This window comes from Acinonyx jubatus, chromosome A3 (assembly GCF_027475565.1).
Source record: "Acinonyx jubatus isolate Ajub_Pintada_27869175 chromosome A3, VMU_Ajub_asm_v1.0, whole genome shotgun sequence".
NCBI lineage: Eukaryota > Metazoa > Chordata > Mammalia > Carnivora > Felidae > Acinonyx > Acinonyx jubatus.
In genome coordinates, this window is record NC_069388.1 from 107,544,869 (window position 1) to 107,616,576 (window position 71,708).

Below are 71,708 nucleotides of genomic sequence, written 5' to 3' on the forward strand. Positions count from 1 at the left end.
TAATTCTGAAGACACGGCACTCCTTTGAGAACAAGCAGTGAATTTCCTCTGCAAGCCTGGAGATCGGGCAGAAGTAACGGAGAGGCCCGGCTGAGGACCTACTGGGGAAACAAACCCAATCAAAGACGAAGAGGCCCAATCACGGGCCTCTTGGGGCGTGTTTTTGCTAAGACTGATCACATGTTGCTCTACTCCGGCAACATAGAACGTACCCCTTCTCAGATCCATGAGAACACTTTTTCTAAAAGATAGGAAACATGCCATTTCTCAATAAGTAGACAACCTGTCAAAATTACGCAGAAGTAAAATCGTAACTAGAGGGCCTCAGTCCTTTACAGCCATTAATCTCTTCTATCCTCTTTGAAAATCCCGAGGGGAAGAGGCAAGTGACAGCAGCTCTCACACAGAGACACGGGCGCATGAGGGACTCCTGCCAACTCGACAGGATCTAAAACAGTCCTTTGGCAACTGAGCAAAGGATGGGTTCCAGGCAGAGGGGCAACTGTGCACATCAGAGGAATGGGTTCCCTCCCTTCGGCTGGGGCAGGCGCTAATCCTGCGGTCTCCCCAGGACGGCAGCTGTGCTCTAAGGGTGGCCATCGGATGCTTGACAAGAGCCAGCTCAGGGAGTAGCCCAGCCCAAGCCCATACCCACACGCTGCTACTGAAAATGTTTTAAAGATTCATAACGTCTTACGTACTCCACTTAGCAAGAGCAGCTGTCCGTGTTCTCCTCCCTCCTTGCAGAGTAGGGCAGTATCAACCTCCCTTTGGAGTTCAACCAAGTAATAGGAGTCTCCACCCTGGGCGTTATCAGCTTGTGTGTGAGTTGCCGGAGACTGGTTTATTTCACGTTCAGCAAGCGTTTCCTGAGCTCTCACTATGTGTAGGGCTCTGTGCCATGGCTTGGGGGAAAGTTCAGAGAGGAGTAATAATACTCATTAAAAAAAAGAACTGCTCAGGGCGGTGTAATAGAAATAAAAAGATCAGAGGGTCGCCCGGATGGCTCAGTTGGTGAAGCTTCTGGCTCTTGGTTTTGACTCGGGTCATGATCTTGCGGCTTCATGCATTGGAATCTCGCATCAGACTCTGCGCTGGCAGTGCGGAGCCTGCTTGGGATTCTCTCTTTCCCTCTCTCTCTCTGCCCCTCCCCCACTCATGCTGGCTCTGTCTTTCTCAAAATAAATAAATAAATAAATAAACGTTAAAAAATAAAAAATAAATAAATAGTAAAAAGATTAGCTCCAGGGTATCACGCACCTACTGTGTGTCAGTCCCCATGTTTGCCCTTAATTGTCTCGTGCAATCTTTGGAACAGCCTTGCAAGCTTAGGATCTTCATTCCCATTTCACAGATTAAGAAACTGAGGCTCAGAGAAATTACATGACTTGGCAAAGCTCAAAATATCAAGGTTGGGAAGGGAATTGATTCAGTGACGAATGGGGGAGTCCTTGAAGGTGGTTGGGCAGGGACATGACCTGATCAGAGACTAAAGAAAAGAAGTGTGTAGAATGGCAGTAGGATAAATCAAGAGGTGGGAAATTAGCCAGGGGTCAGTCAGCATTTGGTGGAAAATGTGCTAAAGATTGACATACAAATCTAAACAACACACACATATGCTTTAAAAACACGATCATCTGCAATAAAAACTACAAAGAAAAGCCAGGAAATTGCAAATGCAAAAATTCAGGCTAATAGTTACTTCTGGGAAGGGGGAACAGAAAAAGGAGGGAGGATATAACGAGGGTCGAAGTTTCAGTGGGCTTAAACTGCATTTATTTTTGTTTTATTTATTTTATTTTATTTTTCAACTTTATTGAGGTATAATTAATAAGTAAAGCTGTAATCTTTTAAAATATACAATCTGCAGGGCACCTGGGTGGCTCAGTCGGTTAAGCATCCAACTCTTGATTTCTGCTCTGGTCATGATCTTGCTGTGTGTGAGTTTGAGCCTCGGGTAGAACTCTGCATTGACAGCATGGAGCCTGCTTGGGTTTCTCTGTCTCCCTCTCTCTCTACCCGCTCCACCCCCCCCCCCCCCCCCCAATCACACATGCACCTGCACTCACTCTCTCTGTCTCTCAAAAATAAACTTAAAAAAATACACAATCTGATATTTGATATACATACACATCGTAAAAGGTTTCCCACCATCAGGTTAATTAACAGACCAGTCACCTCATGTATTTCCTTTTTCTTTGTTTTTAATTTTTTAAAATGTTTTATTTATTTTTGAGACAGAGACAGAGCACAAGCAGGGGAGTGGCAGAGAGAGAGGGTGAGACAGAATGGAAGCAGGCTCCAGGCTCTGAGCTGTCAGCATAGAGCCCGACGCGGGGCTTGAACTCACAAACCGCGAGATCGTGACCTGAACCGAAGTCGGACGCTTAACCGACTGAGCCACCCAGGCGCCTCTCCTTTTTTTTTTTTTTTTTTTTTTCTTTTTTGGTGAACACGCTTAAGTTCAACACTCTCAGCAAATTATACTTATACAGTATAGTATCCCCGAATAGCAGCCACAGAAACTGGGGCACCAGGCGTGTGTACAAGCTCTTCCCAGAGAGATGGTGATGATCTGGTTGTTATAGCTGGGATGAACAGAGGGAGAAGGTGGTGGAAATGCCCAATGGCATCCCTGGGTTCCACTGAGGATCGTAGCTAGCCCCTAGATGCCCGCAGATTAGAAACCGGAACCTCAGATAGAGGTTGTAAAGTCTCCTGTGTCGCCATCTTGATTCCTCTCCTTGCCTCATTCAAACAATGGTTACATTCTCCCTGCCTTGTGCTGTTTTGCAGGCACATGGGTGGTCAATACGTTCTCCTTTGAAACCCTGTGTGCTAGAGTTTTAGAAGTTCTCCCAGCTCAGAGTGCTCTCAGTGTCTCAGTGAAGTTTTCAGTGTCCTGAGACAAAACCAAATACCTAATAGTTTTGTTTTTCAGTGGTTGGGTCCACATAACTTCAAAGTAGTAGATTATGTGGTGTCTCTTGGACGTTTAAAATACCCAGTGTTGGGGCGCCTGGGTGGCTCAGTCGGTTGAGCGTCCGACTTCGGCTCAGGTCACGATCTCGCGGTCCGTGAGTTCGAGCCCCGCGTGGGGCTCTGGGCTGATGGCTCAGAGCCTGGAGCCTGCTTCTGATTCTGTGTCTCCCTCTCTCTCTGCCTCTCCCCCGTTCATGCTCTGTCTCTCTCTGTCTCAAAAATAATAAATAAATGTTAAAAAATAAAATAAAATAAAATACCCAGTGGTGCTCCTATGATTTCACTGTGGTCTTCTGGATGGCTCAACACACAATCTATCTTCAGATATGCTCATGGGTGTGAAATGTCTCTAGATATAGATATAGATTAATTATATAGATTGATATATAATATTAATATTTAATATATAAGGGCTTGTTCAAAGCTGAGGTGGATGGAGACATGAAAGGAGCATGGGATTCCCTTGGCTTGGTGATGGATTGGATGTGGGGAGGGGAAAGTCAAGGCCTCATTAGAGGGTTGAGGCAGGATGTTGAGAAAAGCATAAAGTCGGTGGTAGGAGCTGATTGAGGGATTATAGGAAGAAACAAATGTAGTTTGGGACGTAGTGAGTTTATGGCAGCAGAAGATATTCAGATTGCCAGAGACAGTTGAATAATTGGTACAAGCTTACATTCCAGAGATCTGGACCCAAGAGACCGATTTGGAGACCACCTACAGACTAACCCTAACCCTAACCCTGGCCGCTGGAGGAGTGTGATGGGAACTGAGGGCAGAGACCAGGGAAGCACCCACACATTTGTACAGGAGGAGTGAGAGAAACTTGTGAGAGGACCGCAAAGGGGGAGCAGCTTCAGAGAAATCAGGGGGAAGGGATTGTGGAAAGGGGTGGGACTACGGGGGATTGTCAGTGGAGTCCAGTGCTGCTGGGACAGTCAGAGGAGAAAGACAGTTACAAGCCACGGGAACGGACAGTCAGCAAGTCATGAAAAACAGATCATGGGTTAACCTTGCTCTTTCAATAAATTTGAAGGTAAAGAGAAAGTTGGAAAACTGGCCTAAAGGGATAAAAGGGGTAAAAGGACTTTTCATGGCTGTTAACTATGCTCACTTACAGGCAGAGAGAAGGAAGCCAAGGGAGAGGGAAGCTGTAAAGCAGAAAAATAGAAGGGACAAGGACTTCGGTCAAGTGACAGAGGAGACAGGAGGAAACAGGGTCAAGAGCACGGGCCAAGAAAGACCAGTGCTCCTTTCTCAGAGACCGGCATGGGTACAAGGGAAAGCAGGATGAAGGTTAAGTCCACGGGACAGACATTGAGAAAGGTCCCGCCTAAAGGCGTCGGGTGTCTCAGGAAAGTGTGAAGAAAGCCTGCAGGAGTCAGGTTCGCTCAGGGGCTTTAGAGCCAAGACCAGAGAAGCTGGAAATCAGCCAAAGCGGTGCAAAGGATCCTCCCACAGCCTTGAGGTTCACATAGAGTTTCAACAATCCGATCCATGTCTGGTGGCTTCGGGGAAGCTCTGCTCTGTGGTTGTCTTCCATCAGGGCTCAGCAGCTCTGGAGGGAGTGCAGACGGGACCAGGGTGGCATGGTCAGGGCTGGGGCGGCAGAGGACAGGGCATGAGGGCATCAAAGAGATGTCTGGTGATCATCTGGCCCCAACTCGGGGAAGGGAGGCGGGTCTGACAGGTGCAAGGAGGGGTGAGATCTGGGAGGGGCCAGCGTCCTCTCAGATCCATCCCAACTCTTCCCAGGCTTCCCAGCCCGCCAGCCAGTAGGCAGCATCCACCAGTGGAGGCACTGGCAGAGTACTGGGGGTGGAAGGAAGGGCGACTCGAGGTTATTTCTCACCTTCTTCCCCTCCCTGTGGCATCACTGGCGTGGGCTGTGTTTCCTCTTGGGCTCCGGGCCCTACAGGGAAGCCCCTCCCTCCATGGTCCCAGCTCCCAGCAAGCAGCCCCTGCCCAGGGGGAGGGAGCCCTGGTTTCTGGCCTGGTTATGCCCCCTCTCCTGCTGATTCTCCAGTCCCAGCACCGGTCACGGGTTATTGCAACCGTGAATATCTCTGTGACCCGTGAACCAATTCCCTGGTTGAAATATCTAGAGTGGGTTCTGTCTTCCTAAGTGACTTTCACAGATATGCTGGAATAGAAGGGAGTCAAAACCGACACCTCCTTTTTGATCTGCTCCCATCCCCTTCTTCCTCTTTTGCCTCAAAACGAGCAAGGAACAACATGTAGTTTTTAAATTGTCGAGTGGAGTGTGGCCAAGGAGAGTGCAAGTGTGCACACAGTCTTCACCGTGTAGGGCCTGGGTGGCCATCCCAGCCCTGGGTTGATTGCAAGAGCCAACACGAGCTTCCTTGCCACCTTTCTGAGATGGGGCCGTGGAGACACAGAGCCAGGGGTGAGTGCGTGTGGTCATCTATAAGGCCCTCTGACCCAAAGTAGTTCTGCCACCATAGGTCTTGGTAGCTGAAATTCCTCTTTTTTCCCCCTTTGACTCAAGTTACTCTGCGTCTCCAGGAAACTTATATTTAAATAGGATAATACAAGAAAGCCACTCAGTTAGATCAAGATGGACTAGAGAGATGGCAGAAAACTTTAGGAGATGGAGCCCTTGTAGGAAGTTTGGGTTTGTACAGGCAGAGGGGAAGGGAGAAGGCCTTCTAGGGACAATCTGGGTGGAGGGTGGCCCAGGGAACAAAGTGCAGAAAGGCACAGATTTGCTAGGGGGAGACAGTGAGCACCTCCTCCTGGCTGGTGCTTTCAGCCATAGAGAAAGAGAAAAGTTAAAAAAATTTTTTAAAACGTTTATTTATTATTGAGAGACAGACACAGAGCATGAGCAGGGGAGGGGTAGAGAGAGGGGGAGGCACAGAATCCGAAGCAGGCTCCAGGCTCCGAGCTGTGAGCACAGAGCCCGACGCGGGGCTCGAACTCCCGATCTGGGAGATCATGACCTGGGCTGAAGGCAGTCGCCTAACCGACTGAGCCACCTAGGCACCTCAAGAAAGAGAGAAGTTTAGATAGGTCGGCTGGAACCTATAGGACCTTGACTACCAGACTATGGATCTCGCCTTCACTCAGAAGGCAATAGGAAATAGTCAGAAATTTCTGAGTCGAGGTGGAGCGTGTCGAAAGTGGTTACGTGGAGGAAAGTCAAGCCCTGAGCCCGGTGGCCGTGTGGAGAATGGATCAGAAACTGGGGACAGGTAGAGCGATGAGGAGGCCATTGCAATAATCCAGGGGTGTTGTGGTAAGGACTTGAGCTGGAATAACGGCAGGAGGCCAAGCAAGTGAAGGACATGAGAGATATTAGGAACAAGTATTCCATAGGATTAGGCTGATGGGATAGGAGGGTTCTAGGAGATGGATGAGATTCGAGCGAGGTTGGTTTGTTGGAAGCACTTCCAAAATGTGCACTTTGTTATGAACCCACAGATATTTATGGCTTCTTGAGTGTCATTACCTAACTCATTTACAATCTGGAAATTCACATCCACTTTATCCATCATGTGGGACTGACTCCTACTCTGTATGTCTTCGCAGATAGATTACCTGACCCTGTAAAGAAGTTTTTATAGCATGATAACAGGTAGTTATTTTAAAAAAAAAACCAAAAAACAAGACTTAACAGAATCCCAGAACTCCCAAATCCAGACTTGGTCAAGGATTACTAGAGAAACTCAGAACTGGAAGCTAAGCATTAACTCTGTTTGCCCAACTGAGGGACAGATAGCACCGCTCTGCAGGCCAGCTGAGGCCACGTGACAGCTCAAAGCCCAGGTGCCTTATCCAGGAACCACTCCCATGCCATGCAAGTGGCCCTGGCCTTCTGGAGGAGGGTCACATCTACCAGAAAAGAAGACCATCCTATCACTAAAGAAACGGTTATTCTGTGCATAATACTGGGTGTTAAATAGAGCCCTTCTTAGCATTTTCCGAAAGTTCAGCCAAGACATTTAGATTTCAAGTGTGAATTAAACACACCATACGGTGTGTATAAACGTAAGGATGTACTTGAAAACAGACAATATAAGTGATAATAGGAGAGAACCATAGTTGATCCAATCTCTGGAAAGGGACAGAAATTCCATTACCTTGGTTGAAAGATTTTCTTGTGCATAATACGGAAGTAATAATGCGATGATCACATGGTCACTGCCACTCTTACCTCGAGAATAACTTCCCTACCAGTCACTCTGACTAGACCCTCCAAAGCAGAATTTCTACCTAAGCAGCTTAAGATGTGTGAGCATCAGGTAGTCTTCAGCCTGGTGTGCTTCCTAGAAACCTCCACACTTACCCCCCACAATGGATGCGGGGTACCAATGCTACAAAGTCCCTGGCAGACCCGGTCAGCTCACAGACCCAGTTCTCAACCCCCTGCCCCAGCCCATTCTTTCCCCCTGTCTCTGTCCTGCTTTTGAGTGTTCAGGTCGTCAGCTTCATTTTCCCATTCCTGTCCTTCCTCCCAGAAGATTTGAGACACCGTGTTCCCTTGTAACTTTGACCTTGGTGCCTCTGGGTGACATTCTGACTCTCTACGCTGGCCGTGCTTCCTGTTTTCAGAGAATATTGAATTTATTCACGATTAAAATAATGATAAGTTGCTCCCCTCCCGGTTTAAATGTACACTTCTGGCAAGGTCCTGGTGTCGAGGCAATGCATTCATTCATTTAACAAGTGTTTAGTGAGCACCTACTAAGTATGGAGCACTGGGCTAAATGCTAAGACACCAAAATGAAAGTCACATCCCCGCCCCCAAGGAGCTCTCCAGCTGGAAGGGGTAGAAAATTATAACGCACAAGCATATACTGGCCACATAGGAATTTGCTGCCCTTGGTCCAATCCCAAAATAAAACACTTAAAGCCAACCAGAAGGAATAGGCTAGAGTAAAATCTGTTGTGTTTGGGGGACCAGGAATGATTTATATTCTTATTTAAAATTCACATTAATGTTAAGACTGTATTTATAAGTAAATACAAAAGTAAATTTTGGATAATGTCTGCTGTGACCAGCAACCCCACCACTCACCTGCCGTGTCTGGGGGAGGCGTTTGATTGATGGGGTCAGACCCCCACGCAGGCGCTGGGGACATTACTCGTCACCCCTCCGTGGACACTTATCCACCTGGGCTCACCTGCAAGAACCCCCAGAAAGGTTCAAAATGAACACGGGATGAATCACATAGTTCCTTTCTTCAGCTCTCCTCCACCTCCCTGTCTCTCTTTTGCTCGCCCTCTGTCTTCACTCAGTGCCTGCGTGTCGACCTTGATGAGCCCAACAGTGTGTTGAGTATTAGCGTGGATGCAAAGACCATGAGGTCCTTGCCTTCGAGGGCTGGCCCGGAGTGAGATTCTAGGCCCACCTCTGGGTGAGGAGGTGGGGAAAGTGGAAAGAGCAGGAAGAGAGCAGGACTGGGAGGAATGTCTATGCAACAGAAAGGCTGCATGCGGATGTCACAGCTTCAGTGCATGGGGGTCTGGAGCCTCATCTCCACTCCACTTGGGAACCTTGAGAGGCATTTGGAGGGGTTAACCGAGGTACGTGTTATGTAACCAGGGCCACTGCCTCTCAGGGAGTTCACAGCAGGACACTCAAGTGCTGTCAGCGTTTGCTCTGTGGTGACTTCCAAATTAGGAAGCCCAACTAGCCTGGAAATCCGGGAATGCAGGAGGAGAAAGAGGCATGTCCCAAAGAGGGGCTGAGCTAATCTTGCCCCATAGCCTGCAAAGGAAGGGCCACAGGCTCTCTCTCTCTGGCAGCACTCTGATCACCCCCTCCTCAAAGGCAGAGGGAACTTGTCGTCCCTAAAACTCGTTTTGTTTAACTTCTGACAAGGAGTGTATTTGTCTTTATCAAAAGCATCAGGCAAGAACACGTGTGGCTTCATGAATTCTAATTCCATCTCATAGTCTGTGTTAGAAGATGAGTTTCTTTTAACTTATCAGTGCCATGAGCAAATTAAAACGGGTTTGACTTTTGTCTGGTGTCAGGGATTCAGGCTGCCAACGATTATCATTTGTGGTAGAATTTAAAGTGAAGTTTTGAGGGGCACCAGTGTGGCTCAGTCGGTCCAGTGTCTGACTCTCGGTTTCGGCTCAGGTCATGATCTCACGGTTTTGTGGGTTCGAGCCCCACACTGGGCTCTGTGCTGATGGTGCGGGGCCTGCTTGGGATTCTCTCTCGCGCTCTCTCCCCCACTCTCTTTACCCCTCCCCCGCTCACTCTGTCTCAGTGTGTCTCAAAATAAATGAATAAACTTAAAGAAAAATAAAGTGGAGTTTTGATTCATGAATCTATCATTGGCTGTTAAATCAGGCAAATACGTGTTTTTTACGTAGCGGCTCAAAGCCAAACAGGTGCTGGCCTTTGGAGGGGTAGCGGGCAGGAAGCAGGCCAACGCTCTGTCTGTCCTGAAGCCAGACGGGAAAGATGCAATTTGTTGGATCACAGGCCCCCAGGCAAAATGTCTCATCTCTTCTGCCACCTTAGTGTCTTGCTTTGTGTCCCTGCTAAGATCCCTGCCTTGGCCCCCAGGCTCTGTGAGGCTGTTTGTGTGTGTGGGGCACAGTTTCTGACTCTGCCTCCTTGGGTCCCTGAGAAATGGCGAATTGTTTCTCTGAGGTAAGGAGCACGTCTCTGAAGAATCTGGGCAAACTTCCCTGGCCCCAGCCCACCTCTCTGGGTGACCCTGTCTGTGTTTCGGCACACATTTTCTCCCTTGATTGAACCACTGCAAACCCACCCACCAGACCCCTGCCTCCTGTGACACAGCTGCCCAGGCCGGGACACTGGAAGGCAGGCAGTGGGCAGGGGACTGTCAGCAGTCCAGCTCTCCCCAGCCCACGCCAAAATGGAGTCAACCACAGAATACTGCACCTAGAGTCAACAACACTGTATTGTGCACTTGGACATCTGTTAAGGTGGTAGATACCATGTTACTACACTAAAATAACATTTTCGAAGGGAGTCAGTCAGTCACTTGACTTCTGCCCCGATCACGGTCTCACCGGTTGTGAGTTCGAGCCCCGTGTTGGGCTCTGCGCTGGCAGCGGGGGGCCTGCTTGAGATTCTCTCTCTGCTCTCCTCTCTCTCTCTCTCTCTCTCTCTCTCTGAAAATAAATAAGTCAACTTAAAGAAAAAAAAATGGGAGTCAGTCAATCAAGCTGCTTTGGTCGCTTTACTTCTGAGCTTGTGGGAAGAGAAGAGCAGGTAGAGAAACTGAGGGCCAGAGGGACAGTGACCTGCCTGAAGGTACGGAGTGAGGGGAGTACCGAGCAGCGCTAGGATCCTGGCACCAAGTCCCAGAGCCTCTCCCTTGCCCCCGCTAATGGCTGGAGGGAGACTTGGAGTGAGCAAAAGACGGGCAGGCCTGGTCTGGGGCGTCAGCACCAGGCTAGTGATACGAAAACCACCACTGTGCTTTGTGGAGGTTCTGTCTAGCTGGGAACAGAGACCAACATTAGGAGCTTGGCCTACGTTGTGGGGAGGGCTCCGGGGTGGGGGTGGGGGGCCCAGCCTGCCGTGGGAAGGACACTTAGCCTCACTTGGCTTAGGGGGTGGGACGGGAGAGGACAGGCACAGACCTGCAGGCCGGTGGGGGCAAGGGGGAGTTGCTGGGTGAGGGTGTTCTGAGCAGAGTGACATTGAGTTCAAAGCAATTTCTGGAAGGCAGGAGGACGAATGATGGATTCTCTGAAGTGGGGGAGTCTGGAGCGTGGAGCGTGAGGTGCAGCAGCGGGAAGGAACATCCGAGAGAGCCAGGGGATTGAGCGTGAGGATCTCAAAGTCAGGTTGGGGTTCAGGCTAAGTCAGAGGGCTTTGGGAAACCCACCACAGATTGCAAGTGAGTAGCAAGCTTACTGGGTGTGTGCCTGGCAATGCTCCTTTCTGGCTGGAGTGGAGACTGGGTCGGAGGAGGTGGGAGCGGTGGCCAGCAGACCCGATAGGAGGGACGTGCCACAATCCAGAAGACAGCATGGGTGTGAGAAGCTGGCCTCCAGGCAGCTCCATGGTGCTCATGCTTGCATCCAGCTGGTCTCCCGGGTGCTCCTCGGACAGCCTATCACTCCCACTGCCAGGACCATGATCAAAAATATTCTGTGACCTCCTGTGGGCCTGGCAGGTCCGGGGGCTTGGGACAGAGGAAGGGAAGAGAACAGGGCAAAGTGGGGAGACGAGCAGAGCAGTTTTCCTGTGGGCTGTGTTCTTGTCCTATTCTCTGTAGGGCACCAGGCTTTGGCAGACGCCCTGTGGACCGGTCGGGAGGAGGGGAGGCTCTGACCACTTGTTTTCAGCTTCCAGACTGCCTTACTAAATGTCATCCTTATTTCAGGAAATGAGTTTGAACTTTCCTAGACCATCGGGCCCAAGAGGGCACAGCAGCGCTCGCTGTGTCTAAAAGCCTCCTGATGGCTCAGGTGGCTGTCGGGGGCAGACTTCTTACTCCCTGACCACAGCCCCTTGGCCAAGTCACTGAACTTACCCGGACCTCTCCCTGCTCCAGGGAGAGTAAAAACTTGTCCATAAAGTATCCCCACAGCGTCCACGCCCAGCAGCGGGCTGAGGACCAGGGATGAGAATATTGGCCGACAGGGAGGGGAGGAGGAAGCGGAAGAGGGGTCAGTGGGGCCACGCGGGCAGTGGAAGGAAGGCTTTGCTGACTGGCCGTCACGACCTTCCAGCTACAGCACCTGACTCACCTTCGACATCGCTCTGTCGCCGTGAAGCGCCTGACAACAGAACACATAAAACGTGGAGGTTCTTTTTGTCCAGCAGATTTGCTTTTCCGTCTCGGACACTGAAGGAGGAAATGCTTCTGCTCTCCTGCCTCTGCCATCTGCCCTCCCTAGACCCAAGGCGACTGTTTTTCTCTGTGCCTCCGCCCTCAGATAGGCTGCCCGCCATCCTACCCTGCCACGTGTCCTGGAGGTGTCACAGGAGCTGCATGTGTTGGACAACCCAGGAGCCGAAACACCGTTCCTGGCCTTCTGCTCCACTGCACTAGCCAGTATTTCTTTCCCTTCCTTTTACAGTCTGTTGGCCCATGAATTGACTAGATGCTACTGCATTTGCATAATGAGGGTTCAGGTGAAAATGATAAAAGTGAAAAGGCAACCTGGGGGTCTGAGCCGTGGGTTGACTCTAGGATTGACCCTGTGACCTTGTGCGTGTGGCGTCCAACGTGAGCCTCGGGAGCTCCGTCCCTGGCTCCTGCCCATGAGCAGCTCAGCAGCTCCAACAATAGGCATGGCTCTTGCCAAGGAAAGCTGGCTGAGATCCTGGAGGGCAGCACCCGGCTGCTCCCACCTCCTGGGCAGGAAGCACGGGATGGGTAAGAGCTCTGTAACCCACAGCAAGCCAACTGAGCTCCTGGGGGCCGCCCTACCCCGGGCATGAGACTCGTGTGCTGACTTAAGCAGGGTAAGGCACTCTGTAATCCAGTGCTGAATTGAGTGGCATGGATTGTCACGGTCAGAAGAGCAGCGGGAAGGGCTGGGCGACATAGGCAGGAGTGTCATGGGTCTCTCGGGGTCAGGAGGGCTGAGCATCTCAGGGTCTGTGCTTGGAAAGTTTTAAGTCGATAGTAAAATGCAATTGTTTTGCCTCTTTTGAGTCAACATTCAGTAGGTTCGAAGGCAGGTAGTAGTCGCTGCTATCCACTGCCTATCCAAGCAGACATTTATTTATCCAACACTAACTCCATGCTCTGCCCTGGCTAGATGGTGGGGAAACACAAGGCTGAAGGACATGGGGCCTTCCCTCAAGGAGCTCACCTTGAGGCTTGAGGCTTGAGGCTCAGGCTTACTGATGCGTGCTCCCCTTTGCACTCGGTGCATTGTCCCCAGGCAACCAATCTCATGACCAAGGTTAACCCCACCAAATTGTTCCAACGAAATTTGCAAGGAAAACAAGAAGTGATGATATAACTGGATGACACAAGGGTGAGTCCTTTTATGAACTGCTGACCGCAAGCTTTTTGACATCTTTTCCTCGTGGAAAGCAAAGGAAGCCCCATCCATCCCAGTTACCACCTCCTACCCACTATACTATGTCACTCAACACTGGATGATTAGGAGGCCTGCACTTGAGTTCTGGCACTACCTCTTCCAATCTCGGGCAAGTTGCCACCATTTTGTACCTCGGTTTCACCAACGGGAGACAAAACATAACAACAACCAAAAAAACCTCAAATAGCAAAAATAGAAAATACATACCACAACAGCAAGCTATTAAGTACTAATAGTATCCTCATACGGGAGTTTCCATAAAAGCCTATTCCAGTGCTACAGCCTAATCAAGTTGTGGTACACAGTTCCGAGCTATACAATCGATGCTGGAGAACGTTAGATTCTGATCTTCCACAACCCAGCAGGGGCTCCACAAATTCATGCAAAACCACCTTAGATGCTTGGAGGATGATTGGCTTTCCTTTAATGGCTCTTGTGGCTTGGTTTCCCAGTGAGGCAGACTGTGAGATGAAGTTTCAGATGCCGGATGTTTATTTGGGAGTTTGTTTTTGGAACAAACACCTGTTGAAGGGAGGGGAAGGAAGCAGGAGTGGCCAGAGGGGGGGAGTCATGCTGCAACGTGGGCCCGTGAGGGCCTCAGCAGGCTGCATGGGGCTCTGGAGTGAGAATGGCCTTCAGATTATTCCCTGTTATGCCAACTTGACCAGGTCTTCCTAGGCCTACACTGACCATTGTTTTATTGTCCTATTTTGTTATATTTTGCCTCTAGATGGAGAAACTGAGGACTAGAGCAATGGTGACCTGCCCAAGGGTGGAAGAAGTAGGGCCAGGACTCAAACCTAGACTTAATATCTGGTCTCATGTAATGTCCCTACTGCAAAGTGCCTCAATCCCTTTTTTTATCCATTCATTTATTCAATAAATATGCCATACGCTTACTTTTCTATAGGCACTGGGGGTTAAAAAATAAAAGAGGCACTATTCTAGCCTCCACGATCTCACATTTTCCCCTCTCTGTTTCAGTTACAGACTTACTTTCCTGCAAAGTTTATTTAGCGTTTCTTCAATATCAATAAGTGCCTCTTTCTCCTTTAATACGCTTGTGACCCTCCCACGATCTTGTCAACACACTGACTCTGATTCAGCGGTCTGGGATGGGCCCGAGTTCTGCACCAGGATGTGATGCCGTTGGTCCCGGACCCCTCTGAGGAGCCAAAGTCTGCTCTTTAGAATCAGTTTCTGCTTTGGTCTCCTGAAGTCAACCTCACCACACAATCTCTTCTTGGCTGAAATGTTAGTTGGGTTGCAGCACATCGGAAAGGTTCCATCCACCGACAGCATAGCATCACGGCTGAGGGTATTGGTTTGGGTGTCAGGCTGACGTAGCCTTGAATCCTGGCATTGCCTCATACATAAAATCTGGGCAATTCCTGTAAGCTTGCTAAGCTTTAGGTTTTTCATCTGAGATGGGAGTGATAACATTAGTTATCTACCCTATGGGTTTGGTATTTGCCTTATGGATTGTTGCAGAAATGAAATGTGTAAATGCATGTACAGGGTTTACCACAGTTCCTGACACATAGTAAGCACCCTGTAAATTCTTACAAATGACAAAATACCAATCTTTTTTGGCTGCCTACAACATGTGGATCCTAAGCCAGTGGGTCTATCCACAGCTAAAGAATGATTTGCATTCATTGGAGGAGTCACCGGGCACAGGGCATTATAGTAGAAAAAGGGTCTTTGATAATCTTGCTCCTGGCTCTTGCAGAGGGCAAAAAGAGCTGTCCAGTTCCCTGGTCTGGTGTCTGGTGGATGCTTCTGAGAGAGGAACCGATGCCATAAGAAATAACACTGTTTAATGGATGACCTTCTGTTGTCAGTACTTCTGAATAACTTTCTGGCATCAGATAGGGCTCCTTGGGTGTCCACCGTGGAGCAAGTTGGGGGCTTCCTGAGCCCTCTCTACAGTTCCTAGAAGGATGGGAGGTGCCACTGCCTCCATTCTGATTGTCAGGAGTGGTGGCAATGGCTTTCTGTTTGTGGAAAGGATTTAGTTCTGGAAAACCATACATGTCCGTGTGGATCCTGACCAATGGCAGGGACTGGACCATGAGCTGGCCACTGAATGTGCCTCGAGATGGCAGGATTGGGACCAGAGAACATCACAATGGTATCCATTCATTTTGCTGGGCCAACATCTATAAGAAAATGAGGAAACGTTCCCAAATCAGTGCACAGCTCCTTCCCAATGCTGTTGATGTGACTACTCTCCACTATGTTTAAATGCAGTTTCTTTTTTTTTGCTTTTTTCAATACACAGTTGCTGCTGATGCCGCTAAATTACAGTTTGTGCGTGTGCACATTTCCCCCGCATGTGTAGGTGTCAAGCATGTTACTAGTCTAACAGTTGGTACATCTCCAAACACACTGAACCTGATTTCAGAGAGGACTCACAATGCAGGGGTGTGGTTGATGTTAGTGCATAGGTTGCTTCCGCTTTTGTCTTGGTAAGGAAATACGCTGCCATAGTAACACATTTTTGGGGTTTTATTTCACGGGGAAGGTAGAAAATTGCCTTGTAAAGATAGCTCCACCCAGTAATCATTCACAGAGTTTTAGGTACTGAAATTCACCATTTCTGTGCTTTATATTACTGGCTTCTGTAAACCACCCCCCTCCCCCCCAAAATTAAAGGGCATTTCACTTTTCCTCTGCCAAAGCAAGCAAACAGCAGTGGGATGACCAAACTAAGAAGATAATTTTTTTCAGAAATTTTAAATAAGAGAAAAGAACTTTCACATTCATGGCCCAGAACCTCCAGAAAAAAGAGTCAACAAATTTAAGGAGCACACATTTAAGGACACTAGACACATAAGAGAGAAAAAGCAGAGGGGACTCCTTAGGGAGTGTTGTGGGGGACAGGACATAGATAAGGAACAATTCGACAAATAAGTTAATTAAACAACTTCACATCCTGATTAGGACTGTAAAGGAATAACAGGAAATGTGCTGAAGGCTCCCCCTACTTTGGATGGGTTGGGGGGAGCTAAGAGAGACCTTCCTGAGAATGCACATTTAAGCTGAGACCTGTGTAAGGAGAAGTAGCAAGGGCGTGTTCTCTTTCTCAGGCAATTAAGTTAATGTTAATGAAAAGAATGGAATACATAACTCACCACTTCCTAGGCCATGCCAATTTCCCTACTTCTCAAGGCTCAGGAACTCCACTGAAAGGCTCTTTGCAGGAACTTTCCAAACCCCAAGCCCTATGAGTTGGGGTGGGTCCCCACCTTCAGAAGCAGCAAACCATTTCAGAGGTTAAGAAACTCAGCCAGGGATTTACAGAGTGTAACAGCCTTGGCCGAAGAGTCCTGTGTCAGGAAAATATAAACATTGATCACTCTGAGTTTTCCAAATAACTGATAGCAACTTTTTCTTTTGACCAGCGCCCACCTTGCACAGGCTGGCTGGTGGGGAGGGGAGGGGAATGTAAAACACTTTTAAAGGTATCTCAGTGCATCCAAATGCATTTAGCTTAACTCATTTGTAGTCTGACCTGGGTATTTAAGTTGTTGTCTTGGCTCTCTCCACCTTTCTATTCCTAGCCCTTTCCTTACCAGCACGGATATTGATGCCTGGCGGCAGAGCCAGTGGGGGAGGAGTTACCTGTAGGTTTGTCAGCAGTGGCCTGTTGGACTTGGCTCAGTCTTCTGTTGATTGACCCATGAAAGATGTGCTGCTTACTGGTTCCAGAATTGGGCGCTCCTCTGGGTTATTTGATTGGTTCTTTGGCTGGTGGTGGTAGAGGGAGGATGATGTTGAACCACCTTTTCCACCCTCACTGCACAGTGTGGGGCCCACTCCTGAGCCTTTTGCCACTATGGTGTCTTATCCTTGATGTGTGGACTTGGGAGAGGCCATATCAGGATGGCCTAAGTCCCAGCTACTTTGTATACCATCTGACTGACCCATACTACGGAAGTTACTGTCTTTGTTTCTGAATTGGGCAGTAAAAAAATCAGGCTATCTCTCTCCATCCCTTTTCTGCCTCCCCAACCCACCCTCTTTCAATGTTGATCTCTCTCATTCCACCTTCTTCCACAGCCTGGCATCACCAGGAACGTCTGCCAGCCCAGTGGCTCAGGGCTAAGTCTGACTAGTGTGAGACTGAGATAGGAAGATGAGGGAAGATGAGGGGGAACATGGTAGCAGCCCTTGATTGCATGGAAAGGGAAGAGGAAGCCGCCCAAAGTGAGCTGTATATTCTTCTATCTTGCCTTCTTAATGAAGATGAATGGAAAGATATTATAAAGGCTTGGTTGGTTTTCTTCCTCTTAGAAAGCCTATGGCAGGGTGTAGACCCTTCTGTTCTTAGCTGTGAGCTACCTGTCCAGGCTTGCACTGGGTTGGGTTGAGGGCAGTGTGCCCAATCTATATAATACATTATATATATTATTAGCATATATATAATTAACCATATATATAAAATTAACCATATATATAATTAACCATGTGTGTGTGTGTGTGTGTGTGTGTGTGTATAATTCTGGTAGATCCAGAATTCAAATCCAGGGTTTTGTGGCTCCAAAACCTATGCTCTTTCCTATACATGAGGTGTACCATATTTTAGAGTTGGAATATGCTTCCCAAAAAATCCCAAATCAAGAAAAAGAATACAAGTACATGTGCTGTGGGATAAGGAGTGGAGGTGGGTTCATATTTTTTAAGTCCTTGCACAAACTCTAGGTAGAAGAAACCAAATGGGGGTGAATTTGAGGGAGCTGACGTTAAAATATTTGAACTGCTGATCCTAACACTAGGTGCTTTGCCTGGGCGCCTTGTGCTGACCACAGGTAAGTGGAATAAAGGCTCTAGCCCCGTCCTACCTCCACTTATGAGAGATGGCTCCAGTGTGTGTTTTCTTCTTGAACAAGCATGCCTATAATGTGTGGGCTTGCTGGGAGAGAGCAGGCACCTGTGTAAGACTACAGAAGGAAGGATGCTCCTAGAACCTGAAGCTATGTTGAGCTGAGAGTGTTCGAGGCACAAATCTCAAATCACCACTCTGGTGATGAGGTTTTGATCCCGAAAGCAGGGAAGGGGCAGAGTGGTGTTAGTTGGGGGGATGGAGACAGTGACAAGGCAGAGGAGCTGCTACCAACCGAAGTGAGAGCACCATCCCCTTTCCATTCGGGGACGCTTTACATTGTTCTTCTCATCCTTGTCATTAAATATTACCCAACCGGGACACCCAGTTCCCTGTTATCCACATCTGAATGATGGGCTCAGATTCTTCATAAATTCTTCTAAGAGGTTGAGTGGTTTCCTCAGACTAAGCCAGCCATCTGACGAGAGTAAGTTATGTTATCTGAATAAAGGTATTTTGAGTCAGGGTGTGATCTAGGCTGGACTCACTCAGGTCATAGTTTAAGGCAATCTGGCTGTACATTACCAGGAAGTGCAGAGGCCCGCTCCATTCTATTTTCATCAGATTAGGTCTTTAAATCTATGGCCACTACATTCAATTAATTAAAAACTTCCAAATATTTTATTTGAAAGGCTTTTTTTTTTCCCAATTCATTTTCTGCTTATTCCTTATGACTATTCACTATTCAGTGATGGTAGCGTGTAGCTAGGTAATTTTCTATTGTCAAGGGGAAGGACAATGAGGCAGAGAAGATTGTATATATGTAGATGACAGTAACTTAAGTAAAAATTAAGGGACGTGAGAATTTAGCTAATCTTTCCAGGATAATGACGATGATGATAATGACAAAGACTGCTGACACTATATAGTGTTCACTATGTGCAGGGCACTGTGCTCAGTGTTTTACATGCTGAGTAGGATTCAAACATGTAAGGTGGGGCAACAGCATTCCAGGCAGAAGAACCAGCATGAACAAAGACATGGAGAGGAGAAGGCTCAGAACACACGCACAAACAGAGCAGTGTTGCTAGAATGTAACATATGTGAAGGGGAGTAGGGGCAACAAGGCAGAAAAGGTAGCTGGGGCACACTGTTCAAGATCTTCCTTCTGTAGGTGTTGGGTAACCATGGATTCTGAGTGATTTCTATGATTGCTGCCCTGCCAGCTGGTAGAATTTGCATTTCCTTCCCTCATGCCTAGAAGCACCTGTAACTTGTGTATGTGTCCTAGGCCCCTTTGCTCGGTTAAAAGCTTCCTTGAGAGCAGCGCCTGGTGCACAATAGGCTCTTATATGTTGGTTGAGGGAGTCAACACGCTGTTAACACAAGTCTGGCTACAGTGAATAGAATAAACAGAGGAGCAAGTGGCCCAAAGGTAAAGAGACCAACATGGCAGAACATGGAAAAAGAAGGGTGGACTGGGAGAGCAGTAACATGAGTTGAGAGAGGGAAGCCTATAACCTGTGAGAGGCATTTTGGAAACTAGTGTTGGTAAGATATAGCAACTTCGATTTGAACTATATTGGGGCTGAGATAGAGTAAGGATAAGTCAAGGGATTACCAAAGGCTCACAGACAATATATTACCAAGGTAGGCAGAAAGAATCATACTTAAGGGGAAGGGGACACTAACCACGAAGATATGTGTCTTGCTCAGTTGCTTCCTTCACCTAAAATTCACCCCACTTCCACTTAAGTACTCAAATCATTGCCATCCTTCAGGAGCATCTCGAAACCCTCTGTCCTTCTACAGACCCATAAGCTTCTCTGTCTCTAGGTATGATCATTCCTTCCTTTCAACTCTTATAGCATTCTGCACCTCTCATTTGGCATGCTCAGTTTTGTATAATACTTACTGCTTCTCATACCTCTCCTTAAGAGAACATATACTCCCTGTTCTCTGTGTTCATACAACTTTATTCATTTGAGTGGAAGAAATGCCCAAATTCCAGAGCTTTATCTTCAGATCCAAAGAGGAGAGGAAGAAATCAAGAGTGACTCCAAGGGTTTTGCTTGAACAATCACAAGGACAGAGCTGCCATTAACTGAGATGAGAGTACGATTGGTAGGAAAGATCAAGAGGCCAATTTTGGACCATGTTTGAAATGTCTATTAGACAACCTATTGGAGATGTTGAGTGAGCACTTTGACACAGGAATTTAGAATCTAGCAGAGCGTTACAAGCTAGAGATATACATTTGGGAGTTGTCAGGTCACAAATGGAATTTAAAGTCTTGAAACTAAATGAGATCATCAGTGGACTGTGTGTGGCTAGGAGAGGGAAGACACCCAAGGACTGAACTCTGGGGCACTCTAGAGTTTGGGGAAAAAAGAAAGAATCAGCAAAGGAGACAAATGGCTGCCGAGAAAGAAGAAAAACAAAGCCAATGTGGAATCCTGAATGACAAGGGATAAAAGGACTTCCTGGAGAAGGGAATGCTCTGCTACACCACATTCTACTAGAATGTCAAGTAAGAGGCTGACTGGGAGTTGAATTAGCAATGTAGAGATCATTGGTGCCCTTGAAAAGAGTGGTTTTGGAAGAATGGGAGTACAAAGATTAGAAGGTGCATAAGAAAGAAATGGAAAGGGGAGCTAAGAGACAGAAACATTCAGAGTTTTCTGTAAAGAGAACAGAGAAGTGAGGCAGTAGATGGATAGGGAACGGAAATGAGGCTTTTTTAAGATAGGAGAAATAACTATAGACTGATAGGACTAGTCTAGGAAAAAGAAGATGGTGAATGTAGGAGAGAGAGAGGAGAATTACAGGAGTGATGTCATTGAATAAGTGAAAGGAAATGGGAGCCGGTGACCAAGTGGAGGGATTGGCCTTATAGACACAGATGGTTTGTTTATCCATAGTAACAGGAGGAAAGGTAGAGGGTAGTTGCTGATAGGTAAGTAGATGTGAAATGAAAGTTGTGGAAGTTCTCTTATGTCTGATTTAGTTTTCAAGAAGGAATGAGAATTACCTGGGTGCCAAAAATAAAGAGAAAATTTAAACCTAGGAAAACAAGCTTGTGTGTTAATGTGTGGGGAGGTAATGGGAGTTGGTCAGGTTCTGCCTTGGGTTAGATTTTAATAGCCATGCAGGGACAGAGTCAACATTACGGGCTGGCACAGAAACGGACATGTCTACATAACACCTGAACTCTTTTTTTTTTTTATTTTTTATGGTTTATTTAGTTTTGAGAGAGAGAGAGAGAGACAGAATCCGAGTGGGGGGAAGGCAGAGAGGGAGACACAGAATCTGAAGCAGGCTCCAGGCTCCAAGCTGACGGCACAGAGCCCGATGCAGGGCTTGAACTCACGAACTATGAGATCATGACCTGAGCCGAAGTCGGACGCTTAACCAACTGAGCCACCCAGGCGCCCCCGTAACACCAGAACTCTTAAAGGGCATCAGTGAAAGGTTGGACTAGGAGAGATTCTGCCCAGTGGTCCAGGGAGATGACAGGGAAGTTCATCTAGCTCTGCTGAGGTTCTGAGTGAGTACAAGCACTGTGGGAAATGAAAATCCCAGGACTGAGCTCTTGGCAAATTAGTAGTTCAAAATATGCAACCACTGTGGCACCAATACTCTAAAGCCCGAGCCAGTGATGCCTAACAGGCACCCATAGAAGCAAAAGAAACGCAAATTACCTTTATTCCATTTCACATCCCTCTGGAGGGCTGTTCCCACAATCAAGCCTGCAGGGATTCTCACAGAAAACAATTCCTACTGAGGAAGAAGTCCCAGTAGAAAGTTAGAAAACACAGGAGGTTAAAAAAAAATCCAACATGAGTGAGAATAAGAAGGTCTAGCTAATAGGATTGCAATCTTAAATACTTCAGATAATAGAACACTTGCCTACAATTGAGTTTAAATGATTAAGGGCATAAGCAGGAAAAAAAATGAAATAATTGTTTCATTTCAACAGAGAAACTAGAATTTCTGAAAGTAAAAAAAAATCATTAATATTAAAAACTCAGTGAACAAATGAAAAACAGATTAGATATGGATGAAGAGAGAATCAGCAAATGAAAAGATCTACTTGAGGAGCATTCACATAGAAAAATAAAGCAACTGACACTATGAAATAGACATGAGAAGCCTGGGGGGAATCCTAAGATGTCAAGCCTATACCTAATAGGAGTTTAAGAAGAGGAAAAGGAAATTTTAGTTATACTAAAAAAAATAAACCCTGAGTGGGAATTACCATAATTGATGCCATGATATAAGAATTACAGGGAGTCTCAAAGAGGATAAATAAAGTCAGATTCACATCTAGATACCTCAGGGTGGAAATGTGGAACATTGATAAGAAAGAGAAGATCTTGAAGAAAGTCAGCATAAGAGACTATATATATATATATATAGTCTCTTATGCTGACTATATATATCATATGTTGTATTTTGACTTATAACAGGTTTATTACCAGTCAAATAGAAAACAGATGATGATGGAGATCAATGTTCTGTGCAGAAGTAAAAATCTTACTAGAATTCTACAGCTAGCTAAATTATCACGCAAGAGTGAGAGTAAAAGTTTGAAATTTCCAGACAAAACTTGAATCTATGGCTTGTAAGTATTGTTGAAAGAACTACTAAAGGATACGCTCCAGAAAGAAGGTAGGGTGTAAAAGAAGCGATAGTGTCTGTTTTATTGGTTTTTGGATATTCCTGTTATGTTTCAAAAATAAGATAAAAATTCTATATCTACTTGTGTATCTCTGTCTGTAGCTTCTGGCTACTGCCTTCATAGATATTCTTCAAAAAGTTAAGTCCTAGACTTTGGTTAATTCTCAAGATAGTTTTCTTTCTTCACTGAGACATGTTCTTTAAAAAAAAAAAAAAAAAAAAAGGAAAGAGAGAGGAAAAGCCGAACCTATGAGTCAATCCCTTGAGAACTTCTCTGGTCAAAGCTTGTGGGCCCCAAACCTTTAGAAAGATATGTTTCCAGAGGCAACCTCTGGCTGAAAACCAAAGGCTATTACCAAAAAGTTACTGAAATTGTCCACAAGCAGGTGAATCATTCACTTAGTAGGCAGCCGAAGGCTCGGGAGACCTCGCTAATGTAGATGAATGAGTTGAAAAGAATGCTAAGCCTTTGGTTCACATATTTTATTTCTCTGACTAGATACTTCTCTGGGGGTAGAGGGAAGTGCCTTTATGGGATAGCAAAAGTTTGTAAACATATGAAATTCGTGGAACATTCCTAAGGCAAGTGTAAGAGAACATTTCTGCGTGTGGAAAATGGGAAGAGGGGCTGTAAAAATGATAGATGCTGGGGAACTGCTGTTTAAAAACCTGTAAGGGGTATAAAGGTACCAATAAAGAGAGTAGTACCATACTGGGAGATGAAATGCAGCCATAAAAATCTCTACGCGGGAAAGGAGCTTTCCAAGGAGAGAGTCTGTAATTCTATCATTTGGCAAAGGTTGGAGCCCTCCTTTGAGTTGCCAGGAAAGATGCTTAAATCACGATTTTTATAGTTTCCTTCAATGGAACTTCAGGAAAATAGCCAAATATACATGATTGAATATGGATTCAAATCTGATGGGCTGAGTCGCACACTCTATTGGGATTTGGATCCTCAGTTTGGCTCCTTCTTTAGGTTCCCGGGTCATCTTTCATCCAGGGAAGATTTATTGAGCCTGATTCTGTGCCAGGCAGGGCGCAAGGTGTCCAGCGTCTCTACTTCATTCCTCCGGGCCATTATTCTCCTTAGCTGTGATTTCACAACTCCACTTGCTCCTCAGTCTTCCAGTACTTTCTCTGTCCTGTTCTCTCGCAGCTAATGAGCTTTCTCGTCATCTCACTGAGAAAGCAGGAGTTAGCGGAAGAGAGCTTTCACGGTTTCTGCTAACTATCTACACAACCAGGCTCAGCCTGCTTCCTGGTTACAATGAATTAACTGTCTGGGCTCTTATCCGGAGGCAAACCCTCCATCGGATCACTGGATTCCTTCTATCTCTTCGACTCAGGGACATGGCTCCAGCCATTGTCCTCTCTCTCCTGCCTTCTCCGTACAGGGGATCATTCCGAACATCAGCTAAGCATCTCCCTTGATTCCATGTGTACTTCCAGTTCCAATTTCTCTGCTCTTCCTTAATCATAATGATCATAATTATAGTCATAACTGACATAATAATAACAATCACTGACAACGTTCCTACTGCTGAGTCTGATAGTCAAACATCGGTCCACATCATTCGACACAGTTGAACATTCTATTCTTTTTGAAACGGTTTCTTCATTTAGCTCCTGGTTCACCACTTTTCTTGGTTCTCCTTCCTGTCTCAGTGAATGTACTTTAAAAAAAAATTTTTTTTTAATGTTTATTTATTTTTGAGAGAGAGAGAGAGAGAGAGAGAGAGAGAGAGAGAGAGAGACAGAGCATGGGCAGGGGAGGAGCAGAGAGAGAGGGAGACACAGAATCTGATGCAGGCTCCAGCCTCCAAGGCTATCAGCACAGAGCCCGACGTGGGGCTTGACCTCACGAACGGGGAGATCATGACCTGAGTCAAAATCAAGAGCCAGATGCTTAACCAACTGAGCCACCCAGCCACTCCAGTGAATGCACTTTCTCCGTGTCCTTTGCTTTATAAGCGTCTTCATGCTCCTGACCTCTAGCTGCTGGAATGTCCAGGACTCAGTACTGGGCACGCTTCTGTAAGTACGACCCCTCCTAAGGTTATCTTGTATAGTTCCATGGCTAGAAATACCATCTCTCCATTGATAATTTCCAAATTTATAAATGCAACCTGACCTTCCACTTGAACTCCAGACTTCATCCAGTTTCCTACTTAACACCCCCACTTAAATAACCAATAGGAAGGTCAAACTTTACACTTTCAAATACGAATCCTTCATTCCTGACCCCACCCCCAATCTGCATCCCCTTCAGTTCTCCTCACTTCATTTAGCAATGGCTACTTTCTACTTGTTGTTTGGACAAAAGTCTTGAAATCATCTGCCCACTCCTTCCCACCTCTCAACCCACTTCCAATTTGCGGAAAGTTCTATTGGTTTTACCTTCTAAATAAACCCTAAATCTGATAACTTCTTACCACCACTTCTTACTACTACCCTAGTCAGAATTACCATCATCCCTGGACTTCTCACTGGTCCCCTCTATATACTTCCTCCCCTACATATTATACTCCGTAGTGTCATTGGTGATTTTTCCCGAATAGAAATCAGACCACTTCCCTCTTTTACCTGAAATCTTACATGACTTTTAGCTCATCTAGGTAAAATATTAAGTCCGTACCGAGATCCCGCTTCTCCTGGCATGGAAGGGGATGTTATGACTCTGACCTCACCTCCTCCCTCTCTTCCCTTGTCTCGCTCCGCGGCAACTAGGAGGGCCTGAGCATGCCCCCAGTTTTGCCTTCACCTTCAGTGTTCTCTCTGCCTGAATACTCTTTCCTGAACACCTGCCTAGCTTCCCTCCTCTTCCTTCAGACCTCTGATTAATGTCACCCCATCTAAGAGGCCTTGGTAGATCATCCTATGTAAATGGCATCCACTCCCTGTCACTCTCTATCACTTACCTTGCTATACTGGAATGTCTTGAGGGTACAGAATTTTCTTTGAATTTTGACATACCACTTCCTCTCAGTTAACTGAAAATTTAAAAACCGTTTAGGCTTCATTGATTTGGGACTCTGATAATTCAGGGTGAAGTTAACATTTTATGTGTGTGTGTGTGTGTGTGTGTGTGCATACATATATTTGCATAAGTTCTTTTTATATTTGTTTCCGTAAATAAGTGCAAACAAGATGTGAGAGGCTGTTGTATGTGGTGGAAGAGAAATCGGACTGAAATTTAGGCGATCCGGATTCTAGTCTCTGGTCTACCACCCAAGACCATGTGCTCGTGGGCCTGTTGGTGACCTTTCTAGCCAACTGACCTCTCACCTACCAGTTCCTCCTTCTGTAAAATGAGGATGTGTAGTAGTGCGGCCACTGGGAAATCAACCTGATGCTCTGAGTTAGCACTACTTACAATTAACTCCGTTCCAATCCACCCAGTAAATATATGTCAAACATCTACCATGTCCAAGGCACTGATGTTCATGACAGTGAAAAAGAAAAGGTACCCCTTACCCTCGTATCATAACCCACAAGGAACCAAAGACCTTGCATATTAGAATTGAGATAAATATGCTTTTAAAAATGATGTGGCATGGTTTTGTGTCCTACCTTCATCTTTAGATGAGGAAACTGAACTGATGTTCAGAGAAGTAATTTAGTCAAGAATACACAGTATTCTACACAGTAAAGTTGGGGCTTTCCAGAGAGGTCAACAAGTTTTATCATTCCAAAGATAGAATCCAGTTCATTCCTCAATATTAGCCACTTAAAAAAAAATCAGAATATGGGTTCCAAAGCTGAATGCTTCTTTTCTATTTCGATAACCTTTTAGAAGCAGTATGAGAGGTCTCTTCAGGAGGAGATCCTTATATTTTTTTGCAGCCTGATGGTCTATCTATACTGATATATAAGAGCAGGCAGGATTTCACTGCCTGAAGATGAATAGCTTGTCACCTGTGTACACAGTAAGCATTTGGACAGGATGAGCTATGATGAATTTAAATCAATAACTAAAAAACAAGTCCCTCACCACTCCACCCATCCCATAAGAGAGAATCATGAAATGCACAAAAGGCACCTAAAACAGCCCATAAAAACAGTCACAGTTAATGCCTGGGTCAACACAATCCACCTTTGGTTAATTTACAAAAACCCTGAGAAAGAAACCACAGGGGTCTCGACACACCCATGGTAACTATGAACTAATTTTCCCCAGACAATCGGGGAATCCTTTTCTAAGGACTTCAGTTCCCTGAACTGGACCTTGCTTAGTGACTTCAGAGGGAAGAAGAAAACGTTGCCAGATTGAAAGAGAAATCCTTTTAGTTTTTGGCCAGCCTCTCCGATCAGCAGAGAAACAAGATACTAATGCCTGGTTGAGTGAGCACCCCTGAGGAGCCTTCCCTCATCTAGTGCTGTAGGAAACAGGGAGTAGCCATGTGGAGGGGCAGTCTGCTGGAGACTTTGCAAGGCCCTTCTCCAGTAAATGAGGTCACCGTATCTGAATATGTCTTAGCTAAAAGGGACCTGCATCTCCACCTGTCAACCCCTTCACTTCCTAAATAAGTTCGTAAGCTTTGAAAGCAATGGCCCAGCATTATCACACTGATCCGTGGGGGTAGTGTAGGCGTCAGTATTTCCATTTTAGATGAGGAAATGAACTCAGACAGTGCACAATGACTCACCCAAGGTCACACACAGCTAGTCTGTCAGGGAGAAGGTGCCTGAACAACAGTTGTGTCCTCTGAGTTTGGTAACTGGCCGTGGCTAATCTTTACAGAGTAGAACCTGAAGGTCATCAAGGTAAGGTGACTTCCCACGATTACCCAGGGGATGAGTACCAGGGTTAAGACTTGAGAGCAGACCTCTGGTTATTTCGCAGTGCTGAGGCGAGCAGTCATTGCTCATCAGATGGACACCTGTCCCCCAGGGCAGCATCCCATTTCCTTCCTTCCTGTCCCTTTAATGTCTCAGAGATTTGCCGACTGGCCCATTTCTCTACCATCTGTTCTCCCACTTGAAGTCCGATGAAGAAAATGCCACAAAACCTTGACATGCACACAGTCCCTTCCTCCCTCTGACTCTAAAAATCAGAAAACCTTTTTCAGTTTGGGGAGTTTTGCTTGGTTTTCTATTTTAATAGTCATGGGGAAAAATAAGATAAGTTAATGAGGTACCGAAGCTTCCAGTTACTGGAAATTTTTGAAATAATGGTAATCATTTTTCTAGGATAATTACCCCAAAGGCTTAGCACAGGACCTGACCTTCTAGATGCTCAATGGGAGATATCCTCCTCCTTGTTCTAATTACTCTTGGCTATTCAGCAATTAGGAGCAGAGTCAGTCTTCAGATCCCTTGTACAGTGCCCTATGAGACTGGCTTCCCTGGGTTATGATACTTGAACTAGGCTCGGGTAAGAGAGAGGTTGTGAACTTGGAGGAAGAGGAGTCCATGAGGCTAGCAGCTAAAATTACAGCTTATCAGTTACTGGGAATGGTGTATCTAGGGAGGGTTCCTGCATGGGTGCTGGGGAATGCATGACTCAAGTGGAATGCATATGTTGCTTGGCTCCTTGACAGGACTGAAAAAGCTAAAGGCTTTATTTGGCTGGAGAGGAAAGGATTGATGACCGTGGGACAGAAACTATCCCTTGTGCTGTCTGCTCGGCCAGGGTGCCAACCTTTGTCCCTTTGGGTGCGGAGCAAAAGGAGGAGACGGTGAGAGAGGAAGAGTTGGGAAATCCGGAAGGGACTGGAGGTCTGAGGAAAGGAAAAGGTGCCTTCCTTAGCTCTCAACTGCTTCTAGACTATTCCTAATTGTACACTGCCTAAGAAATCGCCAAACTTCTCCAAACCCTGCCCTCCTCCCTGCTCCGCTGAACACTGCCCCCACGCCCTGAATTTATTCCCATCTCTGTCCCAGATGGCCACAAAGCCCGGTGATTCCATGTTCCCCGCTGCTCCTCCCCTGTAAGCCTTTTCCATACCTCCCCTCCCCAGAGTGCCGCCCCACCCTCCCCCAGGCTGGCCATGTGGAGTCTGTCCTTTTCTCTCCCGTCTCTTTACACTTGTGTATTTGGTCTTTGACGCAGGGGCTGACCCCACATGTTATATTACCGTGTGCGGAGAACATTCTGTGGGCGAATGACTTACAGCACATGCTTCGTCTTCTGTTCTTTCTATTAGGGGCGTGATTTAGAAGATGAATGTTTATAACATGACCCGAGGAATTTCATCTTCCTCTGGAAAACTGTGTAGGAGAGAATCCTAATGGATAAAGAGTAATGTCTTCTGGACTCCAGCCAAACGTTTGGACTTGTTTTAAAAAGCCTCTGCGCTCACCTTTTATTGTTTATTGTAAACTCGCTACTTCACCATAGTTGCTGGCTCTCTCTGAAGGGAGCGGTGAGCATCCCACTGGTTTTCATGGAGAGGCAAATTGCAATCGCAGTGATGATGTATTAATTCCATATTAAGTGCCTTCTTGGCCAGGCACCTTAAAAAGCCATGCAGCTCTCCTCTCCTGCGTGGCACTGGTGGTGGGATGGGGGTCGGAGGGCAAATCTGAAAGACTAATCACATTGAAGTGCTGGGGGTACCCAGTGCAAGCACAGCTCCTTGTCCCAGGAAAACAACTCAGCAGGGTCTCCCTCCTGTAGGTCCTTGGGACGCAGTTGGGCATGACAGAAAGGCATGGGATTTGTCGTTAATCCCAGTTCAATTGCTTGTAGCCACTCTGAGCCTCAGTTTCCTCATCTGCAAATGAGGGTAATAATAAGTACCCTTTGGGATTATTGAAAAAATTAGATAAACTAAAGTACCTGTAAAGACAATAATAATGATGAAAATACTTCCCGTTGTGTTTTCCTTTGACAGATTTCTCACCTTATTAGCGCACTTGGGAAGAGAGAAGGTAGATGTGGCCTCGGGAAGGAGAAAGGTGTTATGTGGGAGAATCCCTGTCAGAGAGTATGGGAAATTGAAACTCCCAAAAGGAGTCTAAGAAATAAAATAACTTTAAGGGAATCCTGGAGGAGAGAGGGTTCCCCGGAAAGACTAAGGAAATATTAAGCGTTTTTAAAGAATTAGGGGCATTAAGGGTGCCTGGGTGGCTTAGTCAGTTAAGCATCTGATACTTGATTTTGGCTCAGGTCATGATCCCATGGTTCACAGTTCGAGCCCCGCATCAGGCTCTGTGCTGACAGCGTGGAGCCTGCTTGAGATTCTCTCTCTCCCCCTCTCTCTGCTCCTTCCCTGCTCGTGCCCTCTCTAAGAATAAATAAATTAATTAAAAAAAAAAAGAATTCCTGCATTAAACATGACTCTCTCAAGTGGTGGACTAGAAAACGTGAAGTGCTAGGAATAATGGTCTAGGATAAGGCAAATGCTTTGTCCAAAAATGAGGCTAACAGGTGTAAACCCCCAGATTTCTAGGGCCTTCTAGAGAAGACTGTACATGTCCTAAGTGAAGCTCTCCCATGCAGAAACCATCCCCCTCCCCCCCCCACAATGGCCTTGGGGTAGACTCAATCTAGGTATGGGGGAGAGAGGAGGTCATGCCTCTGTAGTGCCAGGAAGCTATGTAGTGGACACCTTGCTAATTGTTCAGAAACGAGTGAACACACTGCACAATAGAGTTAGCAGATAGATGCCACCAGCACCCCAAACCAGACCAATTGAGGGGACCAGAACTGGAACCAGCAGTGAACAGACCATGAGTTTCATCAGCCACAGACATCACACAAGTGCTCAGGGTATAGACTTAGCCAACTGCATTGGGTCAGAGACCTCCCTGGTGAACCATCTTCCTCATCATCTTGGGGACACTGGGCGTCCCTTGTCAGCCGGAGGCCATTTTGGTTGAGGGAGGTGGGAAACCTAAGTGGTAACACATTTTTCCAAAGATGAGCATGTTATTTTAACAAATCTCTTTAAACTTGAAGACACCGATTTGAATCTGAAGACTCCTGTAAATGGAAAATTTTCTGTCCCCTGTCGGTCCCTCCCACTCGTGCCACCCGCCCCCCCCAACCCAGTCCAGTAAGATGGGGACTTATGAGGATTTGTTGCAGAGATCAGTTACAGAGAAATAAACAGGCCCAATAGACTTGAACATTATATATTTAAACGCTTCTCTGAATTCAATAGCATCACGGATAGGAGACACTCACTGCATGTGGGTTTCCTTAAATATGATTGAAAATAATCAAATTGGGTGGAATCCCTCAAACTGAAAAGGTACATTTCTTTTCTTTATTAAATTTTTTAATGTTCATTCACTTTTGAGAGATGGAGAGAGACAGAGCGTGGGTGGGAGAGGGGCAGAGAGAGGGGGAGACACAATCCAAAACAGGCTCCAGGCTCTGAGCTGTCAGCATATGGCCCTATGCGGGGCTCGAACTCACAAACTATGAGATCATGACCTGAGCTGAAGTCCCACGACGCCTAACCAACTCAGTCACCCAGGTGGCCCCTGAAAAGATACATTTCTTAACTACAGTTGTTAGTCAAAAAAGCTCATCGTTCTTGGTGTGCTAAGTGCACCTCACCTACTTCACATTAGGAAGAAAGCTTGTACATTTTTATTGGTCAATAGATGATTTCATTTATTGTAACACTGAAAGAAAAGAGAAATGGAAATATGTCCTTATGTTTCGGTTGGTTTCTTTTTCATGTAGAACATAGTTCCGATTTCTTTCCTGCTACCCCACAATTGTGAAGGAGGTGAAGACGTCATAGTAATGTCCCCTTTTCTCACGTAATGAGATTTTTAACACGTGGTGTTCGTCACGTTTTTCCCTCCTAGTGTTCCAGATTTGGGGTCATCCACCTCAGCCAAATTTTGCTCCTGTCTCTTTCCACCTTCATTCCAGATTTCTTCTTATTATTTTGTCATCTGTCTTCACTTAATTAGTCCAAATGCCCTCTGTGGAAGATAGTGTTGCCTCCATCTTGCAGATAAGAAAACAATGAACCAGCAAAGATATTCCTAAATGTTTATAGTGTGTAAGATGAGAAGTTGGTACGAGCTCCAAATCTTGTGAAAATGTGATTCTCAAAGGAGGCCTGACAGCCACAAACTATAATCTTGGAGGGAAAGGTAGATGTCGGTGTCCCCTACCCTGGCTTCTCCTGTCATGGACCTCTAGGAATCTGGCTGAGGGGCGGTAGAGAAAGGAAATATGTTTACCCAACCTGCACTTTCCCCTTCAGGAATTTCCCCAAAGAAGATCACCAAGCGAGGCCCGTCAATGATTCATTTTTAGATATCAGACTTTCATCTCTGAGTAAGAAAAACAGAAGAGGTCTTTTTTCAGAAAGTGTAATAGCTAACCCCTGCCTGCCACCCCAACAGAAGGTGAGGATTGAAGTTCTTAAGGAAGAACTCCCCCAAAGCCTGAAGCAAATCACAAACCTGCAACACTGCTTAGAAGGTGTCCGTCAACCCCTTAGTCTTCCTCCAGATCTGAGTTCCATCTCCAGCCGTGTCTCAGGTGGGGTGGGGGAAGTCTTGACAGGGATAGTGGTTGTGATGGTGCGGCTACTATCCCTTCAGACCAAGGTTGTTGAGAGTTTTAAACTTATTTGTGCCGGGGGCGCCTGGGTGGCTCAGTCAGGTATGCGTCTGACTCTTGGTTTCGGCTCAGGTCATGATCTCACGGTTTGTGAGTTTGAGTCCTGAGTCGGGCTCTGTGCTGGCCGTGTGGAGTCTGCTTGGGATTCTCTCTCTCCGTCTCTCTCTGCTCCTCCCCTGCTCACTCTCTCTGTCTCTCTCTAAATGAATAAACTTAAAAAAAGTATTTGTGCCAAACTGAGCAATTAAAAGTCTAATGTCAACTCACCTTCTATCTACTTCACCCAGAAATCCATTTGATAAGAGAAAACATGGAAAGTGATTGTACTCCCTACTACTCTGAAGTGCCCAGGAAGTGGCTTAGTGGGTTTTTAAACTTTTTTTTTCCCCCAAAGAAAAATATTACAGGGATGTGCAATATATACAACAGCTGAAGGCCAACAGCTCTGGGTGAAGTAAGGGACTGACAGGAGCCCCACCCTCTGTTCTCGCTCTTTCTGCCCCTCCTACGCATCCCTGGGACATCCCTTCTGAACCCCACGGGTTCTGCAGAGCATAGTTTGGAAATCACTGCATATATAAAAAATGTGAGTGAGGAAACCACACGTGAAGAATTATTACTAAGGGTTCCCATAAGTGTCATGCTATTCCTTTGGGGAATTGTGATTCATTAACCAAATAAGAACTTACTGCCATTTTTTCAAGGGTACTTCATTCTGGGAATGCTGTGCACACAGAATAGTTGTATTGCATTGCCACAGTGGTCGTTTTAGATGTTTTTTTTTTTTTAACATTTATTTATTTTTGAGAGACAGAGAGAGAGAGAGAGACAGAGCATGAGTGAGGGAGGGGCAGAGAGAGAGGGAGACACAGAATCCAAAGCAGGCTCCAGGCTCTGAGCTGTCAGCACAGAGCCCGATGTGGGGCTCGAACTCACAAACCGCGAGATCATGACCTGAGCTGAAGTCAGATGCTTAACTGACTGAGCCGCCCAGGCGCCCCCACAGTGGCCATTTTAAATTTTAGTAAATACTGTCCCTTTGCTTTGGTTCTACTTAAAAATGCAAAATGGACGCATTTCCATTGACCCAGAGACCGTGCTAGACTTAACAGTGGTTGTTAAAATGTTCAAAACACAGATGTGTCTCAGGCAACTCCCCACCTAGACAATTTGAAAAAACACAAATACACATAAAGTGTAATAACAATGAGAAATAAACAATTTTTTGTCTCGATAACAATCCAAGACAAATGAAGACGTATCGTAGGACAACGTGATTAAAAGCCAAAGCCATTGTCCAGACAATAATCACTGTAAGTACTCAGTGCTAAAACTGTCTTGGAGCACAGTGGCATCCTAAACACAGTATCTAGAAAAACAAAAAAGCCGACTTCCGCCCTGTTTGGCTCTGGTCACGTCTCATCCGTAACGTTGACTTCCTTCTGCGGATCTCACGTTCAGGCACGTGATTCAAGGGTAATGAAGGGGCTGTGGTGTGAATTCCTGTTCTGTGAAGACACGTCTATAGAATTGTAGCTGCTTTGCCTGGAGCAGGTAGGGCATCGGTGTGATTCTTTGCCTTACTTCTTTGCCCAGAAGACAAGGGGAGTGAAATTTTAGTTTAGGATGAAGACATCCTTACAGCGGGAGCAGACAGAATGGGCAGCTCTAGAATGGAAGTATTTGGAAAAGGGTCTTGTAGAGGGGAATCCATGCGTCTAAGACCGATAGTAATGATAGGTATCAGTTCACTGTGTTTTAATGATGGGTCTGGCCTTGTGGCTTTTTTTTCCCCCCTCGAGGGTTCTCCTTAATCACCACTGCAATACTCCCAGGTAGGAACTATAATTATCTTTATTTTATAGGGAAAGACATGAGGTTTGGACAAATAGCTTTACTTTTCGAAGGTTATAGACAGAGCCAATAAAAGAACTGACATTTGAGCTCAGGTCTCTGGTTCCAGAGTATAAACTCTTAGCTATCATCCACACTGACTCTCAACAATGAATTAACAAAATCTCCTCTTTCTTAATGGGTTCGTCTGCTTGATTGTAGCTAAACTTGATCTACGAATAAAATCGGATCTGGACCTTATACATCAAAGAGCCAAATCCTTTCTGTGGAACAAAGGTGGGTGGGGTGGGTCTGCCTTGCTCTCACTACTCACCAATATCTGCAGCTTGGACTCAGGGGTGAATCGCACACCTGGGCTCCACATGGGGAAAGCTGTCTTACACACGGCACATGCTGCCAGATCCAATTCCATCGCTCAGGCACCCAATGTGTGAAAGACGCGCAAAGGCCCGCGCTGGATATTTCTATTTTGTCCTTTCCCAAACGGCCTCTCTGAAAGTGACACCTCAAGGAGGCAAGATGTGGCCTTATAGGAAATGTCAGAGCCTCTGGCGAGAGCTGAAGGGAGCCGAGCCCATCAGAGGACACTCAATGGGCCACTGTCATTTTGGAATCACTGAGATGAAAGGCAGAGACAAAGCCCTTCACTACGTGTGTGCACCAACAGCTTTAGCTCTCCCATTGCTAGTGCTGTGTCTGCCGCGGAGACCACGGGGAGGCCTCACCGAGGCTCTGTTAGTGCTAAAACAGATGTTCCTTCAGCACGCACATCTTAGGTGGCCACTTTCACGGGGTGGAAAAGGATAATCGAAACCTTCCTGTTCTTGCCAAAATAACCATGTGTAGGTCTTTGTTCTGCAAGTCTCTGGAACACACAGATAGATTTCCAAGCAGTGGGAACCTCCTGTCCTGTTCGCTCTTTGGACAAACTCTTGTTCTGCCCATTTCACCCCCGTTTCCTGAAACCTTGGCTGTGGGGATCCAGTGGCTAGGGGCTGTGAGAGGTTCCTTTGTAAGGAGCGTGTTCACAGTCAAAGCCATCAAGGCAGGCCAGGGGACAGTGGGCTTTAAGCCAATTACAGCAGTGACAGGTAATGCCTTGGCTTCCCCGGGGGCTGACAGGTCACCCCCTGCTGGCCTGCTTGCCTCTTCTGGCTCCCTTCCAGGATACCACCCCTGTGGGCTGCACCGGGCACTGCCTGGCTGGGAGAAGGATGGCGGAGGACCAACCCGTTGCTGATTCAGATGTTTAGGGCTTCTTTTGCTCCTTCAACTCATGGCGAAAAAAGATGTGGAGCGAGACAGCGAATGCTTCCTTGCAAGTAATCCAAACACAGAAGCCAGAAATCGATGTGCAGACTTTTCCTCCCTTTTCCTTCCTCATGAGTGTAGGGCATTTGCCACAGAGAGAAACAAATGGAATGAGATGGATTTAGAAAAGAGAGACAAGTCGCTTAGAGTCGTATAGAGAAGCAATGTGAGAAAGTAAAAAGAAGAAGAGCCTTGGAGCAAGAAGGGTCAGATTTGCCCCTCACCTGTGAGCCCGTGTGGCCCTAAGCAAGTTGCCTTTCAGCTCTCACACCTGGGTCTCTACGGTCGCTTTCAGTTGTAAGACTGAGACCTAAGGGTTCCTCGTTACATAAAGAGAGCTCTTCTAAGGCCATGGTCATTCCCATGATCAGGAACTATTTATTAGGTAATCGATGTGTGACTTTCTAAAGATAAGAGCAAGACATGGTCCTTACAGGCTGCATTACTGTGGCATGGACCAAGAACTAAGCATGTGAGAGTCTAAACATTCAACTAATTCATGATACGAATTAATGGCATCCCTACTCCATACCGTAGCCCCCCCCCTCCCCCTGCCAATCCACTGGTTTGCTTTCCGTGGTTCCAGTCACCCATGGTCAGCCGTGTGGTCTGGAAGCACGTGGTCCTCCTTCTGATGTACGGTCCGAAAGCCAGTAGTAGCCTAAGGCAACATCACGATGTCTACACCATTCACCTCATTTCATCTCATTACCTAGATATTTTGTCATCTCACATCATCACAAGAAGGGGAAGGGTACTATCCATGGTTTCAGGCATCCACGGGAGGGTCCGGGGACATCTCTGCACAGATAAGGGGGGACTACTGTATTAAGAATTTAATAAGCGGGCGCCTGAGTGGCTCAGTCGGCTGAGGGTCCGACTTCGGCTCAGGTCATGATCTTCCGGTTCGTGAGTTCAAGCCCCGCGTCGGGCTCTGTGCTGACAGTTCAGAGCCTGGAGCCTGCTTCGGATTCCGTGTCTCCCTCTGTCTCTGCCCCTCCCCTGCTCATGCTCTGTCTCTCCCTCTCTCTCAAAACTAAATAAACATAAAAAAATTTTTTAAATAATAAAATAATAATAATAATAAAAGCATTTAATAAGCAATGGGGATCCCTCAGTGGGGAGGTTTACGTTTTCTGAGAATGCCCATGTGTGGGGCAATGCTTTCCAATTCCACAGCTAGTGCTGTGCCGCACGTCTTAGCTGCTCTCGACAACCAAGGTGATATTTTGACCACCTTTTGCCTTATCTCGTGCCCATCTCTCAAATAATTCAGAACTTGGATGGGGGAAAGAGGTATATATCGATTTCTTAAATATACCCCATCAGTTCTCTTTCAAATGGCATTTCCCCCTCGCTGGATCTGCACAAAGCAAAAGAAACAAGAAAATGCTACACATTCTCTCCCTACCCATACTATCCCAATGTTATACTACAACCCTCATTATAATGCATCAGCTTTTCACTGAAATACTAATTACCAAACCATTTGTCACCCACATGTTTCTACCCAGGACTGGCAACCAGAACTTGGGATTAATTGCAAGAGCTATAAAGAAGTTTGTGGACATTTCCCCCCGAGAGCCTCCATGAATAGCACCAAGATGAGGACTAATGACAAGCTTCCGTGCTTCCCAAATGCCATGTCAGGTTATGATGCCTTCTTTCCTAACTAGGGGCCAAGAGAAAAGGCTTTTCAGATCTTCCAAAGTATGTATGACATGAAAAGCTCATTCTAGTAAAGGGAACCAGACCCCTGTCATCTGACACTAATGAGGTGCCCTTCCCTTGGCTTAAAGGGATCTGGAGGAGGACGAGCAGATAACCTTCAGCCTAAATAAGTAATATCATCACGGCTCTGGAATCTCTCTGAAGCATGCCCGGTTACAATGTGGAATTCTGCAGGGCACGTGTCCCTCTTGGACTCCTTCCAAAGGAGTAAGTTATCAGAAGGACCTCATTATACCATGGGCCCCAGGGACAGTGTTCACTGGCCCACTCTGGGGCAGCCGGTAAAATTCTGGTGCTAGTTGGTTCATCACTTGTTCATACAGTCAAGCCTCAGTTAAAGAAGCAACAGCCCAGCTTGTGGCTGGCCCAGGTCTCATTTCTTTGCTGCCCAGTTACCTTCTGGCTTGTTCACGGGGCACCTCGGAGTGCCTGACAAGATGAGCCTCTTGCTTGAAATGCCTGATCCAGAGGATTTGCTCATGATCTGTTGCTTTCTGGTACCTGCACCCCTGTTTCATGCCACGCTCTTGGCTCCCTGAAGTTGCTCACAGGCGCGAGGATTCTGCCGATGGACTCAGCTCTCCCACAGAGGTCAGACACGCAAGGCAATGTCACAGCAGCGAAAGAGAGAGCCCAGCTGGGGGTAAAAGCCCTCAGGGGGTAAAAGGCCTTCAGAATCCGCCTTGAGGCCCTCACTGGCTTTAGATTGGAAGCCATCTTGGCCCCATCCCCCAGCATCAGCGATTTACTGATGGCCTGAAAAGCACTGAACTTAAACGAGAAAGATGAGCACAAGGCAGGAATTTGGACTCCAGAAGAAGGGCTAAGCACGGATTATTTTTCTATGGTATCTGACGAGAGCAAACTGAAGTTAAGAATTTTCCTTTTGTTCTTCTGGCATTGTTTACTTTCTTTTTATTGTTCCGAGCAGCACTTAGAGCTCTGGCCGTGTTTCTGTCCTAAAATCTTACTGTCAGGAGTTTATTTTTCAGCTGTTTCAAATCATATCTGATAGAGTGCGTGCTTTGCCTGGACGCATCGCCGTACCTCAGAAGAAATAAAGTTCACCCTTTTAAATGACAATTCTGATTGCCTACAGCTTTAAGTGTTCTACACTTAAGCTGCAGGCTTTGTTTAAAAATCTGTTTTCCCTCATCAAAAAGGAGCTTTGGTGGAACTTCTCACTCTGCCGGCGTCTGGGTAATGACCTAACACGTTATTTTGGACTATCGCTGCGTTATGTCAGGTTTTCACTGCATGTAGAGTAATTCTTTGTCAGTGGTTGTTTTGAGGGGATGGGTTTTGTTTTTTTTTTTTATACTTGCACTTGAAATTTAAAAAATATACACGCCTTTAACATTTGCAAAGTTTAGTTCAGTTCTCTCGAAAAAGAAACCTAATTTGCCGTAATTCCTCTCCCTCTGTCGGGGCACGTGTGGGAGAGCTTTGTAGAGCTTACATACTGCCCTTCTGGAACGTGGACAGAATATCAGCACAGAAAAATCATCCTTTCAGCCTTGTGATGATGTGTGAAAAGCTCAGATTAATTTAGCAGGCATTTTCTTGACACCTGTGGAAAGTCAGTGCGTGCGAGGGTGCAGCCTAAGGGTGACGAGGCCACCCTCCAGAGCAAGGCTGCCTGCCTAGGTGTAATGGATTGAATGGGGGCCCTGAAAGATTTGTGGACCTGCTTCCTTTCTGGAAACTGTGAATGGGACCTTATTTGAAAGAAAAAGGGTCTGTGCAGGTCTCTGAGGTGACAGCATCCTGGATTTACCAGGCTGAGTCCTACATCCAGTGACAGGTGTCCTTGTGAGAGACAGAACGGAAAACACAGACACAGGAGAGGAGAAGGCCACATAAAGACCCAGGCAGACTTTGGAACAATGCAGCCACAAGCCAAGGAACGCCTGAAACATTCGAAGCTGGAAGAGGCAAGGAAAAGAGTCTGTGTTAGAGCCTTCGGGCAAGTGCGGTCCTGCTAATACCTTCACTGTGGACGTCTGACCCCAGAACCATGAGAGAATAAATGATTTCTGTTGTCTTAAGCCACTCAGTTTGTGCTAATTTGTTACAGCAGCCCTCGGAAATGCATACATCACTTACCAGCTGAGTGACCTTGGAGAAGTTATTTAACCTCCACAAATCAGTTCCTTCGAAGGAAAACTCTAGTGCCGGGTCTGTCGTGAGGATAAAACGCTTTCACTTAGGTGACTGACTTGGCACAGGGCCATACCTGGCATGCTCTGGACGAGTGCTCGTTCTAGCCTGGCAGCAGGCAGCCGCCACAGAGCTGAGGCTTCAATCCAGCAAGTGCTGGCTGAAAGAATCACAATCTCAGAAGTAGAAAACTTCCAGAAGAAGCTGGGTCAGCTGATCTCAGTGCCTGGGCGACATCTCCCAGAGAATAGGAAAGAGGAGCGGGGTTCCCTGCAAGAGCCATTCTTTAAATGCCTCTAAATCTGAGCGGTTTGGGAGAAGTGTGGCTTCTGGAGGGTTATATGCTGAGACTTTACAAGGACGCATATTGCAGCCCGTGTATGTGATTCCTCCGCACTCCACGGGTTTGACCGTCTTGCCTCGGTAGCCGTAAGGACTCCAGCCCAGGGGCGAGGAATTGTCACCCCTCTGCCCGGAGCCGGGAACCTCGGTGGGTCTGCACGGAGGGGATCTGTTCAAGTGCTTGGGTTGGGGGGGGGGGGGGTGGATTGGTGCCTAAGAATCTGCATTTCCTGTCTCACTTCCTATTCTCAGGATCACAGTTTTATTTTGCTATGAATCTGGTGTCTCAGTCTGTCCAGGCTGCTGTAACAAAAGATCACCAGCGGGGTAGCTTACAGACCACAGAAATTTGCTTCTCACAGTTCTGGAGGGTGGGAGGTCCAAGAGCAGGGTGCTGGCAGATTTGTGCCTGCGGACAGTCCCTTTCCCAGACGGCTGCCTTTTTACGGTTGACCTCACCTAGCAGAAGGACCGAGCTAGCTTTCCGAGCCTCTTTTCAAAAGGGCACTAATCCCAGTCATGAGGGCTTCACCTGCAGGTCTAATCGCCTCCCACAGGCCCCACCTCCCAATACTATCACCTAGGAGGATAATGTTCAACATATGAATCTGGGGGAGACGCAAACATTCAGACCACAGCACCCGGGAAGGCATGATTCTAAAATGAGCGTGTCTTCTAAGAAGAAACCATAGATATAAAACCCCACGTCAGGGAAGCCTGGGAAGAACAAATGAACATTTGAACAACATTCCCATTTTACAGACGAGGAAAGTGACTCTCAGCCAGGCACAACAGTTGACCTCAGTGAACACAGGCTCCGGCGGCAGACCCTGCTCGATATCAGACCCCCAGCTCTAGGGATGTTTGTTCTAGTAAGCGGACCTGGGTGGGAGAGTCTAGAGGGACCAGAGCAAACATTAGGACTTGGATATTTATGACCTCTAGCCCTGTGGCTTAGTCTGATCCTTGCCCAAACCCAGATTTGGTTCTGTTATGGAGTGGGCCAACTCTCAGCTCTTCCAGCATCTTCTGACTTTCTAGGGTCTCTAGAACACAGCCTGGGTCTGCGTAAGTAAGCGTGTGAAATTCAGCCCTGGGCTTTGTATGTCTGACCATGTTTTCTAAAAGCAACAACAACAATCATTCCTGCTCAGGATAATTGGGGGAGATTAGAGTATCCATGCCTATCACAGCACCTGCTGTACAGTGGGTGGGAGATGCACATTAGCCATTGTTATTTTTATTTCTACTGGTACCTCTACTCACTATGGTTTGCTTTGATCAAACTCCGCACTATAAAGTGAAGGTCATGGGGCGCCTGGGTGGCTCAGTCGGTTGAGCGTCAGACTTCGGCTCAGGTCATGATCTCACAGTTCGTGAGTTCGAGCCCCATGTCGGGCTTTGTGCTGACAGCTCAGGGCCTGGAGCCTGCTTCCGATTCTGTGTCTCCCTCCCCTGCTCACACTCTGTCTCTCTCTCTCAAAATAAATATAGATTAAAAAAAAATTTAAAGTGAAGGTCATAAAAATGGTCTACCAGAATAGAAGTTATGAGCAATGAACTGAACTGAAACCAGACTGCCTGGGTTCAAGTCCCAGTTCTGTCCTTACAAGCTGTATAACCGTAGATCCATTATTTGATTTTCCTGTGCCTCAGTTTCTTCATCCATAAAGGAAAAAAAGCAGGATAACAACAGTATGTGCCTTACGGAGTTGTGAAGATTAACTGAATGAATACATGCGAAGCCCTTAAAAGAGTGCTTGGCACATAGTATGTGCTCAATCAAGTGTTTATTGTATGACTTTGACTTATCCCGCAGGACAGTGGTGAGAATCAAATGGGATACATATTTAGACTACAGTATATTCAGCTATTAATTGTCACTATCATCATCATCATCAAATGATTGAACCTCTCCTCTGCCATGGTCTGCCCTTGTATTTGTTTAACAGCTAATGCTTCCTGAAATGCAATACTGATGCATTTGTGGTAAGCAGTGTGCAAAGCCTATCTACTTAGAACAATACTGGACTGGAAGCTAGGTTTTCAGGAATTTTCTCAGGCCTCTTCCACCCTGCCTCTGGTGAATCATTTAAGTAACACCGGTGCTCTGGAAGGACACGTCTATGTAGCACCCTAAGTGGAATTGTTGTGTGGTTCCCCAGGGTTTCCTATTTATTGGAAACGGGCTTAATGCAGTGAGTTTGAGACCCAGCCTTTTAGAACTTTTTAGCAGCTTTTTCAGAACAGTGTCTGGGTCTTATTTGTCCCAAATTTTCATCACCTGACCCAGCCCTGGAGACCAATAACAGTTTAACTTTTTAAAAAATAAATATGTGAATAAGGGCATGCAAATAGCAGCTGATTGATGGGTCAGATGATTCTATGATCTTTCCCCAACTGGAAACTCTGTCACGTGAACCTAGGTTATTTGTAAAGGGAGATCTGGAAGGGGCTCAGTGGAAGGTTCCAGAACTCCAGAGATTGACAGTCTCAATTTCATACTATTCAAATTGCACTTCCTCATTTACGTCTTTCTGCCTCATTGACCCAGGTGGCCTCCAGCACCACTCCTATGGTTTGGAGTTATGAGGAGTTAGTATCCCTCTTACAAATGGAGTAAGAAGACATGATGAAGGGAAAGAGACCTGAAATTGAGAGCTGACTTCATGAAGAGCTAAGAGGATGCTCGTGTTGCATATGAGTTAGAGAAATCTCCAGAAAGAGAAGTGGGATGAATTATAAGCTATAAAAGTCGGGGGGGGGGGGCGGGGAGAGTTGGTGCCTATAGGAACCTTGTCTGATCAGTCGACTCAGTGATACAACTAAATTGACTGACGCTATAGGATGTTGGAACTCTCCATTCTGGCAACCTTAAAGTTCCTTTCATCTGTTTAGCTTGATCCCAGGGAACAAGGGAGAACCTGGCGGCAAAGGGGCACAGATGACTAAGTCTACTTCCCTCATGGAGAGAGACATGGGGCTTTGGGCGATTTCTTTGAAGTTCCTCTAGAGGCTTCTAAAGATTGTTAGTGGCATCTGGTCTTTAATCCTGGACATCAAGCTTGTTGATTTTTACCCTGGACCATCTGTTTCTCGGCTTTCCGTGGAACCTTTCCTTTGTGACAAGTAGGGGAAGAATACTGTGTTTTTATTTCTTTCTGTTTTGCCTTCTATCTCAGTCACAGAATTAGAGAGGGAGAATTTATTTGCCTGATGAGGCTCTGAAAGATTAGACACAACGTGCTGACCTTGCTATCTGCAGGGTGTTTCCCACAGGATGGATGCCTTTGTCCTTCACTCTATGATAGGAAGTCAGGGTCCCTGAGTGCAGCTTTGTGACCATTTAATGTCTGTGCCCAGAACGCTGTTTGTACTACTAACAGTCATCATAGTGGTGAGGGGAGTCACTACCTGGATTCCAGCTGAGCTCATTTTCTAAGCAAGTGCCTGGACAAGGTATCTAACCTCTCAGCTCCTAGTTTATTAAGTGAGAGAAGGATAGCACATGCTTCACTGAGGCACTGTGAAGGTTAAACGAGATAATACATGTCAAGCACTTCACTCAGTGTCTGCTATTTAGTGAACTCCCATGAATATTAGTTATCATCGTTATTTAGTATAATAATAGTATTTCTAACAAAAAAGTGGGAACAAGCTTTGCACTGGCCAGAGAACTTGCAGCAAGAACGATGGTAGGTAGTCAAACAGGCCTTGTCTTGAGTTTATCACACTCCAAAGAATTCAGTGTTGTCAAATATGAGATATGAAGTTCCGGAATGGACTTTTCCAAACTGATGAATTCCATAGGGAGGTTTTCTCCATTGCCGTTCATATGGTTGTGCTCTCAGGTTTCAGTCACCATGGTGGTTCCAAAGCGGCCATGAACTGGGGGACCATTGCTGTATGGTAAACCAAGTGTCACCCTGATCCAAGCTTCTCTAATTCTACAAACCCTAGTGGTAGGTGGTACGACTGAGGCAGACTTCCCTGGAAAATGCTTGCTGGGCATTGTAGAGATGCCCACTTCCAGGGGGCTGCAGATACCTTTCTGGCCATCAGAATGAAGGCTGTGCTAATGGAGCTACTCTTCTGGACAAAATGGCAGCTCTCTCATTGAAAGACGTTAGGAGACTGATCTTTTTTTTTTTTTTTTTTTTTTTCCTTTGCAACCACTATTTATTGCATGACATTTCAGAAGATGATGATAAAAGGCAAGTTTATAGAGACACCATGAGATTGTATAAATAAAATGAAGTCATATCTGGGAAAGATATACCAAAGAAAATTGAACCCCAAATGTCTAATTTGCAACTGCAAATGTCTGTTTGCTGTTCATACTCAGCCAAGAGTTCCATTGAATTAAAGCACAGACTACATAACTATGTACACAGAATGCCTTTAAAGTTCTTCCCTAAATTTAGGGAAAAGCAAAAGTCTGTTTAGAGCTACCAAAGCAAAATTCCTCACTGTGGATTTATAGGCACTAGTACAAGTGGTCCCCAAACACTCTTTTTAATTTTTTTTTATTATAAATAAGAAAGAACAGATTCTACCCTCACAGCTTCCACCCTAGAACTTACAGTCTCCAGGCACGAAGGACAGAGTTCTTGGAAAAGAGGAAGGCTGAATTCCAGATCTCTGATAGCAAAGTTATAGTCTAACTGAACATTAATTACATTTTAAATCCACTGCATTTTTCTTTGAAATCCACATATTATCCAACATCTTGAATGCTTTATGTTGAAGTTGTAGAAAAGTTCCCCCAGAATTTTTATGCCTTTATCATAACAGTTTTTATCTCTTAATTTTCCTTTTTAGTTAACTGAGAGAATCAAGTTGAATAAGCAATGATATATGTCATCCATTTAATACAGAAATTCTGGGAATTGTAGCTTTCTTTTGGTGCTTGCCATCACTATGTGTGCTGAAATCAAGCAGTTTCTGTGTCCAGGTGAACCAGTCCTAGGCCATGTCTAAAGGGGCAATGTCTTAGTCCTTGCTGTAGGAGAGCTCGTTACTGCTGAGACCCATGTTTGAGCAGTGACTCGGGGACATGGATGACGAAAGAGGAGGCAGTGGCTATCAAGAGCTGTTGCTAAATAGTTGGGGTCACAAACAAACATACATCCAACTAAGTCGTCTCTCTCCTAGGACCTACCATCAGCAAGAATGATAATGTGGAGATAGACATACAGGCTGCGTGGGTCCATTTGCCATTTCTGAGTATTCCTTCATTCCAACTCTTAGTGCTACTAAATTCTGATGATGTGACATGGAAATGTGTGGGATGAAGGAAGATTGGGGGGGATTTACCCTCCATCCTACAGCCTCATGATAGATTGATTTGTCTACATACAAAATAGCTATCAACTAAACTGAGACCATAGGAGTTATATAAAGGTACCACATCACTGCATTTGCGAAAAGATTCACAGTCCTCATTTCATAAATTTTCTCAATACCACCGTGATGTACATAAGAATTATCATTCTCACTTTATCAATGAAGAGAGAGTGTGAGTGCTAAATACAGGAAAAGTGCTTGATCTTGCCAGCAATATAAGAAGTCACACATTAAAACAAGATAGCGTATTTTAACTATCAAACTAACAAAGATTATGTAGACCATCAAACTAGAAATATTTATAAAAAATAGATAATATCTTACGCTGGCAAAGTTGCACTGAGATGGAAATTCTCCTGGTGGAAGGACGCATTGGGTAAGTCTTTCTGAAGAGCAATTTGCAACATGCATCTGGACCTTTAAAAGGATTCATTCCTTTGGATGCAGTAAATTCATTTCTGATATTTCTTCTAAGGAAGCAGTAGGGAATGTGGACAAATTTTGTCTACAAAAATATTTCTCACAATATGCTTCATAAAGGCAAAAACTTGAAAATAACCTCAGTATTTAGCCATAGAAAAATAGTTCTGGTACACCTACATAATGGAATATGAGGGAAGGCCCTACGAGTCATGATTTGAAGAACTTTGATAACATGAGACAAATGTTTAGAGTCTTAAGTGAAAAAGCAAGATGAAAGACATAATATAGCACCATCACAGTTTATAAAAACATGCATGTAAATGTATTCCAATCGGACTGGAAGAAATAGAACCATAGTTATCTCAGGTTTCTAGGTTATGTATAATTTTGGATCTTAAGAATAGCTCTCTGTATGTGCCACCTTTTTAGGAGGATGTATTATTTTTATAGTCAGAAGAAAAGTGCAGCAAAAGTTCTCAAAAAGAAATTAAAATGTCAAAGAAATATGCTCCGAGAGATTAGTTGACTTGCCCAAGGTCACACAGCTGCCAAGCAGAGGAGCCAGCACCTGAATCCAGCTCTTCTGACTCTAATCCCAGCGTCTCCTTACCCATACCATGGTGTCTCTGAAAATAGCTTGAGCAATGCATCATTGATGTTTGAGTCATTAGAACACAAACCATTCATGGAATTCTGCTAGAGTCCATTACTACTTAGATTAGACTCAGGAATACAGGCAAGCTTTGTGGCCTTGCTCAACTTTCCAAGCCCTGCAAGTTGCTGACATCCACATTTAAAATGCTCAAGTATGCCAAACTCGCTGCGGGGACCTGGTTTCCAAAATGTATCACCCACACTAGATGTGAAACTCTCTTAACACAGAGAGTCATGGAAATCCATCATAGAAGATGATCTGGAAAGCTTATTTTTTCTAGCCACTTCCAAATTGAACTAAACAGCCAAATTACCCAGACAATTTTCTAAAAATACAGATCCAGGTGCCACCCTAGAGATTCTATTTTAGTCAGTCTGGGGTGGAGCCTTGGCCTCGTATTTTTAAAAGCACTCTGGACAGGACCATTTTTAAACCATTGTAGGCAGTGGTAGAAATGTGTCTGAAGAGGTCCCTGTATGAACAGTGAGTCACAGGTGGTGATTCCAGTATTTAAGTTTAGGAACAAATCTTCCTCAAAATAAGGATTTACTTAGAACTTGAGTATACTGGCCACTGAAACCTGTAACCACCTGGCTCATCTACATAATGGTCACCTTGTCTCCCATTGCTACCTGTATTGGTTACCTGTTGCTGCTTAACAAATGACACCCAAAACTTAGTGTCTTCAAACAATAAATGTTTATTATCTCATAGTTTCCATTGACCAGGAATCTGGGCATGACTTAGTTGAGTGACTCTGGGTCAAGGTTTCTCTGAGGTTGCAGGCAAACTGTTGGTCAAGCCTGTGGTCTCATCTGAATGCCAGAGAGGGGACAAAAGGAGGGGGGGATCTACTTCCATGCTCGCTTACACAGTTACTGGCTGGCTTCTGTCCTTCTCTGCCAGCCTAACTCACCACAGAAATGGCCAGAGAGAGTAAGAGCAAGAAAGTAAAAAGAGAGAGAGAGAGAGGGTGTGTGCACTCAAGCCGGAAGTCACAGTCTTTTTATGATCTACTCTCAGAAGTAATATCCCATCGCTTTTCTGTATTTGTTAGCTTCAAGTCAGCAAGCTCAGCACACAATCAGGGGGAGGGAATTACGTGAGTAATTCTGTGAATACCAGGACGTAGGGATCGCCGGGGGCCATCTTGGAGGATACACTGCCCTTGGCAAATGGCAGAGTTAAAATTCTATACCAAGCCACCTTCACTTTTATCCTTCAGTATCTACTTGGTAGGTAGCCAGACATGGGGCTGAAGTGAACTCTGTCTATTGATGGCAATTCAAGCAATAGGCCCAAAGCAGAAGAAGAACATACCTTCGAGTTTAGCATAGGTCGATGCCTGAATTTTCACACATATAGCATAAGCTATGGATGTCACCTTAGGCATCAACAGAGAGACTCCATTAGTGAACAGGGTCACTCCCTTTGTTTTTGTCTTTGAAAGGAGCATATGTTTCAAATGACCTCGTGAACGCTTGTTCTCAACTCCTATCGTTTTTGGCTATAACCTGGGAAACAATACTCAATATCCCTAGAAAACATAGAACTGAAACTTCATGTCCTGACCTCAAATGCAACTTTCTCAGGGGCTAATGTAACTATATTTTCCTTCCTCTTTGGAAGATAGACCACAAATATTGAGTAAAAAGCAAATATGTTTATTTATAATTTATGCATGTATGTATATATATGCACATTGCATACATACACCTCCACATATGTGCGCGCGCGCACACGCACACACACACACACACACACACACACACACACTTCATTGGGACCATCTGGGGCACCTCAGTTTACCCCACTGTCTTTAGGTCGGCCTTGGTAGCAGACCCTTTTGGTAATGTGGACAAAGCTAGGCATCCAGACGTGACTAGTTTAGCCCCCAGACCTGCCATATATCGTTAATTTCAACTTGCCATCTGCTTGCCGGCTGACCACTGCTACAGCATTTTCCAGCATCTCAACTTGCTATTGAGTCAGAGCCACAAATTAAAGCAGCAAGTACAGCTGCGCCATGGCTGTTCTTAGGATGGGGTGTTTTCCATCTCTCCCTGTGAAATCACTGGTGAGGAAGGAGTCCCCATTGTCATTTCAGCTGCCAAGACATTTCATGCTAATGAGCTGTGAAAGGGAAGTCGCTAATGATATGAAATCCCTTTTTATGGCCAGGGCTGGGCCAAGGCCACCAGACGGGCCATATTTTTCCCATGCTGCTGGACCACGAGGAGAAGTTTTTAACAGCTAAGACCTATCCCTCTGTTCATGGGAAGTGGAAGAAGGACAGGCCCATTCATAAGCGGTGCCCAAGGATTTGGGGGACATTGGCTCTATTCCATAAGCCACTATTTCCTTCCTCCCCAACACCTCAAAATTTTAGCAGGGAGTTTAAATTAGCTTCAGAGCAAAATAGAAGGGGAAATACTTTTGGCAGATCACCTAGGAAAACGAAAAGTAGTTCCCAGGGTACCTGCGTGAGTTATGGAAAGTCACATAAATATTGCTGCCCCCCTGGAGTCCGTCTCCAACCCTAATCCAAGCCAGCTGATGGCCTGAAGACCTGCACAAAGGAACTGCCAAGGGAAGCACTCGCGGTCTGATAGAAAGACCCCTGCTTTGGAATCAGAGAAACAGCTTCCATGTTTCCTGGCTGTGTGACCTTGTGTCAAACACTGGAACTTTCTGAATTTCACATTCTTACCTTTGTATCATTAACTGTTTCATCTGATTGCTATGAAATTCAGTGAGGTCACACGCGTAGAAGGGAATATTAAAATAGTGTCACTGTTAAGAATGTCTTTTTTACCATTCCGTCCCTGTGGCAGAAATTCTGCAGCAAGGGTATGACTCTGATAAGGCGCTGTTCTCCTGGTGCCGTCTTTGAGAAGCAACTCCCCCCCTTCCCTTTTTTTAAAGGCAACACAGAATCTGTGAGTGATGAGTCAAGAGATTTCGTTTCCCCAGCCAATGGGTATTTAAGGTACTGCAGGAATGAGGGCGTGGAAGGTACAGGAATTTGGGGGAGCATGGATACTGTCTTCACAGAACAGAAATGCAGTGGGGTATCTGCTCTTAATGTGGCACCAGAGGCGCTGGGTGGTGTGGGGACATCACAAGAAGGGCTGCAGGAATCCAGCCCGAGGACTTTGCATGCTGTGGGGTAGGCCATCTAGAGCTGTGTCATGGCACTGAAATGTCAAGGGGCTGGTTTTGTTGAGAGGGACAGAAACGACTGATCTGGAACAATTCTTCAGTCTAGACAAGCCAAGAAAACAGATGAAAATGGGCTGTTCGAATTACAAGCATTATCAGAAATATATTTCAAGAATTTTTTATCCCCCCCCCCAACTGAGACTGTGTTTTCCAGAAAGTGTCACTTCATCGGAAAGGGTTCCCAAACCAGTTTCTGAATCTCTTTCCATACCGTCTCCAGTTCTGTTACACACCCGAGGCTCCCTCAGCCTCTGGGTAGAGTCCACTTGGAATACACCACAGAAATAAGATCTTCCTGTCCTTTGCTCCTGTTATCACTAATGTCAGTGAGCACAAGGCTCAGTGTGAAAATGAGTAAAAAAAAAAAAAAATAGCTCCTATGTATCAAGGATACACTATATGCCAGGCATAGAGTTAAGCACCCTATATATATTATTTTATTTTTAAAAATAACTTTATTAGGGGTGCCTGGGTGGCTCAGTTGGTTAAGTGTCCAACTTCGGCCTAGGTCATGATCTCACAGTCCGTGAGTTCAAGCCCCACATCGGGCTCTGTGCTGACAGCTCCGAGCCTGGAGCCTGCTTCAGATTCTGTGTCTCCCTCTCTCTCTGTTTTTCCCCCACTCACACTCTGTCTCTCTCTCTCTCTCCCTCAAAAATAAAGATTAAAAAAAATTTTTTAAATAACCTTATTAACATGTATTAATGTACAATAGGCTATGCATATTCAATGTATAAAATCTGATAAGTCTTAACCTATGTAAACAGCCATGAAACTATCACCACAATCAATAATGAACATATTAATCACCCAAAAGTTTCCTGGTGCCCCTTTTTAATCCCTTCCTCCTACCTCTGTCTGCCCCACAGCCCCAGTCTTGGATAACCAACCACTCATTCACTTTCTGTCCCTATAGATTAGTCGGTGTTTTCTATAGCTTTATATAATTGGGATCATTCAGTATGGCCTTTTATTTGTCTGACTCCTTTACTCAGCATAATTATTTTGAGATTCATCCATTCTATCATATATAATAATATAGTCCATTTTTTATTGCTGAGTAGTATTCTGTTTGTATGGATTCAACTTAATTTGTTTATCCAGTCATCTGCTCACAAACATTTGGATCATTTCTAGTTTAGGAGCATGGTGTGAGTCAGGTTTTATAACTGAGGTAGCTTGTTTCCATCAGGTCCTAGAGTGGACTGTCAGAAAATCATTTTGGGTAGTAGCCAGACGTCCAAAAGTCTAGTCTCACCTTGAAGAGATCGATCTCTTTCCATTAAGAGTCCAGGGATGCAAATACTTACAAACGTCCAGTTCAGTCCCGTCTCAGAGTACTCCTCACAACAAAGGGTTACTGACAGCTGAGTAGACCGTACCCACAGCAGGCTGGTTCAGTGCACTGAAGGGGTGCAGAACTCCAGTTCCCTGCTTCCCCAGCAACATAGGCATGAGGGCACCATCTTGACTCAGCATTTGGAATTCTTCATGACCAGCCTGATTCACTTCCATGCATCCAGTGAAGGTGGCTACCAGTCTGGCTGGCTAGGCTCCTTCTCATGAAAGCCCTTCTGATTCCCTCACTCAGCCCCCCAGCACATGGTATTAGGTTGCCCCACGGAGGTGGGAATAGAAAAGGTTCTGGAGTCAGTCCCCTCACAGGCATGAGCAATGGAGGAATAATGCCTATGGAAAATGTAGAGCTGTAAAAGGCAAAGCTCTATTTGAGAACCACTGCTGGTTTCTTCTCTGGTTCCTCTGGCAGCTCCCGGGGATGCTGGTGGCACAGAGATTCACGGTCGTTTTCAAGGGAGGGTGACCTTCCGCATACTGGGCTTAGGTGACTTTGTACCCTTAATCACCTGAGCCACAATGATCAGCTTGTGGCTTTCAGTTTATCACACAGTTACACCTCAGGGTGAACTAGTTATGCATAAGAACTTATTGCCTTGTCTGCAACCCCACAGACCCAGGACCATACCTTCCTCCCCTTGTGTCTCAGTGCTGGGCTAGCCCTTGGGTCCTGTTAGCTTTTGAACTCAAGGTAATTATGCCAGCAGCCCATAACTGACTTAGAAATCTGTGTTATTATCACCACATAGCAGCAGTAGAAACAAATTTCTCTATAAATGACCCTTGGGAATCAAGTAGTCAGCTAAGCCAGAGAAGCAGTTCTGCTAGGGTGAGAAGTATACTGGTACCCCCTTATGAGCTGGGAAAATGTTCTAAAATTCTCAGGGAATGACTGAAATTGGGGATGGAACTGAACCCTACATATGCTATGTTTTTTCCTATACGTACATACCTATAAGAAAGTTGAATGTATAGCTTAGGCACAGTAAGAGGTTAACAATAATAACAAATAATAAAATTGAAGAATTGTAATAATATACTATAATAAAGGTTATGCGAATGTGATCTCTCTCTCTCTCAAAATTTCTATACTATACTCACCCTCTTCTTGCGATGGTATAAGATGATGACAGACCCACATGATAAGAAGTGAGGTGAATGCTATAGCCACTGCCATGTAGCCTTAGGCTGCTATTGACCCTTTGACAATAAGTCAGAAAGGGGATCACCTGCTTCAGGCTGCACTTGACCATGGGTAACGGAAGCTGGAAATCGAAATCCCGATTAAGCAAGGGGGATTACTGAAAAGAATACATGTGTCTACAAAGTATGTGTCAGGAATATATTGTGAGGAACATGTTTGTTGGGAACATATATGTCAGAAGAGCATATGGAAGGAAGCATATATGTCATCGAAGGAGGGCCTCACCAGTTCGAAGCAAGTTACATCATGCCTCTAGCTAGGGTGTTTGCTACGTGGAATTGGTCTTTCCTAGACACTCTGGTTACCCAGTTAAGGTTGCCAAGGACTAGGTTGGCCATGGAAACCTTCCCCAATTCAGAAAACTTTGTTATTAAGAACAGGAGCTCAGCCTTGGGCAACTCACTGTCATCTTCGTGTCTTAGTTTTCTCATCTATAAAATATGGAAAATAACTCGTTCTTCTCTGAGGGTTATTGTGAGGATTGAATGTGATAATGTACATAGGATAGGGTTCAACACTGCACCTGTCGTGTGGTAATGGGTCTGACTTACTCTCATGGACATTTCTCCTGACTTAACACTTGAGACAGAACAGACACCCCAGCAAGTTTCAGGGGCACACAGAAGGTTGAAATGAGTCTCCTCTGTGGGTTCCCAGAGTTCTCCCAGAGGACAAGAGCATCCGGAAGTCAGGGCTGCTCCAGTGGGATATTTGCATGTGGATAAAGACTGTTTGTCTGAATCTATGGGGCAGATATAAGGCATTAGTCTGGTTTCAAGAAACTTCTTCATAAGGATATTCATACTGTACCCAGAGCAATGTCTTTCCTTGCCCTTGTGAATGGAGATTACTTTATTAACACTGAGAATCCACAAGACCAATCGTATATGAAGTTTGTATTTGTATTTTTTGTACTTTGCACTTCGCTTCTGACAGTAAAACATGCCTCCACTGCAGCAATAACTTCCTGAGATATTACTACAAGACATCCATACACCCCGTTCCACATGCACATACACACGCACACACACACACGTGCACACCTGAACCTGCTGTACAATAATTGAGATAAGCTCCAGAGAAAGGGCACGGATCTGAGACTTTAGGACAGGACTGCTCCCTTCACTTGATGCAGCTTAAACTTTTTATGCGTTCTCCTTACCTTCTCCCCAAAGTGCTATACGATCTATCTATGACTGTATTTTTTGAATGACTTACCATGTCACTCAAATCTCAGCCACAAATGGAAATCGCTGCCCTCAGTGATACCCCCAGATCTCACTCATGTCAATCTTGTTGGTCTTTCTTTAGCACGAGTTTTTGGTGGTAGGGGGGCTCATCTTTATTATGTTCATGACAGCTAGTCACTTTCTGTGCTCTGTGCCAGCTTGGTTTACAGTAAACTTCCTCTGGTAGCCCATCTGGAAGTGAATTCTGTCTCCGGTATGTGGGTGAGTGTGTGGACGTGTAACCCTATTTCCTTTTATTAACCTAGGGACCATTTCTCACCTTGTTCTCTAGATTTGCAGCCAAACTGAGTACAGGGCTGCTCTTGATCTTTGTGGCCTGGAGTTGGGTTGCTCTTGGTGAAATGAAACATACTCAGATTTGTCCCATGGAGCGTGGAGCAAGCAAAGAAATGAGCCATAAATTCAGGTGTACCCAAGCAGAGGCTACAGCTAGATTTTGTTCTTTCTTTGAGTCCAGGCCAAGCACTGCAGTTGGGCTTAAATTGGTCATACAGGGCAGATTTTTGGAGCTTGTCCTGTGACACATAATTTCCGTTATTCTTCCTACTCACGTGAGTTTTACTAACAACTACCCCTACACAATGGTGCAGTGGTAGTTGTTAGTAGCAACTCAGCTTACCTGGGATATTTCCTTGAGGCCAGGTAACTTTGAGATGGGAGAAGATATGGAAAAGAAGGGGTTTTCTACTCTAACATCACTGGGCACATCTGTGAAAGGGGAAAAAGAAATGTCCTCACACTTTATTCACCTTTGCAGGTGCCGTTACTCTTGTGTGCTCGATATGGTTTTATGTTTAAAAGTCAATGGAAGTCAACTTTGGGGAGGAACTGGAGCTGTGTTTCTGCTGTTTCTGTTAGGCAAACACAACTGAACGATTCCTACCTCTCCTGTCGGAGTACTGGACTTGGTACCCTTATTAATGTTCACTGGGGCGAATCATTATGTTTCAGGGTTGGGATTTCACCTGATAGCATATCTATACGTATGCAGAGTGAGTGTATTTCTCACCTAGAAAGAGAGGAACAGCCATGCCAACCCATCAGGCTGTGAGCCCTTGGACCTTCTGATTAATTTCCGAAGAGATTAAATTCCCTAAAACTTGTTAACCTCAGAATTTCACACGTTGAAAAGAGCAGAGCCTACAGAGGTCGCTCATTTTAAATATTTTTCTTCTAATTATTTTTTCAATGATATAAAAAGACGGCTGGCTGATTGTTTGTTGTTTTTTAGTGAAACTTCTGTGAGGAGAGTCAAGGTAGAATTTCCTCTCTGTATTTTGTTTGCTTCCTTTCTTCCCACTCCTCTTTGCTCATCTTGCCAAAACTAACGTTTCTCTATGGCTTTGGTATGCTTTATCCTCTAGCAGGACTTTTGATCTTTAAAGATTTAAAGTTTGGAATAAGCATTGGTGGCCTTGAGTTTGAAGAAAAGAAAAAAAAAACCTTAATTTTCTTAATGTCTTCCTCTTTTAAACTTGTCATTGCTCAGTAATGTGGCTTCCCTTGTGTAAGATCCAACTAATCAATTCAAAACAGTGTTGGGCAATCATCGGGTGAATTTAAAAAAGTATATCTAGGCTGAAATAAGCTTTCGAGAAATCATGAATTCGCCATATATGACTCTCAGACCTCTGCTTAGCATTATTCATGGAGACGTGGCTCGGAATGTAAATAGAGCTCTGAAGCAAGGACAGACTCTCATCCTTAATTCTAGTCGGTGTTAGTCTAGCAACTTCTTAAGGAACCACTGTAATCTTTCTTTTTTCCCAATCAGTTGTTTATCCTCCTTTAGAGAAAAAGGAGGTCTAATTGCCTGATTATTATGCAGCATTTTAAGCACAAAACCAGTAAGACCAGTGCCTGTGGCTGATCTCCATGTGGCAACACCTGTGTTCTGTCCTCCCACCTGGGCTCGTCCTGGCAACCACCCTGCAAATTAGACCACTGATGATGAGAAGGGAGCTAAATGTGTGGATAAGTGGAGCAAATTCTTTCCACTTCTGTGAACCTACCATCAGGGAAAATCAGGCTGTTTGAAAGTCCTTACCAGGGCTATGCTGAGTGTGTAATAAGAATTGTAAAAAACAAAAACAAAAACAGGACCTATTTGATAATTTTGAAGAGTTGGGTCATTTTTTATGTAATATTTAAAAACTTTATTTATTTCGGGGGGGAGGGGGAGGGGCAGAGACAGCGAATCCAAGCAGGCTCCGTGCTCTCAGCACAGAGCCCAGTGCAGGGCTAGAACTCACAAACTGTGAGATCATGATCTGAACTGAAACCAAGAGTCAGACACCTAAATGACTGGACCACCCAGGCACCCCTGAGTTAGGTCATTTTTTAAAAGACAAAAGGTCATTGGGGCGCCTGAGTGGCGCAGTCGGTTAAGCCTCCGACTTCAGCCAGGTCACGATCTCGCGGTCCGGGAGTTCGAGCCCCGCGTCAGGCTCTGGGCTGATGGCTGGGAGCCTGGAGCCTGTTTCCGATTCTGTGTCTCCCTCTCTCTCTGCCCCTCCCCCGTTCATGCTCTGTCTCTCTCTGTCCCAAAAATAAATAAACGTTGAAAAAAAAATTTTAAAGACAAAAGGTCATTTACTTTTGCTGAAGTTGCAAGGCCTTCAGTTCCTGAAATCCTAGAATTCCCGTATTCTGATCCAACTGGTGTTTATCGGTCAGGGTTCTGAGCTGCCAACAACAGAATCCACTGCAGTTAGTTTCAGCAGGAAAGGGGTTTATTCAAGGATATCACAGGGGCACTGGGTGGCTCTGTCTGTTAAGCGTCCACTTCAGCTCAGGTCATGATCTCGCAATTCACAAGCTCAAGCCCCACGTGGGGCTCTGTGCTGACAGCTCAGAACCTGAAGCCTGTTTCAGATTCTGTCTGTGCTCTCTCTGCCCCTCTCCCCCTTGCACTCTCTCTCTCAAAAATAAAACATTAAAAAAAAAAAAAAAAGAGAATATCACAGAAACTCCAGGAGAGTCAGAGAGTAGGCTCTGTGACGTTTGAAAACAATGCCTGGTCACACCACGGGACTTGTTGAACAAAATTGCCTTTGCCGTCACTGCTTTGCACAAGTGACAAGATTGGAATGGATACCAGCAACACTGTCATTGCTGATCTGGAATCCAGATGCCTCTATCATCACTCCAGTTTCTGTCTATACAGCCCATCCCTCCAAATGCAAGACTCTCGTGGGTGCATCTGACAGGTGAGATCTAGGTGACCCTAGCTACAGGTACACGAGATTTCTAACTTCTATTTTGGGAAAATGCAACTTATAATGTGAGATATTACCCAAAGTAAAGAGGGCGTCATTGAAATGAAAACCTTTTGTCCTTCAAACAACCGTCGAGAAAGTGAAAAAACAACCTGCAGCGTGGAAGAAAAGTTTTACAAGTCCCATATCAGATAAAAGTGGGAAAGGATCAGAATAGACATTTCTCCAAAGAGGATATACAAATGGCCAATATGCAGCGATAATATTCTCATCATCATTAGCCATCAAGGAAATGAAAATCAAAACCGCCAAGAGATATTACTACGCACCCACTAGGATAACTATAATAAAAAAATTCGGATGATAACAAGTGTTGGTGAGGACGTGGAGAACATGGAACCCTCACACACTGCTTTTGGAAATGTAACCCGTTGCACCCACCTTGGAAAACAATCTGGCAGTTCTGCAAAAAGCTAAGCACAGAGTTACCATATGGCTCAGGAATTTTACTTGTAGGTATGTAGTCAAGAGAACTGAATACATAAGTGCACATAAAACCTTTTACGTGAATGTTCATAGCAGCGTCTTTCAAAATAACCCCCAAATAGAAACAATCCAAATGCCCATCAGCCAATGGGTGGATTAAAAAGTGTGGTATTTCAATGGGCTATTTTTTGGCCATAAAAAGGAATGAAGTACAGATACATAGATGAACCCTGAAAACGTGGTGCTAGGTGAAGGCAGCCCGTAGCACGGGATCATATATTGTGTGATTCTATTGATGCGAAACATCCCTGAGCTAGGTTTCTAGGGCTGCCATAACAAAGTACCACAGATCAGTGGCTTAAGCAGCAGAAATTTACTTTTGCTCACAGTTCTGGAAGCTAGAAGTCCAAGATCAAGGTACCAGCAAGGTTGGTTTCATCCTGAGGCCTCCCTCATTGGTTTGCAGATGGCTGTCTTCTCCCTAAGTTCACGTGATCTTCCATTTGTACCTGTGTCCTTATTCTGTTTTGAGGATACTGGTCATATTGTAACAGAGCCCACCCTAGCGACCTCATTTTAACTGAATTACCTTGAACTGAATTAAAGGACTATCTCCAAATACATTCACATTCGGAGACACTGGGAGTTAAGACTTCAACACACAGATTTCTGGGAGGCCTGACAATCCATAATAGGCAAATCTATTATGGAGACAGAAAATGAATAGATTAATGGCTTTGGCTGGAGGGTGGTGGGAGATTTGGGGGGCAGCAAAGTTTCTTTTGGGGACGACAAAGATGTTTTTGAATTGATTGTGGTAATGTTTGCAAAATTCTGTGAGTATACTAAAAGCCACAGAATTGTACACTTTAAGTGAGTGAATTTTATGATTTGTGAATTAGATCTCAGTAAGCCTATTATGAAAAAAAGGAAAAAAAAAGATAAGGAGAGGGTTCAGAGATATTAGGTGGCCACAAATGAAGAATGCCTATTATGGGGTGTCAATACTACTCTCAGCTGAGAAATTAAGAACACGCCAAGAAATAACAAGTCATAGTCTCCACAGATTAGGCTGAAGTGTTCTCTCTCTCCTCAGCCTCAGACTCAATGGACTTGACATGCCCAACAGGAGCACAGCATTCCTGCTCTTTTTCCATGATGCTAATGTCCTTCTGGAGTCTTTGGGAACAAGAGTGACCTGGCTGTGACTGCTGTCATCCCCCCCCACCCCCACCCAGTGTTTCTGGTGAATGTGGCTTTCCTGGTGAGAGCCCCTTTCTTTGGCCAAAGCTCTGAGCACTTCCCTGAGAATCTATATTTTGGAGAGGATAATCTTCTCAGGGATAGTTTTTTTCAATCCTGGAATATTTTTATTTCCCAGCTGAGTGTTTCTCAAAAGTGTTTAATTTAGCCCCACAATTATATGGTCAATGAATCTTTGATGAAGGAGGAGTGAATACACAATGGGGAAGACAGTCTCTTCAAAAAATGGTGTTGGGAAAACTGGACAGCTATATGCAAAAGAATGAAACTGGACCACCTTCTTTCACCATACACAAAAATAAACTTGAATGGATTAAAGACCTAATGTGAGACCTGAAACCCTAAAAATCCTTGAAGGCAGCACAGGTAGTAATTTCACTGACATCACCTGTAGCAACATTTTCTAAATATGTCTCCACAGGTATGGGAAATAAAAGCAAAAATAAACTATTGAGACTACATCAAAATAAAAAGTTTCTGCACAGCAAAGGAAACACTCAATGAAACTAAAAGACAACCTATTTAATGGGAGAAGATATTTTCAAATGACATATCCAATAAAGGGTTAGTATCCAAAATATACAAAGAACTGATACAACGCAATACCCAAAAAAAGAAATAATCTGATTTAAAAATGGGCAAAAGACATGACCAGACATTTTTCCAAAGAAGACATACAAATGCATAACAGATATATAAGATGCTCAACATCTTGCAAATCAAAACTACAATGGGATATTGCCTCATACTTGTCAGAATGGCTAGAATCAACAACACAGGCAACAACAGGTGTTGGCAAGGACGTGGAGAAAGGGGAACCCTCTTGCGCTGTCGTAGGAATGTAAACTGGTACAGCCACTCTGGAAAACAATATGGATGTTCTTTGAAAAGTTAAAAATAGAAATGCCCTGTGATCCAGGAATCACAATATTGGGTATTTACCACAAAATAAAATAACACTAATATAGGGGGATACCTGCACCCTTATGTTTATAGCAGCATTATTTACAATAACCACACTATAGAAGCAGCCCAAGTGTCCGCTGATAGATGAGTGAATAAAGAAGATGTGATGTATATATATACATAGATAGTGGAATACTATTCAGGCCTAAAAAGAATGAAATCCTTCCAGTTGCAACAGCATGGATAGAGCTAGAGAGCATACAATGTTGAGTGAAATAAGTTAGAGCAAAACAAATACCATATGGTCTCAGTCATATGTAGGATTTAAGAAACAAAACAAATGAGTAAAATAGAAAGAGAAAGAGAGATAAGCCAAGAAAGACTCTTAACTACAGAGAGCAAACTGATGGTTACCAGAGGAGGCGAGGGGGTGGGGGTGGTGGGGGAAATAGGGGTAGGGGATTAAAGAGTACACTTGTCGTGATGAAAAAAAATAATAAGAAGGGTTTAGCTTAGAAAATTGTCTCTGTAAGATTCAATAGAACCTGCTCTGGTTACATATTTTGACTTTTTATCATGTTACCCCTTAATCCCTAGTTGACCCTTTTGCATCACAGAACTTTCTACTCTTCATCACTGTGACCTTACTCAGACTCTAGTCACTTGCTAATTGTGGCTTCTGGCATTTACTTTTCCTCTCTATGAATTTATTTGAAGTTTTAGTGACTGATTATGGACTTAGGGTTTAATTGTTCTGTATCTGCAGTGCACTTAAGCCTGAGAAAGAACCCCTCAGTCTTTAAAAAGAAAAATAAAGCTGCTTAAAAACAGACTATGTTCTGTTCATTGAACGCCCCTTAATCCAAACTATGAAAGATGAGTTGATGTGCCTTCTTGTCAGCTTGCCATTAACGACCATTCCAACTTGATTTGCTCAGCTGAATGGAGGAGAAGGAGCAGGAAGGAGTGACTGGGTGGCCGAATACTCTCAATTCAGCTGAAAATTGCATCGGAATTTCTCAGTCCATTTTCTAATCTAAACACTTCCCTACCCATGCCCTATGGAGGGAGGTGCTCTCTGTGAATGAAGAACCATAGGTCTATGAGAAATATGTGAATGATGAATAAATGTAAATAAAGAAACTGGGGAGGCAGGGATTGATAGCTAAGGATGGCTGGGGAAGGAAGGAGGAGCAGCAAAGAATTAGCAAGTAATTCTTCACTCAACAAACAGGAACAGGGCACCTGGGTGGCTCAGTTGGTTGGGTGTCTGGCTCTTGATTTCAGCTCAGGTCATAACCTCAAGGTTTGTGAGTTTGAGCCCTATGTTGAGCTCTGCACTGACAGCAGGGAGTCTGCTTGGGATTCTCTCTCCCCTCCCTCTCTCTCTCCCCTTCTTACTCTTGCATTCTTTCTCTCTCAAAAAACAAAACCCCCCAAACAAACAAGAAACAAACAAACAAACAAACAAACAAACAGGAACTGAATTTCTGGGCACTGTGCTATGCATTGAGGGGGAGAAAAGACAAAATCCTGTCTCCAAGAGGCTTTGTTTACAGTCTGGAAGGGAGAGCAGACATGCTAATAAATAGGACACTGAAATGTTATTGTTGCTGTAATGAAGTCTGTAAAGGAGAGAGTACTTGGGGGGTGCATGGGTGGCTCAGTCGGTTAGGCGTCAGAATTCGGCTCAGGTCATGATCTCACAGCTCGTGAGTTCTGGCCCCACATCGGGCCCTATGCTGACAGCTCGGAGCCTGGAGCCTGCTTTGGATTCTGTGTCTCATCTTTCTCTGCCCTTCTCCTGCTTATGATCTGACTCTCTCTCTCTCTGTCAAAAATAAAAACATTAAAAAAAATTTTTTTTTTAAAAGGAGAGACTACTTGGTGATAGGTGGAAAGTGGAAGAATTGATGAAAGTCTCTTAGAATGTTCTGGAGATGAGTCTTCAAGGACTCACGGGGCAGGGGAAGAGAAGTGAGGAGAAGTGGAAGAGAGGGAAGGGCCCTTCAGGCAGAGTGAGCCATGTGAGCAGAGTCACAAGATGCTTTCAACAGCCTGGAACATGAGGGCAGCTGTGAGTGGTTTGATTTGGCTTCAGTGTCAGCTGTAGAGCGGGTGGGGCAAGAAATAAAGCTGAGCAGATGGCCTGGGGCAGAGGAAATCGAGCAGAGCCAGACCGCACAGGACAGTTCTGCTACAACATACATAAATTGCTATCGAACTAAAAGGTTGCCAAACACCATTCAGAGATTGGCTCCTTTTGATTCACTTTGAAGCCAGCCAAATTATTCTAGAAAATGGAATCCAGAAATCCTTTTGAGTAGCAATGTGATGGAATTGGTCCACCTGAGCATCCTCAATGAATATCCAGATAAGCTTAAAATTAATGCAGAAAGGCAGAAAAGGAAGCAGACGGGCAGTATGATACCCAGTTACTATGTCAAAGGGAAGGGAAAGCCACCTTCCAGCACCCCAAGTGTAAGTCACAGATGGCCTGGCCCCCAGGGGGTTCAGGAGGAAGCAAATACAACCAGCAGAGATAAAGTGAAAGTGGCTGCAAATGCTTCTTGCAAAAGTTTGTTTGTTTGTTTGTTTGGTTGGTTGGTTGTTTTTAAGAGACAGAGAGTGACAGTAGGATCTGGGGAGAGAGAAAAATCTCAAGCAGGCTCCACACTCAGCGTGGAGCCACTGGCGGGGCTCAATCCCACAACCCTCATGACCTGAGCTGAAATCAAGAGTTGGATGCTCAACTGACTGAGCCACCTGGGTGCCCCCTTGTAAAAGTTTTTAATGACACTGCTTTCTGGATTTAGAGTTCCAATCATGACAAGTTATCCACACTTCCATCTATTTATCCATCCATCCATCCATCCATCCATCCATCCAGGCTTTGAATCCCTATGTACTAAGTAATACAGACTCTGCTTCTGGCTTTTGGTTGGGAACACACACACACACACACACACACACACACACGTCTTAGTTTGCAATGAATAAGTAAATGCCTACAATGAAAATCAAGCTTCTTTGTAAGTGCCAATAAAGTATTTTTATACCAGAAAAACATTTAATGATAAGGACATCACCACCTCTGCCAAGCATCCTACTTATAAACATCCTTACTTCTTAATTAACCTCCCCATCCTCCAGTAAATAAAGCCTCCTTTCCTACCAGAGCCACCCACAGCAAGTTTTTGTTTGCTTGTTTCTGGAGTAATTTGTAGTCACTATCTAGCTATTCTTTCCAAAATCCTTCCCCTAAATCTAAGTGATAAATGCCATTCAGTCCTCCTCTGATACACCCCAGTTCTAACTCAGATCACAGCCCTTCCCTCAAGGTCAGGAACCCCACATCTGGGTGTTTGCTAAAGCAACACTGCTTTGAGCCTCTGCCCATTCCAACCCCTTTCATCTGGGAGCAAAGTGATCTTACATCCATTTATGAATCCCAGCACATATTGTTGTACTCCCTTGTTTAGGAGAAGTATGATAGTGAGGCCATTTCCAGGTCCTATTTTGGGAAACAGGCAAACTTGATGACGTTTACTGGGATGGATTAAGGGGAAGTGTAGCAGCATCCTGTGTAACACATTTGACAGAATCTTACACTCACATCTCCCCCAAAATCCCAAAGTAGTGGACAAATTCGAGAGGATGGGAAAGGGACATTTTCTTATTATTTTAAAAAAATCGAGAGGCTCCTCTACCCTGATCCAATTGCCCCTTGTACAGGTGCCCATAGCCCCTTGTGTTTATATCAATCACAGTACTTGTTCCACAGTTGGCTGAGTAATGCCTCCCCCCCGCCCCCGCCAAGATATCCATGTCCTAATCCCCAGAACCTGTCAATGCTACCCTTATATGGCAAAAGGGACTTTGTAGACATGATCAAGCGAAGGGTCTTGAGATGGGGAGATTACCCCGGTGGGTCTGGTATCACTGGGGTCCTTATAAGAAAGACACACAAGTAAGAGATATGATGATGGATATTGGGTTGAAGTCATGAGCAAGGAACGCAAGCAGTCTCCAGAAGCTACAAAAGGCAAGGCACACTGGGCACACTGTTAAGATCTTTTAGGATACAAGAAACAGAAGCATATTCCAATGTCATCACAACAATACTTGAGAAAGAATAAAACTGACAGAATTATTCCAGCAGCTGCCGAGGCCTCTCACCGTTGGAACATCTGTTATCAGACAGTGTTAGCTTTGGTCATTGGACAGCAAGGTCAATAATTCAACACCAACATTAGTGGTCATGCCTTCAGAAATGTGAGTTCATTTTAATGACACAACTTCTCTTTCCCCTGTTGCTACAACCACCTGCTAGATTCTGTACCTCTTGTCTTAAAAAAAGAAGCAGATCTTTTGTTCCATTACCACCCAGTATGGAATTCTCTCTGAGGACAAATCTCTCTCCTTAAACCAACTTCTATGACATTGGCCAACCTATAGATGGCTGTCATTGGGCCAGGTGCTGACTCCTGGTTCGAGCAGTTGTGGTCAAAGTAGCAGATGTGTGTAACTAAAATTGATGACCTCTAGGTATGTTGCTGTGCACAAGGTGGCTACGGGCTTGGCAATTACATAGAGCTCAGAATCCACTGGTCAACAAATGCTTTTGAGGGGAAGTGACCAATGGAAAGACAAAAGAAAAACTGTAAAACATGGTCCCTTCCCATAAGGACTTTGTCACCTAGGAATAAAAGGAAAATATATAGAGAACGATTAGTTACAAGACAGCATTACATTCAACAGTCCAATGTAATAAAGTCTTATTTGTTAAATAAATAAAATCAGAGAATATTACATGGGTCATATCCTTTCCTCTCTCCTGATGAGAAATTATGGCTTGCATGAATTTACTTCCATGTTATTTTCTGGCAGTTCTGAGGCTTAGCTTCCAATTGATGATGATGTATGATGTAGTAGTTAAGTTTGTGAAGGTTATAAGCATAGCAGGGTAAACTGAGGCACTTTTTTTTTTTTTTTTTGCTTTTGCCACATTTCCCTGCCTCTGTAGTTGTGGGAAAAAACAAACCAATGGTTAGGGAGAAAGCATTTTTAAAATGGTACCTCTATATTTACCTAATATAAGAAAACTTTATAATGGCATTATAATGGCAGGTAAGTTACAGTTATAGATTCTCATGAACAAAGAGGGACTGTAATGGAGCCCAGCTGAGAGTCTCTGCAGATAACTAAATCTCCATAGTGAGATGTGTCTAACTTCAGAAATCTGGAGGAAGCAGTCTCAGTACAGACTGGAAGCCCCCTCACCTTTTCTTCATTGAGGGGATGGGAGCCTCTCCCCTCTCTCTCTTCCCAACTGCAGCTGGGACAGAGGAGGAAGGACATAGGAAGGACATAGGACATAGGAAGACTGGGGAAGACTGTCAGGCTCATATTAGGACACAGCGAGAGCTGAGGATGGAAAGCCAGATAGGGCCAAATGGGGAATCCCTTGAAATTCAGGACTTCCCTGTGATTCACCATGAGAAGAAGTTCTTGGGTGCTCTAGTCTTAGTTTAAGTGAGAAACTCGCTCATCTCCTTTAACAATCCTTTAGGCCATTTTTAAAGTGATTGTTTCTGGCAACAGTGATGTTGGCAGGAAGTAAGGAGGCATGGGTGTGGAGGGAGAAAGAATAGGAAAGAGGTAGTTGAGAAAGTGTGGTGGTTCAGTAGACAATATTTGTAAGTCTAACGAAAAATATTTTGACAAATTTATTCACTCACGTAAATTGGTTTATCTGCTTTGATGGCCCTGGGACAATATCAAGTCCTCTAAAGGCAGGGAAAGTGAAAAGGGGACCACAAATGAATTCTTTCACTTCTGTGGAAACCTTTAGCATGGGTTCCATATGGAGGTAGATGGCAGCCAATACTACAGTCAAGCTGAGTGGTTTCCATCCCAAGCTTGGACCTTATTAGCTGGTCATTGCACATGACTTTGGTTCACAAATCAGCTATCCCACCTTGGGGGACGTGAGCCCCTCGAGTGAACCTATTTCTCTTCTGACGCATTTCGTCAGGGGAGTGGAGACTGATGGATGGTATTGAGGGCTTCTGTGCCAGACATTTTTCTATTTGTTATGCCATTCTGTTCCCCCGATAGCCCTGAGAAGCTATTACTCCTCGGTTCCAGCTGTGGCAACAGGTTGACTGCACTGTAGGTCACGCAGCTAGAAAGCAAGGGTGGGATTTGAACCTGGTTCGTTCTCACTCCAAGCCCAGTGCTCTGTCTGCCCCATTACTGTGGACTGTAGGTTAAAAATGAATGAATTGAGCAGAGGAGCCAGGGAGGAGGGGGAGGAAATACCGGGATGGGGATTACAAGGGGAGTAAAAAAAGAAGAGGTTCGTCTTGCTGTTTAGATGCAACATGAGACTTGGGCCTGCCCTACATGATCCCAGCAGACTAGTTAGCATTGAGCGGAGGCTGGTGAATGTGCTGCTCTCCTTCAGAATTTGTGTTTTCTAAGAGGCATTTCTCTCTCAGTCTCTCTTTCTCTGTCTCTTTCCCAGAGAGTGGCCCTGAAGGGGTCCTCAGGATGATACGAGCTCGCTGGATTGCTGTGAGAGTCTTAATCCTGGGAGATTTATGACTGTGACTTCACTATGAAAACAACACTATTTTCCTCGACCTGTCAGGGGGCAACAATTAGAAGAAGAATGTGAGGTTTACTTTTGACAAAGCATGTGGCTCATAATAAAGCCTCTATTACCAATAGGGTGACTTGTGGCTAAAATATAAAGGCCATGGGCTAAAAAGAAAAAGAATAAAGAAAACATGACAGGATTCCTGTTATCCTCCCTCCAGAACAAGGAAACAAAAGGTAAGCTTTAGGAATAGAATCTGATACATTTTTTGTATATTTTTTCCGCATTAAGATGCAAGTCATTCCACGCTTGGAAGTTGGTTTTGTATCAGTGCTGGTAGGGTGGAACTATTTTTCCCTGTTGCTATAAAAACATCTCAAGAAATGCATGACAAGTCTTCAGAGAATGCCACCGATTGCTGAGCCACTGCCGTTAATTGCCCATGAATATGGATGGCACAAGCACCGTTCTGATCCCAATCTGTGCCTGTCGCGATAATGGGAGGTCCAGTCCACCTGTCAGGTAGGTGCAATGGCTTCAGACCGTAGGAAGGCCGTAGGGTGTGAAGTCAGAGGGAAGTAGCAATTGCAAAGCCATATACTGAATGGTTAGGCAGTTTGGAGACTGTGGAGCTCCGGGTAGTACCCTCAGCCCAGGAAAGAAATAGACTGAGATAGTCTTGAGGTCATGTGATCAGAGAATCCCAGAAAGAGTCCTACAGGAAAGAAGGAAACCAAGAAAGCTCCACAGGAATTGGTGTTATTTTTAAGGACCTGGAACTACGTGCCCCTTAAGAGCAGGAGCCATGAGCTATACCCCAGGCCATCTCCCCAATACCTACCAAAGATCCTCACTCTGGAACGATAAACATCAAGGGTTGGTTGAACGTGTGAACTCTACGGTCACTATTTTTGCTCCTGAGCCTCAGGTTTATATGACCGGAAGGAAGAGAAATCCCAATGAGAAAAAGTGGTCCCATAGCCTTTTTGAGTGGCAAAATAGTCCCCGAGCCCATGAGCTTTCTATTTCCCTGTCTGAAATCAACATGGCTTTATTCACCTGGGTTAAGGTCCAGTTTGGTTGGGATAGAATAGGTGTTCCAGTTTCTAAAACTGGACTAATGGTCTAAATTTAGGAAATGAAACACTGACCTCTTTTGGAATAGAGAACTTTCTGCTCTAGAGAGGGCTAATAATCACTTGCCTAATCTATTCCAATCCATTTTGGAAGAATGCCTCAGCAACACACGTGGTACAAAGTAGAATGGCAGGACCCCACCCAAAGGCAAAAAAAAAAAAAAATGCCTAAATTATTGTGTAATTTGCTCCTCTTTTTCCTGAATTTCTTTAATAATTCACATGAATTTCCATCAGTCCTTTTCATATGTTGTTTTTTTTTAAGTTTATATATTTATTTTGAGTGAGAGAGCAAGCGTGTGTGAGTGAGTAGGGGAAGGGCAGAAAGAGGAGAGAGAGAATCCTAAGCAGGCTCCATGCTGTCAGCACAGAGGCCGACGCGGGGCTTGAACTCACAAACCGTTTGATCATGACGTGAGTCGAAATCAAGAGTCGGATGCTTAACCGACTGAGCCACCCAGGGGCCCTCTCATGCGTTGTTTTAATTATTTGGTTTAATTATTACTGTGAACTCTTGGTGGATAGAGACAAAGTGTAATGCCTGGTACATAATAGAATATCCATAGAGAGTTGCTGATGATAATCAAAAAAATTAATGAGATTATCATGCGAACCTGGATAGCAAAGCTAAGTCAGTCTAATTTCAATCAGCTCAGTGTAGTCTTTTCTAGATAGACAGTGTTTTGCAATCTTCTTTCCACAGCCATTAAATCTTGGCTTAATGCGTAAATTCAGAATGTCTTGGCATTTTGTTATTTTACGTTCATCCCTACTGTGACAGCCAAGCTGCTCACAACTTTCTTCGAGAAAGAATTTGACATTCCACTGTGCAAAGTGCAGTTCGCAGACAGCCTCCGTCTCAGTGCCTCAGGATTCCACCCAAGGCGCTGGAGCTGATTTCCTGCTCTGCTGTGGCCCCTGGGCCATGCCTGAGCCTTTGGGAGGAGGGGCACTAGGGCCAGGCCATCTCTCTCCACTGTGGGACTCCTCTAACGGGCAAGCTTTGTTTTGGAGTTTCCATTGGGATCACCTGAGGTTTTCCTTATTCAATCTTGCTTCCCCTCCCCCTTTCATTTCAGATATCAGATCTGTATCACCGGCTGAAGACTTACCCTGCCCAACAGCCCCTTTATCTTTCACAGACTTATCTCCCAATAAATTTCTGATATGTCTATCTCTGCTTCCCGGAGGATCCAAACTGACCCACCTACGCAATATCTCATCAGATTTGTTTTCTTCCTTAAATATAATGGAGAGATTTTATTAACCTGAATGTTTAGTGTCTCCCCACCACAACAGCAGCCTTTCGGAAATGTCTCCCAAAGAAAACCAGTTATGACGACAAAGCCTATTTCAAATCGTGTCTCGGGCCCTTGTGTTTGTGCAAAAATGCCATCTCATGGGGTGACTCAACTAGGAACGGGGCATTCTAAGTCAGAACCCCACACACTAGCTATTTGGCAAGGCTCCTCAAGCTTGGATCACAGCCCAAAGGAAACCTGAGTGCTCCTTGGAGGGTGGGGAGGGGTCCTGAACATGTTGGGAGGTGATAATGAGAGCAATCGTGTTTGAATGAGGTTTATGAGGGCTTTCCGATGGGGCCCTTGAGAAGTCTAGTGCTTTTCTTCCACTTGGCATTGTGCATTTTGGGCACCAGATATGTTAAAGCTTGCAATGAGGTTCTCACAAGCTACTTGTTTTGCCAAAGAACCAACTGCTGCTTCAAGTCCTATGTTCCCTCGTCTCCTGTTTGCTTCTGACTTGCCAGGGAGATTGCTCTCATTTGGCTTCTGGTAGCCCCACTGGTAGCCAACAGAGACCGGTGGGAGTTGAGTGAAAGACGCAGCCTAAGAGAATCAGACAGTCCGAGGTCTATCGCTTATGCACTTGCCACTTCCAATTTGGCATTCTCGCTGACTCTGTTGGAACCCCTCTCCCTATCATGAGGTGTTCCAGCTGGACAGTAGACATGTACTTCTCCCATTATATAACAGCTCAATACTGGTCACCGAAAACATCAATTCCTTCAGCTGTGTGTGACTGTGGGTGCTTGGTTATGTGGAAAAAAGGAAAACATTAAAAAAGCATCATTTCAGGCATGCTTTCTTTTAATGCATCAATAAGATGGCTGGCATACCATTTCAAGGAGCAGAATGTAAAATGTCAACGCAGTTGACTGCGTCCTCCGGGGAGCCTTCTCTGACCTCTCCTTGGCACCAGCCGCTTTAATTGTGCATCAACCTCTAGGCCCTGTGTAGCTCTAGTTGGTCTCCCATATTTTTCTGCTCAGTCTAAGAGTTGAGAGGAACTGGAGAAGTCATACAGAAAAACCTCTAACTAAAACCAGAAAGCCCTTCTCATAAAGAGTAGACATCGCCTAAGCAGGCGTTAGGTTCCAAAGTCAGCATGTAGGGTGAAATCAAGTATTGTTTACATCACCTTTGAAAGTTCTAATATGAGAGGCACATGGGAAATGGGCACTAGGGGACAGGGGGAGGTAGACCCTGTCTCTGGTCTCACTCTTGTCCCAAGGCACAGCCTTATAAATGGAACGGTGGGGAGAATCATCCACACTACTTAATACTTTTTAATTCATATTTTTGTCAAATGTAGTGTTTTAGTGAGTCAAACAATTCTACCAGATTTGTCACAAAAATTATCGGTGCCCCACCTTCCACTTTCCCTTCCCTAGAGGCAATGACTTTTCCACTCGAACGACTGACTCTCCATATATTGCTCTCAATAGCACACACATATAGCTACTTCCTGATTTTTCATTTTTTGGGCCTTATCTATTGACTTCCCACCATGAGAGACAGAGAATTTAGTTCTCTTTCATCCCCTTCCCTCCAACACATACCATTCTAGTTCCCCCATTCTCCCACTGTAGTTATATTATAGTTTTGGTGAGATCAGTATTCAGTGTTTACATTTTTTGACTATGTAAATGGTATTCGCAGCTGGGCCATTGGGAAACTTCTTAGTTGCCTTTCACGAACAACTTTTTATTTTCCATGGAACTAGTAATTATCATATATAATGCTTATAGTGTGCATATATGTATATGTATATAATTGCCTTTTGTTTGCTCAGTTTTCTATGCACTAATGCTAACACAACCTCAAACTCTCTACCAGTTGTCCAAATCTCCTGCCAGTCTGTTCAAACACAGCACATGGTCAGTTTTATCTTGGCAAAATCTCCCAGAGCCCTCTGGCTTATATAGTCTGGCTGCCCTTCATAGCTGAATCATAGCAGTTGTCCTGGGTCAAGCGTCTACATTATCCTGGGAGTATCATGGCCTCTTTCTTGTGTTGGATCTTCTCTTTCCTTTTACCCCACGCATTCCTCTTCTTTGGCTTAGTCTCCCATTAGGGTAGAGTATATCCTACAAAAACTCCCTAAGAAAGGGTGAGGAGGAAGTACATTTTTTGAAATCTTGGGTGTCTGAAAATGTCTTCCTTCTGTCCTCCACCCTTTACTGATTGTTTGTCTGAGCATAGACTTTTAGGATGCAAATCCTTTTCTTTCAGAATTATGAGGGCATGGTTCCACAGTGCTAACTTCTAACCCTTCCGCTGAAAAGGATGATGTCATCCTGATTTCTGTTTCTTTATAAGTGTGTTTTCTCTCTGAAAGCCTGTGGGATCTTAACTTTGTCCTGAGCGTTCCAAAATTTCACAATGATTTGTATTGATACGGGTCTATTTTTATTCACTGGGCTGGGCACTTGATGTGTCCTTTCAGTATGGACACTTGTATCTTTCAGTTCTGGAAAGTTTGTATGTATGTATGTATGTATGTATATACGTATGTATCTGTCTTTCCATTCTGGGAAAAAAATTTTTTTCTTTATTTCCTCCCCTCATATTGTCTCTTCTCTTCTCCTGGAACTCTTATCGTTTGTATATTGGCCTTCTTAGAGTCATTTTCTACCCTTCTTAAATTTTCTCTTCTGTTCCCTATCTTTTCTCTACCTTTTTCCTCTATTTGCTGGAAGGTCCTTCAACTTTACCTTTCAACAGCGCTGCTGAGTTTTTTGTTTTTGCTATCATATTTGTGATTTCTAGGAGCTCTTTTTTCTCCACAAATGTCTCATTTTAATAATGTTTCTTTTTAATCTGTTTCATGACTGCAATATCTTATCTCCCTAAAGACAGTGACACAGAGCTAGGAGATACATTCGCACACACATGTACACCCACGTGCACACACATGCACACACACATTCACATGCACACACATTCTCTTCTTCCTTACAAAATCTCACTTCCTCTAAATTGCTTTATTGTTTCAAACTTGGTTTTTTTTTTCTCTTTCATATAAGACTTTCCTCATATGCGTGATGGTCCTTGGTTATCTTTACAGGTTGAAGGCACTAAAAAGTGGATCAGAAGCTTTAAAACATGAGTGGCTCTGGTTGAATGTTAGCTTCCTTATAGACTGGTCTGGCTGGATACCAATGTCAGTATCTTGAGGTGTTTCCTCTTGAGCTGGTCAGGTTTCCCAGAGAAGACATGTCTATTGCTCTGCCTGGGGAATGAAGATCTGGCTGTCAGCTTTCTGGCAGCTGACTGCTTCAGAAATTTGGTAGAATAAATTGGGCTGCCTCCTCAAAACTGCCTGAGAATTCAGCCTTCTCAGGTTTGCTGTCATTACTTCCATCATGTTGCTACCAGTGTTGTTTGCCCATGTTTGCACTCTCGTTAGTTTATGCCTTACAAAACATTTTAAGGTAGAGGTGCCTGGGTGGCTCAGTTGGTTAAGCTTTGACTTCAGCTTAGGTCACGATCTTGCAGCTGGTGAGTTCGAGCCCCATATCGGGCTCTGTGCTGACAGCTCAGAGCCTGGAGCCTGCTTCGGATTCTGTGTCTCCCTCTCTCTCTGCACCTCCCCAGTTCACACTCTGTCTCTCTCTGTCTGTCAAAAATAAATAAACGTTAAAAAAATTTTTTAAATAAAAAAATTTAAGATTTTGAGCGGGAATGAAAGTAGATGCATGCATTCAGTTGATCATATATTTTTAAGTTTATTTATTTATTTTTAGAGAGACTGTGTGTGTAGATGAGCGGGGGAGGGGCAGAGAGAGAGGGAGACAGAATCTGAAGCAGGCTCTGCGCTATCATTGCAGAGCCTGAGTCAGCATTTGATCCCACAAACCTTGAGATCATGATCTGAGCCGAAATCAAGAGTCAGACA

General features: G+C 44.9%; 1 protein-coding gene and 1 long non-coding RNA gene across 7 annotated transcripts; one reads left to right on the plus strand and one right to left on the minus strand.

Moving 5' to 3' along the window:
* Positions 1-3,234: 3,234 nt before the first annotated feature.
* LOC113592489 (uncharacterized) lies at positions 3,235-12,023 on the minus strand. 6 transcript variants are annotated; one of them, XR_008289582.1, is made up of 4 exons: positions 11,692-12,020; positions 10,853-11,123; positions 8,021-8,126; positions 3,235-3,331 (listed from the first exon to the last, which is right to left on the minus strand). XR_008289582.1 is itself a non-coding variant. In XM_027033575.2 (3 exons), exons 1-3 carry the CDS (start codon positions 11,826-11,828, stop codon positions 8,109-8,111), a joined length of 426 nt encoding a protein of 141 aa, XP_026889376.1. In that variant the 5' UTR covers positions 11,829-12,020; the 3' UTR covers positions 4,778-8,108. The 6 variants fall into 6 exon arrangements, 3 of the variants coding, with proteins under 3 accessions (XP_026889376.1, XP_026889375.1, XP_026889374.1); XR_008289584.1 differs by lacking the exon at positions 3,235-3,331 and adding an exon at positions 4,778-7,544 and having other exon boundaries at positions 11,692-12,023; XR_008289583.1 differs by lacking the exon at positions 3,235-3,331 and adding an exon at positions 4,778-6,546.
* LOC128311276 (uncharacterized) lies at positions 10,503-13,390 on the plus strand. Its single transcript, XR_008289585.1, has 2 exons — positions 10,503-10,835; positions 11,325-13,390. It is a non-coding gene; the product is annotated as an uncharacterized LOC128311276 (long non-coding RNA).
* The last annotated feature ends 58,318 nt before the right edge of the window (positions 13,391-71,708 follow it).

Coding starts and splice junctions, on each gene's coding strand:
- LOC113592489 (XM_027033573.2), bottom strand. CDS start 11,828: ATGGCAGAGGCAGGAGAGCAGAAGCATTTCCTCCTTCAGTGTCCGAGA. Junction 11,124..11,691: donor GCGACAGAGCGATGTCGAAG/GTGAGTCAGGTG, acceptor CTCTGTCCCAAG/CCCCCGGACCTGCCAGGCCC. Junction 10,700..10,852: donor CATTGCCAGGCACACACCCA/GTAAGCTTGCTA, acceptor TCCACGCTCCAG/ACTCCCCCACTTCAGAGAAT.